This window comes from Bidens hawaiensis, unplaced genomic scaffold (genome assembly GCF_021521415.1).
Source record: "Bidens hawaiensis isolate Kalapana, Puna unplaced genomic scaffold, B.hawaiensis_p1.1 tig00003587_1, whole genome shotgun sequence".
In the NCBI taxonomy this organism is placed as follows: domain Eukaryota; kingdom Viridiplantae; phylum Streptophyta; class Magnoliopsida; order Asterales; family Asteraceae; genus Bidens; species Bidens hawaiensis.
In genome coordinates this window covers 2306617-2378705 of record NW_027491204.1, presented here as the reverse complement: position 1 = coordinate 2378705, position 72089 = coordinate 2306617, and the positions used below count along the sequence as shown (strand labels likewise).

The window sequence follows — 72089 nt, the reverse complement described above, 5'->3', positions numbered from 1 at the left end:
CTTGTGGTGTTAAAGTAAACATATTTGTTTGTGGGTTGTAGAGATTTCCAGTCTTGTTTCTCAAATAGCACTATCCTACATATTTTGCTTTCAAAGTATCAAAAGCATCTCTAAGCTGCTTTTGAGTCAAATTCATGCCATGCTCTTCCTTAAGTTTCTTTCCTAACCTACCCCAAGACTCTTTACGCAAGCTTTTTCCATTTCTACCTACTCTCCCTATTTCTACAAGACATGTGTCTAACATGCATTTGATACTCTCATCCGTCCATTGTTGTCGACCATCATTATTTTCCATCTAGAATTAAATCACAAATAAAGATTCTTTAATGCTAACAACTTTTCTTTTCAAGTTTCGGTCGGTCGGTTTCAAATATTTCAAACCGTAGCAAACGGTTTGGTTTGCGGTTTGTATAAAAAACCAACCATATATAACCGTACCGGACCGTATCAATTATATTATAAATATATATATATCAATATGTGCGTAACATATAAACTAATAATGTATATTGTATACATATTAACTAAATATAAATTGGTCTTGTGTATATTTTATATTAGATATATCATATATAAACTGCTAATTCACATTGCAGCCAATGCCTTATTTTATTTTGATGTATTCTAGCACCTGGTTGATCTATTTGGACTGGCATGTCATTAACTATTTTGAAAATTAGTTAACTTGATGTATTTGGCTAGCTATCTTGGTGTATTTTCATATTTCTTCACAGCTTGTATTTAAATGTGACGGTGGGAAAATTGTATTTAGATATGTTAGACTTTTGCAAAGTATCACAAACCAATAAGCACAAACCGCTAAACCAAACCGGAATTAAACCGTAACTAATGGTTTGGTTCGGTTTGGTTTAAGAGTTCAATGGTTTGGTTTTGGTTTACAACAATCCAAAACCGTTACTAATGGTTTGGTTCATGGTTTGACCCCAAAACACGAAAACCGGACTGTGAACCCCCCTAATAATAATAATGAAAATCCTACATTATATTCTGTAAAACAAACCGAGCCACCGAAAATCAGTGCAAATCCATTGGGTTAGATCATATACCAGTTTGACAAAATTACCATTCATATCAAAATTTTGAAGATACATAAAGGCATTAATATTAATATTAATATTAATATTTTTGGTAATTAGTAATGCAGGCAGGCAGGCAGATCCACATAAGAAACAATGAAACCTTAACTAATGGAAGTTTATTATAAGCAAACTCAAAAGATAATACGGAGAATCATTTCTTACAACCAGAAATTTATGGTTACCTTGAAGCTACATGCGGTGCTGCGTGGTGACGAATAGAGATAGGCAAAAAGGTGGTGTTCGGTGATGCGACGGCGCTGTCCGGTGATGTGACGGCGACGTTCGGTGATGCGACGGCGACGTCCGGTGATGCGGCGCCTGTGTGGTGTTTAAGGTTTGAACTCCATATCCAGAGAGAATTAGATGATATGTTTTTTTAGGGTGTGAAGATGTATGAAGACAATTGATATTAGATTATAAATTAAGACAATAAAAGCAATTTTAAGATCTTCTTAAAAAAAACCGTCTGCAAGAGTTTATGTCTGCGCGCCCACAGACATATGCTCCATGCAGACCTTATAAGCAAAAACAAACACAACCTACGTGTGCCTGCTTTAAGTACAAGAGATATTCTCTCATAAATTTGGGTACCAACATGGGCTATGCCTAACGAAGCATGCCCCATGCCGCTTGCAGTAGTTTGCCTATAAATTGGCCTCATGTGCTCATTTGTTGATATACCAAATTACACACACAAAACCACTCTCTTAACTCCATTATTCCAGAAGATTGAAGGCAAGAAGAAGCTCTTGAAGATCCATACAACATCAAGAAGGAGTTATAAGCATTCACCTAATCATCTAGCTTGGTTCTATTGGTTATATTATCTTAAAATTAATTATGAATGCAATGTTCTTCTATTTTGATGTATATTTCATTATTATCATGAGCTAAACTTATCATGTCACCCTAACTTATGATGAAACTTGATAACTTTTGATGGTTTGAAATAATATATAATGTTTTTGTGTTGAAATAATAACAAGTTCATGTTTCTCTTGGTGAAATAATGTTTTAAAACAATTGAAACTAGTTTGCAAGAATCATGAATGATATGTCTTGCATGTTGAAAAAATCTTGATTTTATCATTAATTTATGAAGGTTGTTCATACAACTTTATAAGTTTTAATCTAGAAATAATTAAAATAACTCTTGCGTGCTAGATTAAAATTAATTAAAAACATATCCTCTTGTTTAGATTTGAAAAGATTGAACATTTTTAATAAATCTACATTCTTGTTAAGTAATATTATAAGAAACTTGTTAACACAATTGCTTTAATATTACACTTGGGTTGAAAAAATTAATAGATTAAGAGAATATATGAACTTTGACTAACTTAATCAATCATATGTGGATTATGTTTCGGTTAAAAATTAACAAAGTAACTTTTGATCAAATTCGTATGTGAGGTAGAGTGCTTGATCGAACAAAATGAACACAATGATTTGATTTCGAGGGAAAAAGCCCTTGATCGTGAGGATCTCCGGCACAAAAAAACCCCATACGGTGAAAACTATCACCATCTCTTTTATTAATAACAAAAAGGGTGATTACAAGTGGTGGAGCTGATAATTGCTCGAATACTAAGTGTTACAATGAGTTCTAATCGCTATGAACGTGAAGTGTGTGTGTGTGCGTTATATTTGTTTTTCTAACTGATCACAACAGCCTATTTATACTGAAAATCCCTAACTAATTCTCCGAATATCTCGTAATTGAAAGAGTCTTCCAATATAGTCGTGGGGGCACTCTTCTTTGAGTCTATCCACGTTCATCAATGTTCATACCACGTCTTTGACCGATTCTTTTGGGAGTTACTCATCAAATGCGGTCCCACACGTGCTAATATTAACTATAAGTGCGAGATTTCAGCATAATAGTCAATATTTGACCATTAACCATTACTTGGCCCTTAATCCTAGCGGTTATAACTCATTCCACATGTTTTATGTAACCACCAACCGTGTATTTCGCATGGACTAAATCAACAATTAATATCTGCAATTATAAATCAACACCAAGAGAGAAATATATATTTATTAGCTTTAATACTCAGGATACTAAACTTATCTGAGAATCCTGAACATATTCGGGATCCCGAGCATATTTAGGATCCTGAGCTGATCCAGGATCCTGAGCTGACCACAGATCCGACTATAAAATTTGGGCCCTAACAATTGTCCCCAAAATTTGACAGCTATGTTTTATCAATTTCAGCTGTTAAATTTTTTAATGATAAACTGTTTTCCATGTAGCACCAAAATTTTGTGATTTAGCATCGGCTAAAGATGACATCATTACGAGAATAGATTAGTCCTCCGATTCTGGGGATATACTGATAGACCTGGAATTTTAACATTATCCTGAAAATAAATTCAGAAGTTCTGGCGACAAGGCCCAAATAACTGGCGACAAGGCCTAAACAAACTGGCGACAAGGCCTAAACAAACTGGCGACAAGGCCTAAACAAACTGGCGACAAGGCCTACACAAATTGGCGACAAGGCCTAAACAAACTGGCGACAAGGCCCTTAGAAGAGGTGAAAACCTCTTAAACCTTAGGAATAAACTGGCGACAAGGCCCTTAGAAGAGGTGAAAACCCCTTAAACCTTAGGAAATGGTACGTCTACCATAAACTTGAGATTCAAACCAATAGCTGAGGATAACGAGGTAACAAGTCACTATATTTCATGTGCTGGCCCCGTCTCTCGAACTACGGCGGAATAAACGTGCGCTACAGGCGATCTTAAGAAGTGGTGAAAACCCCTTAAACCTTAGAAGGCATTGAATAATACCTTAACTGGCGGCAAGGCCCTTAGAAGCTGGCGACAAGGCCTATATTAACTTCATTCCATGTGGGGACACCACATGTCTTCAGGCTACAAAACACTAAAATCTAGGTGAGGGGTGGGTGTTAGCCTTGCTAACACCCCTCCGATGCTTAAGTCAGTAACATGATAAAAGAATAATAATATTGAAAATAAATAAAAATGTAGATTTGAATACATACCTTAGTTATTTAACATCACTGTTAAATTTCTCAGGATAGCAATAATCTTCGGGATAGAAGTCTTACATAAAATATTTTTTGAGGTGGATAGCGTTCTAAGCCCTTGGTAATAAGTCACCATCCAAAGTAGACAATCTGTATGCCCCATTTCCTGCTTCTGAGTCAATCAAGTAAGGACCTTCCCACTTTGGTGCAAGCTTTCCATCCGTAGGATTTGTAGTATTCTGAAAAGCTTTTCGGAGAACCAAATCCCCTTCTTGAAATCTACGAACCCTGATATTCTTGTTGTAGGACTTTGCTATTTTTTGCTGATAAGAGGCCATTCTGATCTTCGCTAAATCCCTAAGTTCTTCTACTGCATCTAGATCTTCAAGTAGACTCTGGGTATTATCTTCGGGATTCTGATGACTGATTCTAGCTGTAGGGATAACCATCTCTGTCGGGATAACTGCTTCAGCTCCAAATATCAATGAGAAAGGAGTCTGACCAGTAGCATTCTTTGAAGTGGTCCTATATGCCTAATGAACAAAAGGTAGCTCCTCGTCCCACTTTCCTTTCTTAGACCCCAACTTTTTCTTTTGGTTACTGATAATGATTTTGTTGCTTGACTCGGCCTGACCATTAGCCTGAGGATGGACAGGTGTTGAGGTGATCATCTTAATTCCCCAACTGGCACATAAGTTGGTGGTTCTCTTGTCAATGAACTACGAGCCATTGTCACACACTATTTCTCCTGGAATTCCAAATCTTGTCAGGATATTGCGCTTGATGAATGAGATAACTTCTTTCTCTCTGACTTGAACAAAAGCTTCCACTTCAATCCACTTCGAGAAATAATCTGTCATAGCCAGCATAAAGACTTTTCCTCCTGGAGCTCTCGGTAGTTTCCCCACAATATCCATTCCCCACTTCATGAAAGGCCAAGGGGATATAATAGGATACAAGGGTTCTGCTGGCTGGTGCAAAATGTTGCTATGTCTTTGGCATGCATCACATTTCTGCGGATAACTCATAGCATCCCTCTTCATCGTTGGCCAAAAGTATCTGGTCCTCAGGATTTTAGAGAATAGTGCTCTGCCCCCAGTATGATTCCCGCAGTCTCCTTCATGGATATCCTGGAGAACTTCTTGAGCTTCTGTCCAAGCACCTAAGATATGGTCCTGCAAGAGATTTTCTGTATAATATATTGTTCATTATAGTATATGGGATTACCTTTGTGCGAAAAGCCCTTGGGTTTTCATCCTTGGGGATAATTCCTTCTTGAATATATCTCCTGATCGGGGTAATCCAAGAATTTTCATTATCCTCATGATTCTTGACTCTCATATCTTCATCATCTTCTGATATTTCATTGACACCTTGCTCTCCTATTGCTGGGCTCAGGATATGTATGATAGGAATCTTGACATCTTCCAGTATCCTGAAGGATGAAGCAAAATATGCTAGGGCGTCTGCTTCAACATTCTCCTCTCTAGGTACCTGATATAATGCTAAATATATATGTTTCCCTTGTTTATTTTATTTAATATTTTAATTGTTTTGCTTCGTTTTTAGTCAAGATTTGTTTACAACTAACGTTTTTGTGTGTCGTAGGTTCCGGGATTTGATCGTGATTAAAAAGGGCGAAAAACGAGCTAAAACGAGCCGAAACGGAGATCCGGAACGCCTCAGGAAGAACCAGAACAGAGAACCGGTCAGACCGGGTCGGTCTGACCGGCCCCCTTAGAGAAGCACGCCGCGCCGCGCCTTGGGGAAAGGCAAAAAGCCCTTAGCGCGGCGCCTAGGCACTACTGATGGGTTTTTAATTCGTTTTTGGTTATTGTCGGGCCTTGTTTTCGCTATTTAAACACCTTTAACTTAAACCTGACATAACCTGAAGCCACCAGCCGATTTTGGAGAGTTCTTGAAGCTATTTTACGCATTTGTTGGTGATTTTGAAGGCAAGAGAACATCCGGTGAATAGCTACACGTTCACGTTCGAGTTTACGGGTTTTATCATCTTCGATTCCCCGTTTCTTATACTTTCACCATGTTTTCGTTATTATTTGTTTTGTTTGATTTAGATTTTAATATGCTAGGCTAAATTCCATAGACTACCTAGGTCGTGATGAACCTTAGTTCGGTTTGATTTTATTTGGATTTTCGTTTCGTTATGGATATTATGTTCTAAGTAAACGGTTAAGTTTTATTTAGTTGATGCATATGATTGCTTGGTTTTGTTTACTTGAATTTATTGTTTCACATTGCCCTTGTTGATTGTTTCATAGGATAGGGTTTTGTTAGGTCATTTACTGTGTGTTCTTGACTAGTTTATGATTGATATCGATTAAGATCATAGAAACAATAAAATCAATTAAACAAATAAAAGTGAGCTGCTAGTCTAAAAAGCTGTAAAGTGATAGGCTATTAATAGATCTTTGCTTGTCGGGATTGCTAGATTTAGTTCTTCGTAAGGAGTTCGACTAGATTTGATTGTCAGCTTAGTCTATTAAATTAATTGGGTTTGCTTTGCTATCTTTTGAATTCCGCGCTGTAAGGTAGGTTTTCGTCATAAAAGATACTTAGACATAAGTAATTAAATAACCGTAAGGAAGTTTAATATAAAACTGGTGAGTCTTAAAACTTGTTAGAAATCCATAGGCGTCTTCTTGAATTTCAAGGGCCTGTTCGGGTTTTCTGTCAAGGGTCTATCTTATGATCCCGGTTCCATAACTTGCATTTTTCCATTTAAATTAATAACCGTAACTTTGGGGATTCCGGCCTGGGTAGTTATTTTAATCATCTGAATCAATCCAAGTTTTCTAAATTGTTTATTAGTTCGGGGATTTCGGCCTGGGTTTAAGTTTTATTAATTAATTAATAAGTAATGATTATGTTTTATTATTATTATAATAATTAGGGTTTGTTTCATTATTATATTAATTAGTTTATTAATAGTTAAATTAAAGTAATCATTAGTTAATTATTATTAGAGTTTTAATTAATTAGTTTTAAAATCCCCCTCAAATATTATTAATAAATAGTCGTGTCTTGTAGTTGAGTCTAATTTGCTAGTTTCGTAATTTAAAGAGTCTCGTGGGTTCGATATCGGGACTTACTTAGCTGTACTAGAGTCGACCGGTTCACTTGCCGGTTAGTAGTTTAAGTTAAGTTTATGGGTCTAGAGTATTACTTAGTGTCTAGATTAGTTTATTTTTAGTTAATAATTATTTGACTACTTTTAGCACATCAGTACCTGTGAAATATCAAACATTTCGAAACACTTTGCTAGTTTTTTTACTAGCTCTAGATATTTCATTAGTTTTCTCCTCTAACAGTATATGAACCATTAAAATGAGTAGTTAATAATAATGAATCAACATGTACTTGAATAAACCTGATTTTCAAGTCGATTGCTAGTTGTAATCCTGCTATCAAAGCTTTATATTCTGCCTCATTATTTGTGGCTTGAAATCCGCAGGATATGGATTGAGGTATAATGTCCCCCTATGGCAATTTCAGCAGGATCCCAAGACCTATTCCTCTAACATTTGAAGCACCATCAGTGTATAGAGTCCACTTATCTTAGGTTTCTTCAAGTTGTTGGACTTCCAAGTCTGCCTTTTCTTTAAGTTCACTGGTGAAATCAGTCACAAAGTCTGCTAATGCCTAGGATTTGATGGCAGTCCTAGGTTCATATGCTATATCATATGCACTCAGCTTCACAGCCCATTTTGCCATCCTACCTGACATTTCTGGTTTTCTCAAAACAGACTTAATAGGGTAATTAGTTTTAACAAGAATAGGATGAGTTTCAAAATAGTGTCTAAGTTTAGTAGATGCCATAATAAGTGCTAAAATTAATTTCTCAAGATAAGAATACATGGTTTCAGCATCCAATAGACTTTTACTTACATAATAGATGGGATGTTGTTGACCTTCTAGATCCTTAGCTAAAACTGCACTCACGACATTATTTAATACAGCGAGATATAGAGATAGAGGTTCACCTTCTTCGGGTTTTACCAGTAGAGGAGCAGAGGAAAGATAAGCTTTAAGGACATCAAAGCTTCCTCATGCTTACTGGTCCATTCGAACTTCTTATTTTTCCACAGGATATCATAAAATTCTTTGCACTTTTCTGAGGATTTGGATATGGGGGAATTGATAATTCTTGTTGGTGCATTATGTCAGTAGTTCAGTATCTAGTGTCTGTAATCGTGATAGTTGGTTTGTTTTGATTTGTATAGGTTGTCTCACAAGTTCGCCAAACATAAGCGAACTTGTGGACAAGCGAAGTTATTGACAACTTCGCCTAGTCTGTTAGGCGAAGTTGTCGAAGGCTTTATATGCCTTGGCTACGGCTTGTTTTAAGCAGGAGACGAGAACGTGTAATTGTGTTTGTTGTGTCACGTGGTGAAGGGTTGCAATACAACGTGTCTTTTGAGTATTGTAATGTGTGTTCGTGTTCGGTATTAACATAGTTTACATCCTACGCTCGTATCGTCTTACGTAGGGATTCCGCACCTACGTAGTACGAGATACTTCCGTGTAGATCCGGCTGGGAACCTACAATTGGTATCAGAGCGTTTGCTCACGATTGTGTGGTTCGGGATTATCACACGAGTGTAGAAATCGTTCCGTTCGACTATTCGCGGGACGAGTTTACGTTGAAATACCGATTTTTTGTGTCCTACCCATCTCCCACTATCAAATATAACCCATTACACCTTCGCATACCTCGCAAGACGTCAAATTAAAACCTGTAAAAACCTTGTGTTCATCAGGCGAAGTTGCCGTCACTGTTCATAGGATTTGGGCGAAGTTATAAGTTTAAGCGAAGTTATCAACCAAGCGAAGTTGATCTCAGGCGAAGTTGTCATTAAGCGAAGTTAAGTAGCAAGCGAAGTTAAGAGTTTCAGCGAAGTTAAGGAATCAAGCGAAGTTAAGCTTAAGCGAAGTTAAGCATAACTTCGCCTACTGGTTACTGTTCAAATTAAAAAAAAAAAAAAAGTAATAAATAAAAAAAAAATTTGGTTTGTGTTTTCAAGTCGTGTTTCTTTCAGCGATGACTTCGATAAACATTACGGAACTGGTGAAAATGGAAGTTGAGGCCGGTTCAGCAACTAAGGCTCCGAAAATGCTTAAGGGTACCGATTTCGTTGCTTGGAAAGATCGGTTTGAACAGTATGTTAAATATCAAGATGCTAAGATGTGGGTGTGCATACAAGACGGATATATTCCACCAACATCCTTGTTTGAAGGTCGTGATCAAATAAAGAAGTACAGTAAGATGGATGAGGAGGAGAGGAAAATGTATGAGGCAGAGAGTAAAGCTCATGCGGCAATCACCATGGCTCTTCCACAAGAGATTCTTCACACCTTCAGGAAATACAAAACCGCTAGAGAGCTATGGGAAGCGCTAGAAAATCGATATGAAGGTAATGTAGGGATACGTGCATCCAAAATTAAGCTACTAAAAACCCAATTCTCGGTGTTCAAATATTTGAAAAATGAATCACTTAATGATATCATCACAAGATATTATCACCTGATGACCGAACTTAGAAATTACTCAATTGACTATAAAGAAGAAGAGATTGTAGAAAAACTTCTTGATGCTCTTCCACCGAAATGGGAAATGTACACGGTTTTGATGAGAGAAGATAAAGAGTTTGCCAATATTGATTTGGAAACAGCAGTCAAAAAATTACGAACTTTTGAACTTAACATGGTTCGGAAAGAGACACCAACTGATCAGGTTCAGGATCCGGGAATGTATGGTGCGAAAGTTACTTCAAGTTCAAGTTCAAAGTCAGAATCCTCTGCTTATTACTCAAAGGAAGACTCAAACTCAAATTCAACTCATGATGGTCATGTGACTCTCAACATGGATGGTGATGTATGTTTCGTAGCTGCAGGAAGAAATTCTTCAAAACCTCAAGCCACAACTGGTAACTTTTCATCAAATATTCCAACCAACAACTACTCACAGATGCCCATGAGTGTTAAATCAGTTGAACAGCAATTTGCTCTCTATGCATCTTTCATTGCATCTTATGAGAATTACATCAAAGGTAAAATAGTCGATCCCGCAACTTTGGATGAAGACTATGATCAAATTGATGCTGATGATCTAGAAGAGATGGACCTGCAGTGGCAGATGGCTATGATAGTAAGATGGGTTAAAAGATTCATGAAGAAAACGGGTAGAAAGTTCGTTGGCGAAAGACCAGGTTTTGACAAATCAAAGGTTAGATGTTACAACTGTCAACAAAATGGTCACTTTGCCAAGGAATGTACAAATGAGAGAGTCGAACGTAGTCAGAACAGGCCTGCACAACAGAATGGGGGAGGTAGTGAGAATAGGGCTATGGTATCTAGACACAATGGTGGGTACAACTGGAATCTACAGGTTGAGGAAGTCTTCGAACAGGCAAATTTGGTGAACATCGAAACTGCAGGAAGTGAGAAAGAGACGGGAGAAAATCAAGCTTATATGGCAGAAGTGAATGATCAGCTCTCTGAGGTAAGTTCTGAACCTCATTGTATACAATGTGAAAATCTGTCTGAACAATTGAAAACAGTAACTGATCAGTTTGTTAGTTTGGACACTCAATTTAAAACGTTAAAAGAAGATCATCATTACACTAAAACTAGAGAAAACAGTTACTCAGTAAAAATAAAAGCTAGTGAAAAAGATATCAGAAGTCTTAAAGCCAGTCTAGCTGATAAAATACAAGTAATTGACCTTAGTTATGAAGTGTTAGAAGAAAAAACCAAACTAATTGCTGAAAGGGATAAACAGATAGCTGATTACCAGGTAAAAGTTGTGGAACTAAACAGAAAAATTGAACAGTTTAAAAATTCCTCAGCAATGCTTGATCACATTGTAAGTGTTCAACGTTCCTCAGTTAACAAAGGGGGGATTGTATTTTCTGAAGTTCCACCACCATATAACCATAACTATACGTATAATCCTAGTAATCAGAAATCTGTTGATGTTGAGAGTAGTCAGACAGTTCTTGTCAAAGTTTCGATTAAAGAACCTGAAGTGAGTAAAAACGAAACGAGTAAGCCTGTTTCGAATGTTAAGATTTCTGTTCCTAGCTCTATCTCATCAAATTCGGACAAGACATCCGAATCTAGTGAGATAAAAGAAGAGGTAGTGTTACCAAAACGTGGGGAGGAATATAAGCCAACTGAAAAGAACTCTCCCCTAAACCCGTTTGTCCCGCCATATGTTAGACAAACGAATAGTAATGCAACCTCAACATCTGAAACAATGGTTGAGACAAAAGTTGAACACAGGAGTTGTTTCAGATGCAATCAAATAGGATACCTGATTGCTGATTGTCCTCTTAATCAAAGATTCAGAGGTATGAGGCCTCCGAAAACTGAGAATAAAACGAATAGTAATTACTATAGTGGTAAGAATGCTAACTCGCCAAAGTTCAGACATTGGACTAAACCAAGATTTCAAAGATATCAATCTCAGTTTTTCCCAGTTAACAACCAAACCTACCATCATAATTCGGTTAATTCACTAAGGTTTGGAAGGACTCATAGTCAATCCTCAAGAAGGTTTCCTTTTAGGACTTACAGAAATCATTCTCAAACTGACTTTGAACAACCAAAGTATGGGATGCCGTTTAACAGATTTAATCGACCCAAGACCAATAGGTCTTGGGTCCCCAGATTTTAATCTTTTCTTTAACTGTGCAGGAACAGTTGAACAAGACTGTAAACAATCTGTGGGTTGTGGATAGTGGCTGTTCCCGGCACATGACTAGTAACAAGAATTTGTTACACGAATGGAAACCTGTTCAAGGAGGTAGGGTAAGTTTTGCTGGAGAGAGTGGCGGTAGAATTACTGGTATTGGAACTGTGACAAATGGTAAAATGAAGTTAGAGAAGGTGAATTTTGTTGAGGAGTTGAAGCATAATTTGTTGAGCGTGTCTCAGATTTGTGACAAAGAGTACACAGTGCACTTTACTAAAAATGAAGCAATTGTTCTGTATCCTGGTTTCAAGATACCAGAGGCATGGGTGGTGATGAGAGCTCCAAGAGAAAAGAACACGTATGTAATGGGTATGAGGTCAACTGAGATGACAACCGAAGAATCATGTGTTTTGTCCAAGGCAACTGAATCTGAGTCAGAATTATGGCATCGAAGAATGGGGCATATACATCTTCGCAAAATGAATTACATTGTCAAGAATGGCCTGGTGCTGGGTGTTCCCTTGAAGAATTTTAACTTTGAAGATCAATGCTTGTCGTGCAAAAAGGGAAAGCAACACAAGAAACCTCATCACTCCAAGAAGGTTAACTCAATCGTCAGTACACTAGACCTGCTTCACATGGATCTCTTTGGTCCCGTGAATGTAAAGAGTCTAGGTGGAACTTCATACTGCTTGGTAGTAACCGATGATTACTCTCGATACTCTTGGGTATATTTTCTGAAGGCAAAAGATGAGACGGTTCAGTTGGTGATTAACTTGATTACCAAGGTTGAAAACATTGTTGGGAGAAAGGTTAAGTACATCAGGAGTGATAATGGGACAGAGTTCAAGAACTACCTGATGGAGATGTTCTGCTTACAAAAAGGGATAGACCATCAGTATAGCGCCTCGTACACTCCGCAACAAAATGGGGTGGCTGAGAGGAAGAATAGAACGCTAATTGAAGGAGCCAGAACCATGCTGGCTGATGTTAAACTTCCTGTGGTATCTGGGCTGAAGCTGTTGCCACAGCCTGTTATATCCTTAATCGTTTTTTAACTGTTAAAAGATTGAATAAAACTTGTTATGAACTTATGCACGGTAGAAAGCCTAACTTAAATGGTCTCGAACCATTCGGGTCCCCATGTACGATATTAAAGACGAACTCAAAATTTGGTGAGAAAGCCAACAAAGGTATTTTAGTCGGATATGTTGTTGGTACACCCAACAGAAGAGTCTTTAATTTATCTAACAGCAAGGTTGAGGTGGTAGGTAACACGGACATTACAAGTTACAAATCAACAAAGCCTAGCACGGGACCCGCTGAAGCTTTCGACTATGATAAACTGTTCAAATATTTTAATATGCCTTATTTGGATTTTGCAGAAGTTGATGAGAAAATTGCTACACAGATTCTGTATGATAAGGAAGAAAATATTGTGCAACGTCCGAGACACGATGAAAGTCAACCTTCCTCGTCAAGTGCTGTTGATGCTCCTGCTGCCACTACCGAGGAAGAATTTTACAACCCATTCCATTCTCAACAACAATCACCCATTGATGAACTCTCTTCGAACTTGGAAAACAATCTGGAAGTTAGTACGGTTCCGACTACTGGAGTTCACAAAAATCACCCTTTGGAGAACGTGATAGGTGATCTGTCTGACGGTGTACAAACAAGACGAAGCTTGAATGAGCACACTTGTGTTTACGCAAGCATTAAAGAAACGGATATCATTAATGAATGCTTGTACACTTGCTACATCAGCCAGATTGAACCAAAGAACTATCAATTGGCTCTAAAGGACAGCTCGTGGGTCGAAGCCATGCAAGAATAGTTAGCCCAGTTTGAGAAGATGGAAGTATGGAAATTAGTTGCAAAACCGAAGAATGTGCATGTTATTGGCACCAAATGTGTTTTCAAATGTAAGAGAGATGAGAAAGGGATAATCATAAGGAACAAGGCGAGGCTGGTAGTAAAAGGGTTTAATCAGCAAGAAGGAATCGACTACAATGAAGTGTTTGCTCCTGTTGCAAGATTGGAAGCGATTCGACTATTTTTGGCATTTGCTGCACACAATGAGATGAAAGTGTTCCAATTAGACGTGAAAAGTGCTTTTCTTAATGGTAAAGTTGATGAGGTAGTGTACGTTGAACAGCCTCCGGTTTTCCTGACCCTGAATTTCCTGATCATGTGTACAAGCTGAGTAAAGCGTTATATGGACTACATCAGGCCCCTCGTGCCTGGTACGCAACCTTATCTGATTACTTACTTGAGAATGGGTTCGAAAGAGGAAAGATTGACAGCACGCTGTTTGTCAAGAGAAAAGGGGGAGATTTTCTACTAGTACAAGTCTACGTGGACGACATCATATTTGCTGCATCAAAAGTCGTCATGTGTCAGGAGTTAGAAGAAGTCATGAAAAAGAGGTTTGAAATGAGTGCAATGGGTGAATTAACTTTCTTTTTAGGATTGCAGGTTGATCAGAAGAAAGATGGGATGTTCATCCATCAAACTAAATATGTCCAGGACGTTCTCAAACGCTTCAAGATGGAGGACAGCACTCCATTTGATACTCCGGTTTGCGTCAACCACAAACTGGGTGCTGATTCAGACAGTGATGAAGACGTGGACCCCACCCAATATCGAGCAATCATAGGTTCTTTAATGTATTTAACTGCATCTATACCTGATATTATGTTTGCAGTTTGTCTCTGTGCTCGATTTCAGGCAAACCCAAAGGAATCTCATATGAAGGGAGTGAAGAGGATTTTGCGGTATCTCAAAGGCAAGCCTAAGCTGGGATTGTGGTACACGAAAAGGGGAGACCTGGACTTGGTTGCTTACACGGATTCTGACTATGGAGGTTGCAATCAGAACAGGAAGTCGACAACCGGTGGATGCCAGTTTCTGGGAGGAAGATTAGTTTCATGGCAGTGCAAGAAACAGACCTCAGTAGCCATTTCCACCTGTGAAGCAGAGTACATGGCAGCATCAAACTGCTGCTCCCAGGTTCTTTGGATACAACAGCAATTGCGCGATTATGGTCTGAATTTTACTCAAACTCCTATTTGCATTGATAACACTGCTGCAATCTCAGTAACTAACAATCCCGTAAAACATAGCAAAACTAAACACATTGACATTCGTCATCATTTTATACGGGATTGTGCTGAGAAGAAATTAATAGTGCTTGAAAAGGTTGAGATAATTTCGCTGATCTTTTTACTAAAGCGTTTGACCGAACTCGTTTTCAAAATCTTGTTGAGCTTAATGGGATGATCAATCCCGAGTAACCGTGTTTCTCGTTTCTTTTATTTAAAAAAATAAAATAAAATAAAATAAAAATAAAAAAAGAAAAACGTCACTATCGCATAAAATTATGTCGGTTGCTTCAGTTTGAAGGACACATCTTCGGATATGTTTGGTCCTTACTTCTACTAGTAGATTATGAGGATAGCCATTGACCAGATGACTGAAAGTGACCGGGGCGGTTATGATGGGTTTTGTTCTTTCGCTGAAAAATAGTCGTTCATACTTAGTTAGAAGGACACATACTCGTATGTGGTCGGTCCAGCTGATCCATTGGATCTTCAGGATAGCCGTTTACCTGAAGACTTTGACTTGATCGGGGCGATAGAATCTAAATTTTTTTTTAGGGAGATGATATAATTCTTCAAGTCTATAACTTCGTAAGAAGTTTCAATACAATTTTTTTAAGAAAATTGATCCAACCTTGGAAAGTGATACACAAACTATTTCTGTGTGCTTAACTAGTGAAGTTATTAGGCCTAAAAGACTCTAGAACAGACATTGTATGTTATGGTAGCTTTTTATGGTGCGTAAAAGTAGAAGTGATACTTACTAAATCTTCTCGATCTAAAGTGGAGACTCATTCAGAGTTGTGTATGTCTCCATATACATCTTTCCGAATGATAGGCAGAAAAGCGATTACCCAGTCATACACGAGCCCGTGAGTGTTCTGATGTCCGAGAAGATAGTGTGACAAGTACCTGCAGTGATCTAGATTCGGGACTTGCAGTAGTCTACTGTTTGAAGATATGTAAATCTTTATTAAAAAAAAATGTTAAGCCTTCTGAAGCCTATTGTGTTATCATTGTCAATCAAGAGGCAAGAAAGAGAACAGGAAGAAGACTCTAAAGATCAACATGTACTTACCTGTTTGATCAGACAATACGGGTCGAGGTTAACTCGGGGTGACTTGGGGAAAGCCGAATACGCTTTGAGAATAGATAGGAGGCATCACAATCTCTGAGGTGATGTCCATTTAAATTGTGAGCTTAATTGAACCTAATCCTTATCACTAAAATGATGAAAACCATACTAAGTTGTATACCTGCTTACAACCTGTTTCTTTATGTCGTAATACCGCTGAACATGGATCTCTGTGACAGCCATTTAATTAGTATGATTCCTGTTCGGATCTTTTCTAAAACATGCTGGTCCCCGACAAGACTGAAATTTGATCCCGTGTACTTAATTACTAAAATTTTCATGTATATTTCGTTTTACGTTTCAAAGCTTGGTTACTTGGTTCTTTGATTATAAAGTTTAAATCTTTCACAGAGGATTTTAAAAGACAGTTGCAATTTTTTCAAATGTTTGAGGGCTGATTTTGTAAATTTAAGGCAAAGTTGAAGGGCGAAGTTGTCACATGGGCGAAGTTATGGATAAGCGAAGTTAACCATAACTTCGCCTGAGCTTTTTTAAACATATATAAAGGACTTTTTGGTCAAACCCTTTGCACATTTTCACAAACCCGGCGAACTTATACTCTAATCACCCTCGGCGAACTTATTTCCTCGAATCAAACCTTGTTATTTTTCGTTTCCAATCCGTGTTAAAGGTGTGTAGGGTCGATATTACGTATAATTCTTGTTGATCATGTTAATTAGATGTCGTTTTGGTCCGATTTGGAACCTCGTTCATGCAAACCATTACACACCCACTTTTCAAACTCTTTTTGACGTGTTCGTAACCAATTTGATTGTCTAGGTCTCTTTTGTAACATGTTTTCATTGTCCTCAATCACCAACTTCACCAACAAACCTCGTCTGGCCTAATGAACTGTCGCTGTTTCAGTTCAGGCGAAGTTAGGTTTAGGCGAAGTTGTTCTCAATTTCGCCTTAGGCTTAACTTCGCCTGCTGCTTTAATCTTTAACTAATCAGGGGCGAAGTTGTTCAAGGGGCGAAGTTATGGTTAGGCGAAGTTATCATTAACTTCGCCTTATACCTAACGTCGCCTGGTTCTTTATATTATTTAAAATCTTATCTGTTATCAGGCGAAGTTATAGTAAATGCGAAGTTTTACTCAACTTCGCCCTTTCCCTAACTTCTCCTGTACACCAGAAGCTATCATAACTTCGCTCATGGTAATATGCGAAGTTGTGATCTGCTTTGACGATTTTCTAACTTAGACCGGTTGTTATGCAGATATGGCGGCTGTAGCAGGAGCCGGTGGTGCTGGTGGTGACGAATGTGGTGATAACAACCGTCAATTCTTTCCGGGTCACAATATGTACATCACGCTGGATCCGGATGCTAGCAGTGTATATGATTATCGCGAGATCATCTCTTTCCTTATTCGCTCGCGTATCTTCCATGCTATTACTACAACTCTGCCCATTTCTCTGCCGAACATTGAAGACTTCGGGCAAACGGTAGAATATGATTGTAGAGTCGAGCCCCCAGTCATGCGCGCCACAGTTAACAATCAGGAGGTGCAGTTCTCATCGGAACAGATAAGGGGAGCCTTGCAGTTTGGGAATAAAACTAGAGATGATCCTACAGACTTTACTGCTCCTTTCAGAGATGGTGCATTTTTACGAATGGGCTATTCTGTTCCATTGGGTGACACTCAGAGGCGTAAGGGATTTTTGTTAGATCAATGGAGTTTTCTTATGCATGTGATGATCGTGTGCATGTCGGGTCGTAAGGCTGGTACGGATGGGATGGGTGCGACGATGCAATCGGCAATGACAACACTGACTTACAACAAGCCTTACAGCTTCAGTCAGATGGTGTTTTATGAAATAGACTGTCAGAGACGTGCGGTAGCTCGTGAAAGATTCTTGATGTATCCAAGATTCTTACAAATGATCTTGAATCATGTGGCTCCTACGCTACCTCAGCGCCGTCCCATTCGATATGTAGAGAGTGTCAGTAAGAGGATATTCGCACAATGCAGGTCGTAGAGTGCTCGAAGTAAACCAGAGCTTTGTCCTCGGCATACTCCGTTATTTGGGTATTTGATAAACCCGACGTAAGTTGCTCCTCGTGGAGACGAGTTTCGGGATCCGGCACCGCAACAGGCTGTTGTTTCTCAACCACCACCTGTGGTACAGCAAGCATTGCCTGCTGCTCCTGTTGTGGCACCGGAGGAACAGGTAGACCTTGAAGCTACATTTGGTGGCCAAGGGTTCTTTGATATGGAGCGAGTTGATCCTGAGGCAGAGATTCAGGTCTCAGTAGCGGAGGTTTCTGGTGTTGATGTGTCGTTGGTAGCTACGTGTGTAGCTGATTCTGAGAGAACCGACTCTGACTCCTCAGCTGATGATATTGCTGAAGCAAGACAGATTCTGGTCGCCCAAGAAAGAATTCATGGAAAACGAAAGAAAGACACGGATGACAGTGAATCGGACTTTGAGGAGGAGTTAGATCGGTTGATTCGTCGATCGAAAAGGGTCAGAACGGGTGAAGGCTCGGGAGCTGGTGAAAGCTCGAGGGTGGTTCGTTTCTCTCCACCCGCCTTATCTGGTATGACTATGGTCCCTGCATCGATGACTGTGTCAGGACCGATCACCTCGGGTGTTCCCGTGATAACTACATCATCTTCCTTTGGCATTCCACCCACTACTTTTCAGCTTTTGACTCCAGAAATTGTTTCCTTTCACCTCCTACTCTTACTCCATCGGAGGTTGTGGCAAGATTTGTTGAGTCGACTTTGGTTGCCAACGCGGGTTTATCTGTTACAATACCACCTGCGGTTACTTTTCAGCCTGTTTCTGATGTTCCGGCTACCTTGGGAATCCCTCCACCGTATGCTCAAGACATTTCTCATATGAGATTTGATTTTGATGCAACTTTATCTGACTTAGACAGGATAGCAGCTCTTGAAAGGGTCGTGGCAGAGCAATCAAGAATCAACCTGATCCAGACTCACGCTATTCAGCGCCTTGTTGCAGAAAATCAGATTCAGTCGTCCCTCCTGGTTGAGCATGGTAAACTTTTTGATGCTTTAAAACAGTTCTTAGCATCTCAGGGGGAGACGAGCTGCAAGGGCGATGAGTTGAGGATGAAGAAGAGTAATGATAGAGACGATGATCCCAATGCATCGAAAGGTGCAGGTGGTGAGTTGCCAAGAACTGAACAAACTCTTGGGACTTCCACATCTCAGGAGGAGTCAGCTGGTGCAGCAGGTGGATCAGGGGGGTGATGATGTGGTGGTAGTGGATGATGAGGAGATGTTGGATGACGATATTGTAGGTGACGATGATGTGTTACCGGTTGAAGAGATTGAGAAGATAGGAGCCGAGATTGTGATTGACAGTGAGATTGAAGAGGAAGAGATTGTGGAGGATAATGTAGAACATGAAATTCCAGATGTTGATAAGTCAAATGTGGGTCAAGATATGGGAAGTGATGAGACTGAATGGGAAGAGCAGCCGAGATGGAAAGAAGGCTACGCTCAATGGTTCGTAAAGACAAAGAAGCCAGTGGTTCCAACTATGTTTAAAAAGAGTTATAATATCAAAGGGTATGCTGAATCGAATAAGGGGATTATATGTTGGTTGTATGATGAGCAGTTGAGGCTATTTGTGATTAAACGTTACGATGGGATTCAGTACTTCAAGAGGTTGTTGAGATCGTTGAATACCTTGCCTGAGTGTGAGGTGAAGGATTTGGCCAAGTTGGGGTTGATAAACAAGAGTGATGATAATATGGCTAGAATTATCGGGAAGATTATGTGGAAAGAAAGTATAAAAGAGAAAAGGTTCGAGTTGTTAAAGCCGCAGAAAGGGAAACTTGTTGAAGATAAAGATAGAGGAATGAGAGTTGATGGCAAACCTTAGATGGTAATGAAGTATAAGCCTATCCGGTGTTTAATAGAAGTGCCGATGAAACAAATGCCCAAGGATGTCTTAAAGAATCTGAAATGGTGGTATGTCGATAGTCAAACAGCTGAAGCGGTTATGGAGGATGAAGATGAACAAGAGGTGCTGAGAGTGTATGATCCTATGCACTTGGTAAATTTGTCTCAAGCTGACTTGCAGGTGCTAAACGAGAAAAAGATATTCTATATTCCTACATGGAAAGATGAAGCCAAGAAATATCATAGAGTAGTTTCCGTTTGTGTCAGAGAAGGCGTTCATGCTTGAAGACGAGTGACTCAATATTTTTGGGATTACAAGACAAGTGATTGAAGATAGAGATATGAAGCTACTGCCAAGGGGGAGTCTATTGGTGCATTATGTCAGTAGTTCAGTATCTAGTGTATGTAATCGTGTTAGTTGGTTTGTTTTGATTTGTATAGGTTGTCTCACAAGTTCGCCTAATATAAGCGAACTTGTGGACAAGCGAAGTTATTGACAACTTCGCCTAGTCTGTTAGGCGAAGTTGTCGAAGGCTTTATATGCCTTGGCTACGGCTTGTTTTAAGCAGGAGACGAGAACGTGTAATTGTGTTTGTTGTGTCACGTGGTGAAGGGTTGCAATACAACGTGTCTTTTGAGTATTGTAACGTGTGTTCGTGTTCGGTACTAACATAGTTTACATCCTACGCTCGTATCGTCTTACGTAGGGATTCCGCACCTACGTAGTATGAGATACTTCCGTGTAGATCCGGCTGGGAACCTACAATTCTTTTAGTAAAATCCATCAAAAGAGAAGAAAGTTTGCACCTGAAAGAAACATAATCATTCAAGAAGAAGTAGAAAGACTCTTGAAGGCCAAAATGATTAGGGAAGTTCAGCTGGGATTTGGCAGTGCACTTCATATAAGAGATGTCGCAATTCTTTGCATCTTGTTGATCGCTGATGATTTTGATAACTCCCCATCGACTTGGGAGTTTCACACATTGGTGATAAGTGGAGGGGACTGCTTCCATGTCGTGTATCCAGGGCCTGCCTAATATAATATTGCAACAAGACAAACAGTCAATAACACAAAATTTTTGCATTTTATTTACCCCTTCGACATATACTAGGAGCTTGATATCCCCAATAGTATTCTTAGTTTCTCCATTGAATCCAACCAATACTGAGGAACTGGGGATATCAGGAATATTCATCTTCTTCAGTACATCTAGTTGAATAATGTTGACAGAGATTCCACCATCTATGAGAATCCTGCGCATATAATGGTTAGCCACATATAATGTTATTACCAAACTATCATGATGAGGATCCTGAATGTTGACTCTATGTCTTTGTTGGTCTGTCAACCACTTCTAACTTTCTTTGGTCAGCATTTCTTTTTGCAACAGAATAAAAGGTTCCACAGATGTCTGATCCTCCGGATATGAACAGGATTGTTTTTTCATCCGTTGGTGGAGGAGTCGGCATTTCAGGATTTTGCTTTCTTCCCTTTTTCCTGCCAAGTAGCTCTTTCAAGTGGCCCTTGCTGAGAAGATAGCTGATCTCCCTTCTGAGTGAAATGCAGTCATCAGTCAAGTGCCCAAAGTCTTCGTGGAAGTCACACCACTTTGATTTATCTTTCCAGGCTCCTTGTTTTTCCATCTTCTTTGGCCACCTGGCTTTCTCACCTAAATCCTGCATGGCACACATTAATCCACCAATATAAACAGAAAAACAATATTCAGAGACCTTAGGATATTCTTCATCATTGACTGAATTGATCCTGGGGTTATCAGGCTTATAATAAGGCTTTGATCGATATGATTTTCCCGGGGATTCGGCCTTCCTGTTCGTCTGATCATACTTTGGGATATCGATCTTTTTAAAGTTTTTCTTATCGTCTTCTAGCCTGATAAACCTTAGGGCTCTGCTTCTTGCTTCATCTAATGACCTGCATTGAGTCATAATAAGATCATCATAGAAAGAGAAGTCTTTTTCTAACCCCAACTTAAGAGCTTCCACTGCCGAAGCCGGGTTTAGATTTGGGATCTCCAGCGACTCCTTACTAAACCTGGTAATAAAATCTCTCAAGGATTCCCTAGGATTCTGGGTAACCCTGTAAAGATCACCTGTCAATTTCTCAAATGTTCTACTGCAAGAAAACTGGTTATTGAACAAGTTAATTAAATGAGAAAAGGAAGTGATAGTATTAGGAGGAATACTCAGTAGCAATTTCATGGCTGCTCCAGTCAAGTTGATCCAAACCCCTTGCAAAGACATGCTTCCTTGATTTCCATAGGGATTGGGTTGATCTCCATGCATTCTCTATACTGTGCAACGTGTTCCTCGGGGTCTATCGAACCATCATATAGCTTCATATTTGGGGTTTGAAACCGTTTATGGATCTGTACGTCATCGATTGATGGTACAAATCGGGATATTCTGTGACTATCAGTGGGAACTTCAGCTACGGGACGGATTACACCTGGAACATTTGATATCACATCCTTGAGCTTTTGTAATTCCCGGACTAAACTTGAACTTATGCCTGCATCCTGCAAAAATCCTTGATTAGCATTAAAGGGAATTGTATTGAAAGTGTTACCCTGATTAATATTCTGAGGAGTGGTCTGGGTGGTGTAGCTTGCATTCCCAAACGTAGTGTTTCCTGGAGTGACAAATGGGGTGGCCGAAGTGTTAGCCTGCATCGGGATGAAGTCTCCCTGGTGCACCTTGGAGGACCCTGCAAACTGCTGAGTCTGAGCAAATGGCTACTGAGGATTGAAGGACCCTGATGGAGGCACTCCTTAGAATCCTGCTTGTTGCTGAAATCCTGAGGATAACGCCTGCTGATAAAGACCTAAGGATCTCGTCTGGTGGGACAATCCAGAGGATCCAGACTGTTGGAATGATCCTGAGAGTCCTCCCTTCTGCGACAATCCTGAGGATAACGCCTGCTGATAAAGACCTGAGGATCCCATCTGGTGGGACAATCCTGAGGATCCCACCTGATGGAACAATCCTGAGGATCCAGACTGTTGGAATGATGAGGATCCAGGGTTGTACGCCATGGCTGACTCCGGACGCACCAATCCTGAAGATCCTGGAGGAGTGAAATCCAGAGATCTCGGGATTAGTGGTGTAAATTCTTCCACCAGCTTTTTGGCCTTCCTCATATCTTCCAGTTCCTTCACAAGCATCTGGTTGGTCTTATTCTGGCGATCCATCAGTTCCTGTAACCGTCTATACAGAGATAGAAGGTCTTTGTTGGACACCATGATGGGATCTTGGGGAGACGGCCTCGATCCCGAGAACACGGGAGTAGCAGGTTTCTTCTGGGTGTTGTCAGGTTTCTTCGGGATACCACCAGCAGGAGGAGGAGGCATAGGAGGCCTTTCAGAGGAATCTGAAGCTGCGGCAGAAGAAGAAACATTCTTCGGTTGGGAAGACATGTTGTGGATGTTGAAAGTAAGGTTTACTTTGAGGGTTAATAATGATCAAAGCACCGTTTGCCCCATGGTGGGCGCCAAATTGTTTCGATCAAAAATTAACAAAGTAACTTTTGATCAAATTCATATGTGAGATAGAGTGCTTGATCAAGAACAAAATGAACACAATGATTTGATTTTGAGGGAAAAAGCCCTTGATCGTGAGGATCTCCAGCACAAAAAACCTCTGTACGGTGAAAACTATCACCGTCTCTTTTATTAATAACAAAAAGGGTGATTACAAGTGGTGGAGCTGATAATTGCTCGAATACTAAGTGTTACAATGAGTTCTAATCGCTATGAATGTGAAGTGTGTGTGTGTTACATGTGTTTTTCTAACTGATCACAATAACCAATTTATACTGAAAATCCCTAACTAATTCTCCGAATATCCCGGAATTGAAAGAGTCTTCCAATATAGCCGCTGAGGCACTCTTCTTTGAGTCTATCCACGTTCATCAATGTTCATCCCACGTATTTGACCGATTCTTTTGGGAGTTACTCATCAAATGCAGTCCCACACGTGCTAATATTAACAATAAGTGCGAGATTTCAGCATAATAGTCAATATTTGACCAGCCATTACTTGGCCCTTAATCCTAGCGGTTATAACTCATTTGTTACCTTAATAGATGAAGTAGCAGAGATAGAATGACTAACCTCATTGATCTTTGCCATGCAAGCAAACACCGTTGGAGGCTTGTCACAAGAATCGTCAGAATCAGATCCAGAATCATTGTCAGAGGACATTTCACTTCCACTTGCATCTTGGAATTCTTTTGTTAGCCCAAACATAGCCAAATTAGCTTGACTTTCATTACACAACAGTCGTTGTGACCAATCATTCCCATCAGCTAACATTGCCTGTGACCCAGAAGTAGATGGTTTCTTTTCAGCATCACTACCTCGTGGTGTAGAAGAATTTTGATGTTGACCAAGAGAACCGGTATACTCCTTTTTCGGTTTGTCACATTCCTTTGCAAAGTGCCCGAACACTTGACAATTATAACATTTCACTTTTAACTTGTCAAATCCCAATTTCTTATTAAAGGCGGGAAGATCTTTACCAGTCCTTTGCATGAATCTTTTAACCTTACGGACGATCATAGCCATGTTCCACTTCAAATCCATAATCTCTAAATCATCTGGATCAATCTGATCATAATCCTCATCAGTTAGATAACTTGTGGCTATCTTACTACTCACCAAGTTTTCATATGAAGACATGAAGGCTGTTAGAAAAGCAAAATTCTGTTCAGCTTCCTTCATGTTGACACTAGGTGATAAAGCAAATGGATTAGTAGTAGTTGAACTTCCAGAACCACCAGATGATCCAGAATTACCAGCATTGTAAAAACATGCTCTTGGATCATTAAAGATAGTTGATTCATTTTCACTAGCAGCTTGGGTAAGGAAAGCAATTATCGGAGAAATAGTTGAACTTAGAGGCATACTTCCACCATAGAAAGCTGGATCTTGACTTTCCTTGGAAGATTTCTGACACTTAAGATCGTATTCTCGTGCTTCAATCTTTTGCAAGAATTCAATTGCAGTCAAATCTTCATTCAAGAAATAGATATTTTCTTTCAGAACCATTAACAATGTGGAATAAGAACTTGGTAGTACACTCTTAATAGTGTCAATCTTATCCATCTCAGTAACTTCCAATTTCATCTTATCCATCTCAGCAGTTAAATGATTAAATTTGGTAATCATCTCTTCAACTGTTTCACCCTTCAATAAATTAAAGTTTCGAAATTGAAACTTAAGCATCACCTTCTTACTATCAGTTGTATTTCCCATACTTCGCATACGAAGATGTTGAAATAAAGAAGCACATCTCTTTATACTACCCACTTGGTGAAATATATTTTCAGGTAAAGCCATAGTAAAAGTAGAATAAGCCTTTATCTCGATCTCTAATGCTTTCTTCTCTTCTTGTGAGTATTGAGAAATAGCTTTGGGAGTAAAACCAATAGTGTCATCACCAATCATTGGTGCAATATATACCTCATCTAGGCAATAAGAGCAATCAGGATGAACAGAACCCAAGTGAGCACGAAAACAGGGTTCCCATTTAGCAAAATCGCTAAATTTCATCAAACATGGACATTTTGAATGTGAACCAATCTCGGTGTCTAGTTGTAGCATTTGTTGCATCAACATTTTTTGAGAAGCTAGTGCATACATACCAGCCATTTTTGTAAGAATTTCAAACTTTGAGGATTTAAAATTTAAGTTGGTTAACGAACTGTGAACAGTTATTAGCGAATCACAATTTAACGAAGTAAAGTGTGATTAAGTAACGAATTAGATGGTCAACGAACTAGTCAACTAACGAATTGACTATGCAAATCACGAAGTGCAAGCTTAGCGAATTAGAAAGTTTCCTGTAACGAATCACTAAGAAATACTTAGCGAATTAGATAACGAACAAGCTACAGTTGATTAACGAATAAACGTATAGCGAATCAGTTTGTTACAACCGTTTGTAAAAAACTCTGACACAGAATGACACGTGGCAACGGTTGTTATAAAACAAATCCCAAGACAAGACACGTGTCACACGAATCAGTTTACACATATCAGAAGATATAACGAATCAATCAAAACACATAGCGAATTGGCTAATTCTGTTAACGAATCAGAGTAAATGTGTTAACGAATTAAGTAAAACCTGTAACAAACCAACTATGTATTCAAATCTTCAAAAAAGATTTCTAGATTTCTTGAAAATAAAGAACACACAAACCCAGAAACCCAGAAAAGTAAATTTGTAATACAAACTCTAATCTCAACCAAATCGCACAAATAACCGATCACAACACTCGAAAACACCACGCGAATCCATTCACGTCAACCAGAAAACCAATTAACACTTAATTCGTAAACAATTTGATCAAAACCAAACCCCTGTTTACGGCCAAAACAGAACCAAACCAATTTCGATCCAATACTCAATCCAAACTTCGTTTCCAGTCAATCACAACTAACATTAACCTTACCAATACCTTAGCAATCTCATATTCAATCCAATTTAGCCATAATCAATCCAAATCAAGCTCAAATTGAATCAAATTCAAACCGTAATCAAACTTATACCAAAATCAACAATTATAAACTTAATAATATCTATAATCAGTCAATTCAATCGTAAACAAGAGCACCGAAAGGTCTGATACCACTTGTTTGAACCTGGATCAATCCTTAAACTATAAACAGATCTCAGATCTATATGAATACGATTAATCCTAAATACGGATCTAGCTCATAGTTACGTTTGATTGTATGTTATATATATATATAGATAGATTATCAGTAGTAGTATGTGTATGTATGTATAATATTAAGATGAAGATCAAGAGAGATTTAGATAGAGGTTCGTTAATTAACTCTCAAAAACTTACACTAAAGACTGAACAGTGTTCACTATAAATAGACGATGGAGTTAGTTCGTTAACATCCCCTAACGAACTAACCTCCAATTCGTTACATACATTAAATAGACAATAGCTTAATGAATCACCCCCTGATTCGTTAAACATCCTTAACGAATCAGGAGGGATAATAACTTAAGTCTTAGTTCGCTAAACAACCTTAGCGAACTAGACATTACATTTAACGAACTAACTTAAATACTTTAATAATTTATTACATATATAAAACGAAAATTACATTAACGATAAATACAAAGACTCGAGACGCAAAACCGTGTACTAACATCATTCCACATGTTTTATGTAACCACCAACCGTGTATTTGGCATGGACTAAATCAGCAATTAATATCTGCAATTATAAATCAACACCAAGAGAGAAATATCTATTTATTAGCATTAATACTCAGGATACTAAACTTATCTGAGAATCCTGAACATATTTGGGATCCCGAGCATATTTAGGATCCTGAGCTGATCCAGGATCCTGAGTTGACCACGGATCCGACTATAAAATTTGGGCCCTAATAGATTAGATGTTTTTCATGTAATCTTTCCAACCGCTTGTTACATATGTACGTAGTTCATAATTGAATGATAATTTATATATTGAAATTCCAACATTAAAGTTCAATTACAATTATGATTTGAGGTGATTGTATAATTCATACTAGTTTTTCAAAAAAAATCAAGGGAATGGTTATCTATAACTAGAAACTACTCTTTTTCAAAATTAAAATAGTGAATTTATCATATATTTAAGTTTACCATCATTATAAGTCAAGTGAATTCTAAAGTTATGGTGATAGCTTTTAAATCTTGAATATTATAATTATCATTTTTACTTGGTTTAATTAATTGTTATAAGTTGCCTTAAAATGTTACTTTTAAATAAACAAAAACTTTTAAAAATCGTTTCTCACGGTTATTTTATTTACAAAGATTTAGTATTGAAATTTACGTGTCCACTAATTGATACTCGGTTCTTACCGCGACTATATTACATATACAATTGGTGCACTTGTCATTTGTGTGTGTTTTGTAATATTTAGGTGAAAACTCATTTTTAAAACCCGATTTCGTGTGAAATGTAATCAAATATTTATATATACACTGCATGCACACCAACCATACCTCCGATGCCACAACTGTGAAGGACTATTTGGTAAATGAGAACATGCTTCAGCCTTGGTAACATCCAATACAAACATGTTATTTCTTGAGACAAGAATATTCATAATATCCACCCCTTTGCTTCTGATAATGCACTTCCCATCCTCGAAGTGTAAAGTATAACCCTTCTTCATGAGTTGGCCAACACTTAGGAGATTGTACTCCAACTTAGGAGCGAAATACACATCATCTAAGATTTTATAATTGTTGATGCCAGTTTTAATTTGAACCGTACCTTTGCTTTCTACAGCCAGTTTCTTCTTATCTCCCAGTTGAACTTCAAGTTTAAAAGATTCATATTGAGTTGTGAAGCTGCTCCCGGACTGTTGGTAACATAACTATATTAAAAGTAAAGAGAATCAAGAGAACAAGAGTAAGACCATAAAACAACAAGAATATGAAGAACTCTTTACTTTCATATATTTTGTGCATACAGTACATGGTACAGGAGCCTTATTTAAATACTCAAAGAAGGTACGAGAAAAACTGAAAAAACAAACATAAGAATAGGTCACAGCTAACAAACTAATTGTTACCCCATTATTCAAATAAAACAAGAAAATAGGAAAATAACTAGTGGCCCACGTATGCATGAGAAGGAGAGATCTTCAACTAACTTTGAATCATTCTTCATCACGGACCTGGCCATATGATTCGAGCAACCCGAATATATGAACCGCTAGTTGTTGGTGACTTTTTGTGTAGATGACTCAACCATAAGACTAATTAAGTCACCATCATGACTAATGTAAGTCATAAACAGGCGCCACTCTTCTGTATTCTCTCCTTGCTCAGCAGCGAGTTCGGCAGCCACATTTACATGTGGCTCATCATTGTACCAGCAATCCTTGACAACATGTCCATACTTCTTACAAATGTGACATTGAGGAATATGTCGATGATCAACTCCGCGCCCCCTACCACAGCCTCTATAAGACCCACGTCCACGACCTCTCATATTCTTTTCAGATGGAGATCGATTGCTTTCTTGTACTTGAAGGGGGTTTTCATCATTCTGATATTTCAGCGAATCTGATATTCATTCTTTCTTCGTGAGACTGAAGGGAACCCATTAGTTTCATTGGTAACATTTTTGACGGATCGAAGGATACTCTCCATGGATGGTACAGTATAATCAAATTTGGAGGTAAGGCATTGAAGGATTTTCTCCACAATTGTCTATTCAGGGACTTCTTCACCATAAGAATGTTTTTTTGGCTAACAATTTCCATAACTCATGACAAGTAATCTCCTACCTGTTCACCTTCATGCATCGAGAGATTCTCAAAATCTCTCATCGGTCCCTGAAGCTTTATTTCTTTAACTTGGTTATCACAACTTTCTTTTGCTGAGTTTGTTGCTGCAATCCTAACAAAAAGTGATCATGTACAGCCTGTTGAATGAGGGTCATAGCATGAGCATCTCTTTTCTAGTTGTCTTGAGTTGAGACAAATCAGTTTCTTTTTCATTTACCCTTTCATCAACTAGTTCCCGTAGATCACGGGAAGGTAAGATAGTCTTCATCATGATGCTCCAACTCCAATAATCATAGCCCTCTCCTTTAAATACAGGGAGAGATGGAGGGTGTTTGACAATGATATTTTGTTGGGTTAGAAATAGATCGAAGAACTTGGGATTAAGTGCCTTCATAACCCATTCTCAACAGACAATTAAAATGCTTATGATCATAGTTATAACAATACAACTTACTTTCCCTTAAACTAATTGGCCCTTGTAAACTCTTCCAAATCCACCTTCTCCAATCAGATTAGCATCCTTGAAATTTTGTGTTGCGACAACGAGCTCGTTAAGCCTAAAAGAATGTATTTAGTGTTTATTAAAGTGTATACTAATTGTGATAAATAATTTTACTTTGTAGCTAACTTTCAAGCCACCGGGGTGTTTTGGAAGAAAGTCTTTGAAGCTTGGCTCACGATAACCGATAAACCCGAAGACTACCGGGGAAAAGAAGCGGTTCAAGCCCACTGGAAGGGGTTAACGCCGATTGTCAAAAATTTTCTGGGATAATTTAACCGGTTGCAGGGGCCCGGCTGGCGTAGCGGGCATAACTACGGCGACATTATAGCTCAAGCCTTGAGCGACTTTCGAGCTCAAGCCTTGAGCGACTTTCGAGCTCAAGGCCAAACTTTTGTGCGGCCCGGGAAACCGTTCAAGTATTTGAATTGTTGGCAAAAACTACGCGGTTGCGTGAAATGGAGCGGGACAACAACCGTTCCTGTCGCCCGACGAGCCGGCTCATCCCGGCCTTCAAAAAAGTCGAAGACATCGTCGTCGACAAATCCGAGCACACCAAACACACCCTCCGATGCTCGTAGCTTCTTCCTGGACGACACGATTAATTTAGCCGACGATGTTAATATAGCCGACGACGAAGAAGTAGAGGAGTTGCCTCAACCACGTGGGAGATAGAGAAAAAATAAGGGGGAAGGTTCGTCGTCAACACGATTCAATACGGCGCCCGATCAAATAAACCAGTTGGTCGGTCGTTTGGAAATAAATTTCACGGAAATAGGAAACGACATTCGAGCATCCAACAAACAACAAAAAAAACTGAACCAGACGTTGGAATTACGTCAAATGAAAGAAGAATACGAATCCCTCAAAGCGGTGGGGTTTCACGAGGATGCCGCATTATTGTTTCAACGACGACGTTAAAATATGCGCGAATATTACGGATATTAGTATGTTTTTTAGTTATGTTTTTTTTTTCTTTGGTTATGTTTTTTTATATTTTTAGTTATGTATTTTTTTTAGTTATGTTTTTTTTGTATTTCTTTTTAATTTTAATGCATTTTTATTTAATTATTTAAATAAAATGTTTTTTATTTGTTTAGTTTAAAAAAAAGTAATAAAAAAAGATACTGTGGGCCCAATTTGTAGCCCTTACACCATTACACCCAAAAACAAATTCTCACTCCTTGCCGATTAGGCGTCACGTGTCACAATTCGCCCCATTTATAGCCGCTCCACTACGCATAACCTTATGACACAACTTTAAACAAGTTGATCCGTTTTAACATAAATGAAACATGTTAACCCAAACAAAACCTGTCAATATCACTTTTATTTAAATATAAATGTTATTATAAAAAAATAATTTAGATTTTGAACTTTTCGAAAATAAAGTATAAATATCGGAATACGCTCAATTTTGTTTTCACCAAAGGGAAAGTATTACAATTTATGTAATAGATTTGTATTCTAAGTTTTGTTCGACGTTAAATACAGAATGAATATTCATAAATACATCAATGATTTGAATAATTAAATTCTATAGCGCTAAATGTGGAGAGCACTGATTCACCAAATAAATATCATTCCTCGTTTTCCATTCTCGCTGCTATATAATATTTGTTTTTTTTTAGCTATACCGTAGCAATTGGTAATCTAGTTTTAATTCGGCAATGCCGTGTTAATTAGCAAGCTGGATATTATCGCATAAACAGTATTATAAATAGGTCTGTTTTTAGCTCCTTTATTTGTTGTTGAAGATGGGTTGTTTTTCTTGCATAAAATTTGTCTCCGAAGATGTCAAAAGTTACGTTGATGTTACAGGTTTGAAAATTATATCATACATTACACTTGACACGCTATATATACTTTATGCTTTCATTTGGTTTGTTCATGTTTCTTGTACCTACAGGCGATGGTAATAGGACAAATATGATACCAAAGGATGTTACTACTAGTAAGTAGGGCGGTTCAAACAGGATATCCGAATTTTTCATATAGTTGATGTCACTATTCGAATCTGTATTTGAAATTTCGGATTTGGAATCGCCTCGGATATCCGAATATTGAAAAAAAAAAAGTTATTATTATTTATTAAACTTTTAAACAAATATTACAGAATTTTTAAAAATACATTTTGGATACTGAAATGAACAAAAATTGTTAGAAATATCCGAAACTTATCTGAAATGTCCGAACTTTCAATTAATTAGTGTTTATTATTTAATAATTTTAAAAAATACTAGTGATAATTCATATATATATCCAATTTTTTCTCCAAAAATTCGGATATCAGAATTTTCGGATTCGGATATTTCAGGTTCATTTTTTTGCACAGCCCTACTCATAAGCACATAACTCAACGTTTAGGTTATTGTTTCAGATCTTTGAACTGATACAATATTATGCTGGTGTATAGATGAGAAACAGTTTAGTAATCAACGGGCTCATGAGGCGTATTCTTTTACGCTTAACGAGCTCGTTGTCGCAACACAAAATTTCAAGGATGCTAATCTGATTGGAGAAGGTGGATTTGGAAGAGTTTACAAGGGCCAATTAGTTTCAGGGAAAGTAAGTTGTATTGTTATAACTATGATCATAAGCATTTTATTTATATGATTGTGGAGTTAACTATTGAATTTGATTTACAGATGGTTGCGGTAAAGCAGCTCAACCTTAATGGTTTTCAAGGGGACCGGGAGTTCATAGTGGAGGTTCTTATGTTGAGTCTATTGCAACATTCAAACCTTGTTGCTTTGGCAGGTTATTGTGCACATGAAGATCAGACTATTGGTTTATGAGTACATGTCGCGTGGCAGCCTGGAAAATCATCTTTTTGGTATATAGCTGATTTCTTTTAAGTGCATAATAATATTATTGTTATATGAACTAATTACTAATCCTGTTAGAATAATTTGTTTTTTATAAGATAGAAGTGTTGGCTTTAAAGATTATGTCAACTCATACATTGATCTCTTATTATGTTTTTTAGGCTATTTTAAGTGCTAATTTGTTAACCCTTAGATGTATTTGTCACAAAAAAAGATCTTCAAAGATTCTGAACACTGCAATATTGTTGCATGGGTCAGTTTTGAACTCAACCCGAATTTCGGTTTTTGAGATTTTGATGATTGTTTAGTTTCGGTTTTGGTTTGTCGTTTGGGCTTGAATTTTTTTACCTAAATAATAACTTTTTGCCAATAACTCGGATACACTCTTTATTATATTCTTTTAAATTACTCAAAATTCAAATTTAAAAATGAAAATTTATTTTCGATTTTAATTACACACAAAACCGAAATTAACCAATTTTCTTATTAGCATGATATGTTTAATTTTCAGATCTAAAGCCTAATCAGGAGCCCCTGGATTGGAACACGAGACTAAAAATTGCTATTGGTGCGGCTCGTGGCCTAGAGCATCTCCATTGCAAAGCAAATCCACCAGTAATCTATCGTGATTTAAAATCTTCAAACATACTATTGGATAATGACTTCAATCCAAAGCTTTCAGACTTTGGGCTTGCTAAATTGGGGCCTGTTGGCGATGACACTCACGTGTCAACACGTGTTATGGGTACATATGGCTATTGTGCTCCCGAATATGCAATGAGTGAGAAATTAACTGTGAAGTCTGATATATTTAGCTTTGGTGTCGTTTTGTTGGAGCTTCTTACTGGTCGAAAGGCTATTTCGACAAAGAAATCGGGAGAGAAAAATTTAGTTTCTTGGGTGAGTTGACTTTTTTTTTAATTGTGGTTCTGGCCAAACTTCACCTTGAAACGGGCCAAAAAAAAACCAAAGAAAAAACCGACGTTTTTTATAGGTGTTCGTAAAGACAACTTTTGTTCGGTTTTGGTTTTGCATGTAATGAAAACCCAAAATTTGAACCGAACTGAATTGTTATATTTAAATTTTAGATGTAAATAATTTATAAGAGTTTGATAAATAGTGTAACCCAAATATATAATAATTAATTTGTTTTTTATTAACAAAAACTTTAGGTTCAAGTTCAATATTTTGAGCCAATTTAATTTGGTCCAAAAATTTTTAGTTGGAGTGCCAAAACCTAACGCCTTTTAAAGACGAAAAGTCCGGGTTTTAATTTGTTTTTGGCCCAAAATTGTCCCATTGACACTTATTAATAATAACGAAACTGGACTTTTGGTGATGTTTGACCCGCTCACTAGCAATGGGTCAAAGTTGTTTTTTTTTTCATTAAAGTTTTTGAATTTATGCAGGCACGTCCTTTTTTGAAAGACCGTAAGCAGTTTGTTCAATTGGTGGACCCGCTACTGCATGGTCAATTCTCCTTGCGTTCGGTGCACCATGTGGTTTCAATAGCTGCAATGTGTCTTCAAGAGGAAGCAAATTCTCGGCCCTTGATTAGTGATATTGTTGGTGCATTCGAGTTTTTAACTTCTCAAGTGAAATGTTTGAATACCAAAAAAAGTTTGATCGTTGACTCGCAACCATCACCGTCAAAACATGATGAGTTGGATGCCCGTGACCCGCCTCCATGATGTTTTTTTTTTGCTAATGAGGTTGCACCGTAAGTTATTTTTGTCAAAATGATTTGCTAGTTGCAACAAACATAAGACAGTGGTATTTAATGATTATTTATTGTTTATATTATATTGATTCATACAGGAATTGTACTACTTTCCTACTATACTATGCGGGTAAATTTATATATCAAATATATGATCTTAGTTTGATCTCATTTAGTTGACACCATTAGACATAAAAATATGCCTTGAAAAACTAGTTTTTGATTGAATGTATTACTGGTTAAAAAAAATATGTTAAATGCATTGTTATGTCCCATTGTCCTGTTATACCCTGCAACACGGCTCACAAGTTGATCTAGTTTGTTCACTCTTACAACCGGTCAACCGATAAAGAGAAGAGACCGCTTTTTCACCAGGCTTTTGGGGGTTGATTCACAAAAAACCGACACCTTATTTTTTGTTTGATCCATTTTTATCGAAACCGTCAACAAGAAGGCATATTTTCGGATTATATTTATATGAGCATTCTTATTTTATTATTAATTAAGTTAACAGGAATTTTTATTTATAAGTTGGTTGTGGCTCAATGGTAGAGACTCACTTTACAAGTGAGAGGTAGGGGGATCAAACCTCACTACCACCAACTTATATGGGAGATATGAGGGATGACCCTGGCTTGCCAGGGTTCGAGTCCTGATCTCACCCGGTTTTACCGGCTCCTCGCGGTCGTGCCGTTTGGCAGGCGTGGGGGTCGGGTTTTATCCGGTGAATCCCTCAACAGGTGGACCGCTAGGGGCTCCGTCCGTCCGGACTAGTGGCCGGCTCGGGCTACATTTAGCCAATGGGGGCCGTGTACGGGGTACCCGGCGTTACTTAGTTGACCGTTCAAAAAAAACAGGAATTTTATTTTAGTGTTAAATAAGTTAACAAGAATAAAATTGTATTGTTGAGTTCATAAGACAAAGTAACATTTTTTGGAATCCACATTGTATTTATGTATACATATTATCTAGCTAAAAAGCTTACTATCACAAATTCAAAGGTTTTTATAAAACCCAACCGTTAACCGTATAAAAGCAAACGAGATAACATCATCATCATCATCATCATCGTACTCAGTATATCCCACCAATAGCAATGCTATGGTAGGGTCTGAGGAGGGTAAGATGTAGACAGCCTTACCTCTATCCCATAGGGATAGAGATGCTGCTTCCGGTGAGACCCCCGGCTCGATAGTAGTTTTGAATCAAGCCTTGGACATAAGACACATAACACTCAATCATCGGGACACCGGCTGATTGGTGCATGTGCCCTTGTCTTTCGGCTATCAACGCCACCACATGATGCCTGATTAACCTTCCGCCACTTTTAACGTTATTTTCACGTGATTAGTAAAATAACGTCAAAATTAGTGCAATTTTACTTTTGCCCACCCAAGGGTTCACACATATATACATTATATGTGCGCACCGCAAAAGCAAACGAGATAACATAACCAGATAAATGGTTTGATCATAATTAACTAATAACTATGTACCATATACCTCATAATAATAAACAAGACAAAACCTTTGTTAAACAATGTTAAAAGATAACCGGATAACCTTTCTGTTACAACTAGAATAATAATAGTTTAGCCTAATATGTCAAAGTTATCAAAATGGAGTCGCTATATACCGAATTAACCAAACCAAAATGTTGAAAATGTAGCATGTAATTATCAATCTTATGTTTGATGTTTAATGGTGTTTTATTATTTTGTGTTCATATATGTGTTTGGATGGTAATTGGAGAGTTTGTGAACTTAATGACGGAAGACATAATCGATCTTGGGCTCGTGCTTGCAGCTTTGTTTCATGGGTTAGCTTGTTGTATAAACAATAGAGACTAAGGGTGGGAAATGGATATCATAACTATCACTAATCTTTCACATCTTCATTATATACCAGTTATCATCTTCGTCGAATTTAGTCTTTTTCTTCAAGATCATTAATTTTGTTGGTGTGATCACATCGGAAAGATAATAATATCACTAGTTCTCATCGTTTTGTATTCCTCTATTATTGCGTTGTTCTTGAGCAAAACAGTTGTGATTTAGAATTATCAATGTCGGATACATTCTTGCCATTTATACAAGTAGCTCTTGGTAGATCAATAGTGAATGTGAAAATGGATGTTGTTGAGTACAAAGTGTGCTGCAAATTGGAACCGGTTAAAGGTTGTTGAGACTGTTAAGTATCGCCTGAATTGCATTTGTTGACATTTGTGAGAAAGGAAATTCTTGTATCATAGAGCAAACTGGTAATGTACGAAAGGAATTTGATATTGCGTGTATAGAGGTATGGTACTAAAAAGACCCAAATACCCTTAAGTAACACCCGCGGGTCAACCAAGAGCACGTCACAAGTCACCTTCGGAACATATGAACCATCCGCATAAATCATCTGAGGAGGAAACACCCTTATGGCACATGCGGAAGCATCCTGGCACCCTCAAAAGTCATCCGCAAGAAAGAATACTCTTCCGCGTAAATGACCACGAGGTAATGCTTCGGGACAGCTGTCAACAACCAATTACCTTCTAGAAGATTTATCAAGATGCTTTCTTGAGCAATACGTGATCCCTTGGCTAATCAACTAATAACACCTGGCAAGGTCGTTATAACCGTGCACATGGCCAATATTACCCCCATCAACCAATGTTAGAGAGACGCGTGTCCAGGTTGTTATACATGCACATGCAACGTATAGGCTGAACCTACCATATGAGGACACGTGTCCAGGCGGTTATGAGAGCATCTTCTAAAGGGACAGCTGGCCCAATCACTTCCCCACACCCTTCGGCTATAAATACCCTCTCAGTCATCATAAGGTAGGCATTCACTCCCACTATACTCTCTCAATTTACTTAAGTACTTTATCTCCATCAGAATTGTACTTATTCTCACGCCGGAGGGTGGTTAAGGGAAGACCCCCCTCTTGTCATTCCCGTAACGAGCTCACGATGTCTGTTTTGCAGGTTCAAGTCATTGGACTTTAGGAGTTGTGTTCATATCGTATTGACAGTTAACCATACCCTACCCTGTGGACTCATTGGATCTAAGACCCGTCATGGGGAGTAGATCCGTGTTTCTTCAGCGTCTTATATATATAGATGGTTCCATAGCGCCACTTGGTGGACCACACCCATTTTCTTGATACGGGTAAGATCAACTAATGTTATTACCGTTGTTGAGGTTCCTAGGCTGGTACGTAGGACTTGGAAAGAAGAATCAAGACTTCATACAAGGCATTATCTAAAGGTTGTTGCTGCATATATATGATGGTTAATTCTAAAGATGACTCTTGTGTTCCTTTGGAATATGTTTTGGCTTACGCGTAGCTCACAAAGGCATATACTATGCATTTTGGAGGTTTTATTCTTCAAACACATTATTTAAAAGTCGAAGACCTTTCTGCATAGAGTATGCTCTCTAGAAGCTGAATTAAGTTCCAAGCCAAACATAGATGGCCAAAACAAAAATGGTTCAGCAGAGACCAAAATAGCCACTTTGACCATACAAGTTCATAGACTAACCCAACCCCTCAAGCAAAATAATACTCAAAATGGTCGTTTTTAAACGGAATGATCCACCATAATAGACCTGACATCCGGCAAATCTATCCGACACCCTTCCATTTTTTAACCAACCATATCTTGACACGTATACACTTAAACGGTCGGGCCCGACCAGATTTTAAACAACCGACCATTTAGTTTTGGCTCCAACCGTTTATAAAACAGTCGATCCGACGGTTTAATAAATGGTTGGCCAATGGATCTATTCCACCGGGCCTTCATATCTACTGAACCAGATACATCTTCAATATATATACTAAGTTGGAACCCAAATAGTAATTACCAACACATTTACGATCAAATAATCACTCTTAATCATAATCATTTTTACCATTTATCTATCAAATTGGTTTCAGAATCAAGCACTCATATAATCAATACATTAATCATCTATATTGTCCAAAGGTTTTTATGGAAATTCATCACTCGGGAAAGGCGCACAATCTCTTGGTGAAATTTTGTACCTTAATTAATTGGTATTCGAGTAATATTTGACACACGAAGAACAACATCATCACGACTTCTAGTGGAATTCAAACACAAATTCTAAAATTATTGGCTTAAAATTACTACCACTGGCATATACAAATGAAAGTTTTATTGGAATCACAAGAATTATGGACTATAGTAGGAGTCCTTGAATTACCAACAGACTCAATACCGTCCATAGCCCTTCTCAATTATAATTGGGGAAAACATGAAAAGATACAAGAAACCACTACACATAATGTTTCAAGCGAATAGTATTCGAAAGAATTTCCACATCTAAAACTTCGAAAGAGGCCTAGGACATTTTACACAAGGCATAGGGGGGGGGTGATTTAGTAAAAACTATTAAACTTCAAACCCTCTGTTTTGAACATGATGGATTACAATTGTTAGAAATAAAATTCTTGAAAGATTATTTTAACAGTCTAAGTCCCGCCAAGAACCCTGAATGAAATTGCAGTTCCAAAAAAACACAATTTGATATCCAAGGATTGGGTTGTTCGCCCATCAAAGTGGTACGTGAGCTGGGTATAGAACGCCGTGAGACCGTTCGGTACATATACGGTGGGCATTAGGACCAGGTTATTATTATTTCTTTTTCTTCTTTTGTGATATGCTTATTTATTTTTATTAATAAATTATTCGCTAGAAAATGATATTTTTAGGTGAAAGGGAGGGGGAGATTTTCTCCTCCGGAGATTCATTTCATTCATTATGCACTCAAAAGTTAAGGTCTTAAAAACTTCATGGAATTCATGATCGGGCACTTCATTATGCTTCGAGCAAGTAGGAGACACGAATTTATTTCTATGCTTCAATAGGATGCCAATAACTTGGATGTGAATTCGGTCGCATTGACAAAAAATCGTAAACATAAATTAGTAAGCTCTAAAAGATAATTAGATTAATCACATGATTGCAGCACCAAACATGAATATCCATCTACAAATTATAATTTAGATTTTTTTTTATTTACGTAACTATTTTTTTTGTTTTTAATAACAGGGGTAAAAAAAATACTATCTTGTGTAAAACTACCTCACTTACTATCTTTTTAAAGGTAATTTATTGAAGAAAATTGCAACATAATGTATTGGTATCTTTGTTGAGTATAACAATTCTTATTGAGTGAACCGACTAATAATTAACGAGTGACTAAACAAGATTGTGATATCATTTAAATTTATAATAACTTAATTTAGGAAATGATTATACCATTTAATTTGTATGCGAATATCTTATCTCGAGTCCAAGTATATAGCAACTTGTAAGTTGTAAGCAACCCTCAGTTTCTTTAATTATATATTAACGATCTCCACACACCGTCACAACATAAAACAAAGCTACTACCTTTTCATTCTCTTCAACTCTCAGTCAATATATATACTATTTGTCGCTGATTCGAAATTCTGAAAATCATTCATGAGTTCGGAGTTCATTAGGGTTAAGCCATGCTTGATCGCATTCAAGAAACACAAGAAGAAACAAGAACGATCGCAGAGGTTTCAAGAATCAAAGCCGACATTCTTGATAGTGGGTATAATGTATCTGAAGGCGTCATCTTGTGTGACTTGTTGTTGAAGCTAAAGCAAATGGCGGTGTATATGAAGGTTCTTGAAGTATCGAAGATCGGAGTGACTGTTAGCGGACTTCGTCATCACGCATCCAAAGATGTTAGGCATGCCGCAAGAAGCCTCGTTCGTGCATGGAGACTTATAGACTTATATATATATATATATATATATATATATATATATATATATATATATATATATTCATAAACATCAACATATATACTCCTAACCTTTTATACATTCGTTCAATATCATTCATGTATCTTTCATAAGACATTCATATAGCATACACTTACCACTTAAGGTAAATGTATTAACTAACACATAAGAGTATGCACACAGCCCTGAATAACATAACAGAGAAAAGGGGCTAGAAACTCACATGGGTCATGTTTCTTTCTGAATTTATAGTAATTCATTTCTTTAACTGGGCTCAGCTAACTGTATAACACTTACACGTATCAATTAACTAAATCCACCCATATCATTAAGGTTTCATCAGAAACTTCTAAGTCTGGGCTATTCTAATCGAATCCTCAGTTCTATTCGAATGGCAGATCCCATTCGAACGGACTTGCTATTCGAATGGACTTTCTATTCGAATGGTAGATTCTATTCGAATGGACTTTCTATTCGAATGGACTTTCTAATCGAATGGACTTTCTATTCGAATGGTAGATTCTATTCGAATGGACTTTCTATTCGAATCGAATCACACATTCGATTCGATCACTTCCCCATTTGATTCGATTACATTCCTTTGATTCAAGTCTCCTAAGGACCCGATTCGAATATGGTTATATTTTCATCACTTTCCAGCCCTTTCCTTTTGACTCTGCTTGCCCGTTTTGCATAAGGAACTAGCCTTGGTATATACCCACTGATATATACCCCTTAGCCTAATGAGGGTTGCCCACTGATATATACCCCTTAGCCTAACTAAATGCATTCTAATGCAAGACAATGGGTGCAAAACTAGTGTTAACTAAATGTGTGTTGCTATATATCTTTTCAATATTTTTTTTTCTTTTATCATCTAACTAACATTCTTTCATATTTAACTTCACCATTTTTTATCTTGGAATTTCATATGTTAATTACTTTTAGGGTTTTTTGTCTTGTATTATTTAGACAAGTTAATAATTAGGCTTATTACAATTTTATTTTTACGTGAAAGTGTGATGAAACTAAACAAGTAGGAAACATATACCGTGGTGAGTGTGGCAAATATCCTAGTTTAATTAATTTATCAAAACATTTTATTACTGTTTAAATTCCACACTCCTCCCTAGCAACTTGTTTTTTTTAAAGTGTTATGTCTTAAAAAGCTTGCATTTAAAAGAAATAATTGCATTATGTAACAAAAATCTTATGTTAGGTCTAATGCAACTTTATTTAATGCAACTGCTTGTAAAATAAATGTTGTATAATTTGTGAATGTTTGGTGTTGTAGAAGAAAGTGAGTTTTTAAGAAAAGTTTAGAATCTAATTTAGCGTTGATACAGTGGTTTGTAGAGATCTAGTGTTGTTGGTGCTCTAATGGTGTGACCTGAAAGATTAAATTTGGATCATTATACACCATTATGTACTTGGTAAATACCCAAAAACTCTATATTGATAATAGTTTTTTTTTCTTTTATTGTAAAAAAAGCTTAAAGTGGAGGGTTTTCTTGGTTCAAAATAAAAATTAACAGAATGTATTAGTGAGTATCTTAAAATAAAAAAAAACTTAAAGTGGAGGGTTTTCTTGGTTCAAAATAAAAATTAACAGAATGTATTAGTGAGTATCTTAAAAAGTAATTATTACCGACTCATAAGCAATGATTGTGATATCATTTGAAATAACTTATTTTAGGAATTGATCATTTAAAATAACTTCAAACGGTTTGATTTGAATATCCATCTCGAGTCCGAGATTATAGCAACTTGTAACCCTTGAGTTTCCATAATTATATATATGCATCTCCACACACCGTCACAACGTAAAAACAAACAAACAAATAACAAATAGCTACTGCTACTTTTTCATTCTCCTCAATTTAAAATTCTTGAAATCATATCGATCGACAAATGGGTTCGGAGTTTATTAGGGTTAAAGCCGTTCTTGATCGCGTTCAAGAAACACAAAAAGAAACTAGAACGATTGCCGAGGTTTCAAGAATCAAAGCCGACATCTTGATAGTGGGTATAATGTATCTGAAGGCGTCATCTTGTGTGACTTGTTGTTGAAGCTAAAGCAAATGGCGGTGTCTATGAAGGTTCTTGAAGCATCGAAGATCGGAGTGACTGTTAGCGGACTTCGTCATCATTCATCCAAAGATGTTAGGCATGCCGCAAGAAGCCTCATCCGTGCATGGAGACTTATTGTTGACGACTGGATGGATAATAATAATAATAATAATAATAATAATAATAATAATATCATGCCTGCAGTTTGTCCACAAGAAGAACCGGTGGTGCCAAGAAAGATTGGTCCACCGATCATCGAGAAACCAACGACCGTGCCAACGAGCAAACAAGGAGGAGGAAAACCACCGGTGGCGGTGCCAAGAAAGACTAATAATATTACTACTGATCAAAGACCAAAGCGTGCGGTTGATTTAATAAAGAGGCAGCTTAACAGGAGACGATTAGGGACGGTTGTGTTAGAGAAAGAAGTCAAGATTAACAAACCATCAACAGTTGTGGAAAAAGACCATAAGAATACTACTGTTGAAACCAGGAAGATGCAAAATCCCACAAAATCTGTTGTTGGTCCGTCGAAGACTAGTTTGGACAAGGAACTAAGGGTTGAAGATCGGAAACTTGAAGCCGCAAAAAGAAAGATGCGTGAAAGTTACGAGGAATTAGAAAACCGCAAGAGACAACGAAGAGTGCAGGTGATCGAGGTGCATGACATGATAAGGTTGGGTTTGGCTCCTAAGTACGAAGGCGGAAACAGGAGGTTTGGCAATAAGAACATGAGTCGTTGTGTTGGCTTAGTAAGATGATCATCATGATCATGTTTATGATGTTTATCATGTCTACAGCTTAGACCATTATTAATTGGTAGCAAACTATTTTGTTTGTGATTCTTTCAGATGTAATATTTCTATGAATTGAAATCAAATGGGTGTAAACAATTAATGTGGTGTGACTTATAATCTGATTATGGGAATGAACACTTAATTAGTTTTGAAAGCATTAATCACTTATTACTATAGAATTATTATGTTTATTTTAGAGCATTTAGTTAACTAGTTATAGTTGTTGGGTCAACGGATGATGCATAAATATGATATCAATATTAGATTTGTAACATTCAGATGGGTCATGAAGTACTGTGGTTAAGGAATACATGGGCTTAACTATTTGTTTGATCCACTATTTTATAACTTTATTTGAGGTTGTAGCCCAGTAGCCCTAGCCCACTATGAAAAAAAAAAGAAAAAAGGAAAAGGAAAACATAGTTGATATTGAAATGTGATGTGTGTTCTTTGTCTAATACCAGACTGTCAAATTATGTCTCGTATTCAATCCAATAGGTACTGAGTATTTACCAGATAACTAATTATTTGGTTAGCCGACATACCCGCGAGCATCGCGTATACATATTAGTTTGTTAAACAAAAAAATTAAATATACAAGTTTGGATTTTAAACAATAATACGAATACGAAACAGATTTAACTTTTTTCCTATCAACACGTCATCCACATATTCAACCCTCAAAACAAAAGTGTAGGGAGACCCCACTTATTGTGCAAACGATGAATGGTGTAAGGTGGTGTAACAACACGATTCTGATTATGTTTCTGATTATTAACATGTTTTAATGAAGTTGTTAGAATGAATCATTCATTAGTATATAGTTTGGTTTGAGGGAAAGTTAAAATTTTTAGATGTGTGGTTTGGATAAATCAATGATAAAGGGTTATGTGTAATTATGAATTTATTTTTATTAGTAAACGGTTAAGTATGGTTTTGTATGATATAAAATAACAGTAATAGTATTTGGGGATCAAGTTCCACTAAAAGTAACGATGGTTTCAACTTTCAAGGGGTGTATGAGTTTTTATCTTTGAACAATCAACAGTATGAGTATAAATATTGGCCACGTAATATTCTTCCAGGTTGCTTTATTCCAACTATTCTTATTATTATTTTTCTCCTGTCATCAGTTTCCTGATCTCACTGAAACCCCAAAATCTAACTTAAATTACCTTTTTCTGTCATGCACACCAACTATTCGACCTTTTGCCTCAACCAAACTTCTTGATTTTTCACTCTTGTTCTTTCTATTTTCCTTTTGGGTGCTTAAGGGGGTATTTTGAGTTGGAGTTCTACCCATTTTGCTTTGTTTTGGAGTTATACCTTCCTCCTCTTATGCCTTAGCGGTCGTTGTGAGGTGCTAGATGGGGGGGTGAGCAACCCGTAGTTGCTCCCCTCCTTCGAGTGTGAGGGGTTTGGTCTTTGATTCTTGCTCTAACTCATCTCGAGTCGGGGTCTTTAGGGGTCCGGTGTCTTTTGTGATTTGTTTGTTTTCTGTTCTCGTGTGTACATGGCTACCATAAAAAGAATTCGAAACGTAAATACAGGAGGGCTTGGTCCTAGCTCCACTTACGGTTTAAGGCCATGCCCCTTTAAGCATTTCCACGAGTGTAAGGATGGTAGACCTGGGTCCTCGGGGTTTTTCCGCCTACTTGAGCACATGCAAAGTACCCATTTCAAAACGGATACTCGGAAGAACCTTTTAAAAGACGCTATCTCTAAGGATTTGGACCTTTTTATAGATGTTGGGGAAGCCCTTCGGGCGGGGGATAAATGGTTATGTGGGAGGTGCATGACGTTGCATGCCCTTAGCAGGGGGTGCAAGCATGCTGATGGTGTCTATTCTTTTTCTGTGGATTCTGGAGATGCTGGAGAATTCATCGTTGGGATCCAGAAACCTAATCGTGTGTCTGTGGATAGGGACCCAGGTCCATCTGTAGGAGTGGTTGGGGATGTATCCCTTTTGGAACGGGTTTTCTCCCTTCCCATTCAAACGGTTAAGAGCATCCCCCCAAGTTGTCGTTTGGCGTTTGCTCAGACTTTGGCATGCGCTTTATGTAAGGTAGTGGATTCACCAGGCTCGATTGAGAATTGGGTCAAATTACTATTGTTGTCGCGTTGTACTTTAAGGGTGGTGAAACCTTCCGCTAGGCAGGAACGCAGGTCAGGGAATCGAAAGTCTGTGCAATGTAGTAGCATTCAGTAAGCACTTGCGGTGTGGAAAGATGGATCTGGTTTTGCTGACTTGGTTCTTTCTCTCTTTGATAACGTGGGGGGAGCACTTTTTCTAAAAGAGAGGTGGGAGGGAAGGAGGGTTCTGAAAACAGCCTCAATATTAAACAATGTCTCAGGAAAGTCAGGGATGGTCATTTCACAGCTGCAGTCAAGGTATTATGCTCAAGTGGGGTTGTCCCTCTCGGAGATACAACCATGAAAGCCCTCATTGATAAACACCCAGTGGTGCCGCCTCCGTCCTTGCCTTCTAGCTCTGTCGCCCTGCCTACTCTCTCTGTGGATGGGGACTGTGTGCTTAGATGTATCCGATCATTTCCTAAAGGGACCTCATGCGGAAGAGACGGGATGCGGGCGCAACACTTGTTGAGGGATCAGTGACTTCCATGGGTATGCTCTCAGCCATCCTGAAGTCGTCAACTTATGGCTAGGGGGTCTGTGCCCCAAGGTGCTCGCTGAGTTTATTGCTTCGGCCCCCTTACCCCTTTATTAAAGTCGGATAATGGAATTCGGCCCATTGCTGTGGGGGCTATCTGGCGTAGGTTGGTTTCTAAAGTGGCTATGAAGATGGTTGGGAAGGAAATGACTCAGTATTTAGGGGACTTTCAGTTTGGGGTGGGGACCCCTAATGGGGCAGAGGCGGTGCTTCACAGCGCGAACCGGTTTCTTAACTCCTTTCACGCAGACGGCTCTTTAGCTATGCTTACCGTGGACTTCTCCAACGCTTTCAATATGGTCGACCGCACAGCCCTTCTCCGGGAGGTTCATCATCATTGCCCGTCTATCTATCTATGGGTCCAGTTCCTTTATGCCCAGCCGGCTAGGTTGTATGTTGGTGATGACTGTATAGGGGCTACTACTAGGGTTCAGCAGGGAGACCCCCTTGGGCCCCTCCTCTTTGCCTTAGCATTACACCCTCTTGTTCTCCGGGTACAAAATGACTGTAACCTCCCATTTCATGCTTGGTACTTGGATGATGGGACTATTATTGGTGGTGCCAACGAAGTCGCTAAAGCCCTAGACATTATCAACTCGGAAGGGCCATCATTGGGGCTGCAACTTAATATAAATTCGGAGAGCATGCGGTTCATTGCAAGGAGATGCCTGGGTTCAAATACCGACATGATTGGGTGCGGGACGTTCTTTGGGACATCTTAAGGCGAGCTGGGATATGTCTTTAGTAGGTTAGGGTTTGCAATTCAAAAAGGGGTTGCGGCGCAGCTTGTTGCCCGCCTACCTGCTATATTGATGTAATACCTATGTTTCTGTATATTGTAGTTGGTTTAAAAAAAAAAAAAAGTGAATGGGGGCAACGAGAGTCAGGTTCCGGAGACATCTAGAGTCATCCCGAGCACAATCACAAAACCCTACACACTTCCTTCCACCAATTAATACCAAACAAACATTATTCTGGTATCACCCCCTCTCCTCTCTCTTCGTATCAGATCTTCATTTTTCATCCAATAATAATGGAAGAAGAATATTACTATTATCCGGCTAATTTGAAGAGGAAGAATCTGGAACAAGCCAACGATGACTTCTCGCTTGCTTCTCCAGCCACTAAAATGCGCCGTCTGGTACGTAATAATAATAATAATAATATATGTGTCTGCGTGTGTAATTGTGATCGTTGTTTCATTAATAGAATTATTGAACGAATTTGATAATATAAACCTTGAATGGTGGATTCTTAGGTACTTGTTGAATTTAGGTTAGAAATTGGATTTTGATAATTGAACATTAGAATTTTCGATTGGAAGTTTGTATATAGTGATTTTGCAGTTGTTTTATTCAATAATTCCAGTTCAGTTCGTATGGAGGTTGAATTGTGTAACCAAAGCCTAGAGTTATCGATTGTATGTTTGTATGAACCTCTGCAGTGATTTCTTAATATGTTTTAACAATTCGTAAAATTAGTTATGTAGCAGGACTTTAATCTAGAAATTAACTGAAATTAATTTGAATCAAACAGATGGTGATTTTAGGGTTTTTACTAACATACGCAACATGTAAACGTCTGCGTGTGTAATTGTGATTTTGATCCCCGTCTGCTGTAAAATGCTTAAGATGTCTAACTTTGATCGGCATTATTTTGCACAATTTGGATAATCTACCGCTCGATTGATAGATCTTCAGAATTTTGTTGAATTTGTGCATAATTAGAGTTATGTACGGGTTTTAGTGGTGATTTTTTAGTCGTTTTGTTCAATAATTCGTTAAATTAGTTCGTATTGAGATTCGATTGTCTAACCGAAATTTTCGATTGGAGGTTTATATGAGCTTTTGTAGTGAATTCTGAATCATTATGGCCAATCATTCCTTCGTGAAATTGTTTGAATATTTTATCTTTGATTGATGCATCAAACAGATAGTGGATTTTAGGGTTCTAACTTGTAACTGACAACAGAATTTAAACTTATTGTTAGGATGCCGAGTTACCTCCAATTATCGAGGAAGAAGAGATGGTGAATCCAGTGACATTTGCACAACCGGAACCCTCACAAACAATTGTTGATGATTTGAGTCATATTCTCCCTGTGAATGAAGAGAGGGCAATTGTTCTATATGATCCCGTTAACAACGTCCCTTTATTGCAATCGCGATCCCCGTTCTCATTCACTGTTAATTCAGACTTCCTTTCAGGGTTCAAAAGTAAGTTTGTAACTCCATATCTTAAAACCAACATCTTGCATTCGAGTGATGATTAATCTTCTTATCTTGTGTGCAGATCGAATGTTCTGGTCGAATCGATCACAAGCCCTTGAATCTTTAAACGGAATAAATGAAAAGCAGGAGAACAATAATGATAATGATGATCATAACAATGGAAGTTTGGCGGTTGTGCCATGGGTACCAATGCATTCAAACCACCAATTAATGGCGGAAGTGGAGAATATCGCACACGAAGTATCTGAGATGATGGATGCTGATGACATGGATGTTGAAGGTGATGATAACCCGCAACAGGTTCACAATAACGGGTTTGGTTCAGCGAGCGGTTGTGAAGGTGTGAACCAGTGGCAACAGCATTGCATGGTTCCGCAGGCTGCACATAGTTTGTCTGCACCAGTTGGTTGGTCAGGTAATGGTGTTTAGATCGGTTTGGTTTATGGATGGTTAAGAGTGTAGATTGTATATATTATGAAGAAATCTTGAAGTTTATTGGTTTCAAGAAACAAAATCACTTGGTTGATTGCTTGATTCGGATCGGGTGGTGTATTTGTTAAGAAAGGAAAAAGTCTTTGATCGTGCAAGCATTTTGGTTAGAAGTGGTAAGAAATTGTTAGGAAGTGATATTTTGGCATGGCCAAAATGTAGACAAAACAGTATCCCTAATGGATTTGGTTATATAATACACGGGGTGTTTGGATATGCTTTATGAAAGTAATAGTTATGATGCTGTTTTTTTTTTATTATTATTATAAATATTCTACTCTGCTTTATATAGGAAAGAAACATTTTTGGAAGTAAAAAAAACATGTGTTTTGTGTTGAGAATAAAGCGCTGGGCTGATAGTTTAGTAAGCAAAAAATAACTTCGTCACAAAAAGGGATTTTTACATATATTCTCCTATTAAGCCTCTTAATTACATATTATTTCCATTTTTGATATCCAATTTCCCTTTCAATTTACAATACCTTAATTCAAACGAGAACAATTCTTTTTCTTTATTACGTATATTGTTGGAGATTGCTTTTTGGCATGATTTTATGGTACCATAATGAGCTAAATCTGGGACTTGTTTAGTATATATTGATATTTTGTTAAAATAATATTTGTTTTATAAAATGTGATGTGATAAAATATGTTCATATGCAACCAATGTCTGAAATATTCAACCTATAAATTCTATAAAGAATACATTTTAATTTGATAATGATTAAAAAAATCGACTCCATTTGAATTTACCAGTTTTGATATGTTTGTGTTTAACACCGACTCGATTTGGATATAAATTGGGAATATATGTAATTGTTGCTTTTAAGAAGGGATATATGTAAATAGTTTAATTAATTCATTAAGGTAAAACAGTCATTAGTTAATTAACTTTAATCAAATTGGGAGATATGTAATTTATGTGGTTTAGAGAGGAAAAATATGTAATTGAATTTTAAAAAGATGAGTAAATATGTAATAAGAGAACTTATGAATAAGATATATGTAAATGCCTCTATTAAAAAAAACAAAACACACGCGTTGCGATTGTGAACTGGCATGAATTCAAGCCAAAGAACAACACATTAACATATTTAAAACGAACAAAAAAATTGCGAGAAAAAGAAAAGGAAAAAACAAAACCAAACAAACAAAAAAAAAGAAATGTGTGCTCTGGCCGATAACGGGCCATTATGGATGATGCCACTAACGCAACAACAAATGGTTTGAACTAGGGGTGTGCATAACTAGGTCCGACCCGAAAAAACCCGAAGAACTGGCCCTAAATAACATGATACCGACCCGACCCTAATTAAAGACTCCCAAAATCGGTCTTAGAAATAGCCTCAAATCGGGTATCGGGTCGGGTTACGTCCTTTACCCATGAAGACCCAAAAAAACCCGAGGACCGTTTTCATTAAAAAAAACCCATAATTATTGTTAATCAAATATTCAGGAAACAACAATTATCAAACACGTTTTCATTAAGACATTTCATCGAACATTTGGAGTGCATGCTAAATCAAACAATTAGTTAAACCTATTGATCAGGTTTTGTCCAAAATTGAGAAATCACAATGTGTAATCAAGTAAAAAAGAATAATCATAGATCAAATTCAACATAGGCTTAAGAAATTTTACCTGTTGAATAGTTGTTTGTGATTGCTTGAAGAGTCTTTGCAATTGAATTGCAGCCAAAGATCATTGCATGTGTGGTGATGTCTGTGACTGAATTGAAATACCATAGATTGAAAGAGTTACATCACTGAATTGAACTGAAATCATCGGTCTTGGTCATTTTTGAAAACAACCGATACCCGACCAGATTCAAGACCGATACCTGATGTTCTACATCGGTCAAGTAGTCGGTCTTTTAATTTATGATAATTCGGGTATCGGGTCGGGTCGGTTATATCACGGGTCGGGTTGAGTTTTCCAAGTCGCCCTGTTCTTGAGTTTTTTTAAAGGATGGAAAGGAAAGGAAAACTAAGGATAATTAAAAAAATGGGTGTTCTTGAATATTTTTTAGGATGGAAAGTAAAAGAGTAGGAGGAGTTAGGATGGATTAAATTAATGTATTTTCTCAATAAGTTATCTTCCAAAAAATGAGATGATTACTAAGGATAACTATTTTTTAACATAGTTATCCTTTCCTTTCCTCTAACTTCCTTCCAACTCAAAAACACACCTAATTAAAAAAAAAATTTCCCTTCCCTTCCCTTTCTTATCCTTCCTTCTTCTTTCCTTTTCTTTCCTTGGTTAAAAAACTCAAGAACAAGATAAGATTTTCTTAGAAAAATAAACAAAAGAAAAATTATTAACTATATGGCTAATTAGGTGTCGTTTAGTGGACCAATTAGGTACTTTAAGACACCGAAATTCAAAATTTATCTATATAGATAACTAGATAACACCCTGCCGCGTTACGTCAGCACATCGACGCTAAATTCGATTGATATCGGTTAGGTTTGTAACGGTAACGATCATAAACCCAGAAACAGTAAATACACATAATAGTATTGGCGGTACTCGTATAACTTATGATTAAAAAAACATTACATGACAACTTGTAGTTAGTCGGTAAAACCATGTGCGGTGCGACTGCGAGTCGACACGAATTCGATCGGTATTGGGTTAACGTATTAGAACTAAACCAGAAAAAATAATTTCGTTAACATACAAACACAATAAATTAACATAATTAAAACAAAAAAAGAAAACAAAACTTGCGTGTTGCGACAACAAACCGACGCGAATTCGACCGGCATCTAGTTACGACATTGGAGCTAAATAAGAAAATAATTTTGTCAACACAACAAATTAACATATTTAAAACAAATAAAAAAACATGCGCCGTGCGCCTTTACAACGATAAATCATTGCGAATTTGGTCGTGTCGTGTTATAATAATGAAGCATAATCATAAATAAATTAGTAAGCTATGAAAAAATAACATATAAGATATCAATCTGGTCTTGATGGGTCCATCAATGTAAAAAAAAAACTAACGCCAACCAGTATGAAGGAGTCGAAACTGCGAGAAAAAAATCAAAGACATGCTTAAGATAACACATATACAATACTGGCCATTAGAGCAAGATATAAAGTTTTTTGATAGTTGGCAATAATTATATATATATTAAAAACCATGTGTTAGTTGTCTCACAAACTTTACTATTTATGAAATAAACCAACCACATTTTTACGTGTATACAAAACTTTTTAAGGTAGTTATAAGTTAAATTCATTTTGAAGTTGCAATTTAACTCAATATTTTATGTTGGCCATATTCAATTTCTTTGCAAGATTAATTCAATATTTTGACATATTCTATAATTAATATTTGACACATTTTAAGTTGTGAAAGCATTGCAACGTGTCTATTTATATTTACGTTTCAGTATAAACTTCGTTCGAAACTGACCCGAGTCAAATATAATATATTTTTAACTTTCTTTTTTCATGTTGTAATGTTACTCTAAATTTTGAATACAAACATCAATGCAAATTTTAATACACACCGACCTCATGCAATGCGCGACCAAAACAAATGGTTAAATATAATATATTTTTTTTATGTTTTCTTCACGACAACTTAACTTTGCATAAATACATCCTTATTTCAATCTATGTTGTAACGTGCGGACACACTTTAGCAACTTTAGGTTTTATCAACGTTCCATTGCGATGCACAAATCAACATATATCAACGTTCCCGCTGCAGCTGCTGTTGCAAAAATGGTCGGTTCGGGTCAAGTTAACGTGGGCTGACCCTATTCTGACCCGGTAAAAATTACACCGAAATTAACGAACAATAAACCCGCTTAAGTTATTAACCGGGCTGGACACGTTTGAACTGGGCCTTTGGTTGGTGATTTGGGCTTGAAGCCTATTGGGTTTTGCTATGGGTTAAACCCTAACCCATATATATATATATATATATATATATATATATATATATATATATATATATATATATATATTAACATCTTATTGTTAATAAAAACTTAACAAAGAAAATAACAAAACCCTAATTACCCTTCCAACCACCGGCCGCCACCCCCTGCTGTCGGAATAGCGCCGCCGCCGGAACCAGGTTGTCGCCGGAACACCACTGCAGCCGCCACGGTTCTGTCTCGTTGTTCTGCTGCTGCTGCTCACCATACACCGCCGCCTGCCGCCGCCACCTGCTGTTGCCGGCTGCCGGAAATTGGTGTCGTGTCTCGTATAACTTCTAGCTTGGTTCGTTAGATCTCGGTGTCTCACCCGGTTCGATAATCGAGGTATAAACCACTAAACTAGATCTATGGTTAATTAATTAATTAATTAATTATCGTGCTCGTATATGTTGTAACCGGATCCCAGTTCGGGTTTCCGGTTCGCTTTAATCATTTATTTTTCCGCTGCGTTTTTGGTTCGTCTTATATATTAATATGATTAATATATATTTAAACGGATCTAATACTTAAAACGGGTTAAAATTGTTTGACCGTTTGTTTCGAACCACCGTTGAAACCCAACAGTGGTATCAGAGCCGCGGTTACAATGTATGAGTCGATCCCGGTTCATTTAAACCGGATCTACATCTCAAACTTTAAATCGTTTAAAGTTTGTAGATCTAGATTAGTTTTCGGGTAATTTTAGATTTGGTCAATTTTTTTGTTTATTTTATTTGACCAAGCCAAAACGACCCGAAATTTATTTATTTTGAATATGTAAATCCGGCCCCGACCTATGTTTGTTTGGTTGTGTTTGATTGTTGAGTTTGTTTTTGTCCATATAGATGGTTCAAAATTGTAATCGGTTGTTATTTTATTTTTCGGTTTTATTTTGGCCATATTGGATGGTTCAAATTTGTAATAGGGCAAATTGTTGTTAGTTTATAAATTTGTAATAAAGAAGACGCGATGATAACCGAGGACGAGTTCAAGGGTTTCTTGGAGTTAGTGGGAGTTCGGACAAGATGACGGGATGCACCTTGAAGTCCATCATTGTGGTTGTTTTGTGTTGTGAACCCCTTGACCAGATCGGTCACCCTAATTGGCTCTAGCGAGACGGATCCAATATCACGTTTGCATTACTCTTTGTTAAATAAAATATGTGACTCGGGTTCATCCCATTAGAAAAGAAATGTGAGCGCTGGCGTTTGAGTGTAGGTAGCAGCTGACGACAGCCATAACCAACGCAAAGCATCAACCTGGACCACCACCAATTCCAAGTGTTCAGCCCTAATAAGCTCTCAATTGATAGGGGAGAAGAGGAATATACCCTTGGTACTGTAGCCTACGTTTTCCTTATTGAACAGTTTTGATAATATGAATCTCGATTGGTGGATTCAGGTAAGAAATTAGCCAAACCTGGTGTTTTCGATTGGAGATTTGTATGAGTTTTTGTTCGATAATTCGTCAAATATTTCAGTTATTGGGTAATTTCGGTTCGGTTATTGCTTACCCTGTCACAAACAGCTAACCAAACGGAATTTCTTGTTTGTGAACCTTTCACGAGCACAAGCAAACCAACACAAATGATGTTTTATTTGATTTGACTAATCGAGAAAGTCAATGTCAATGGTTCGGTCCGGCTACCACGTTTGTGTTGGTGTTTTCTTTAACATTTATATTCATATCTTAATTTTATATATATAAGTAAATTATATAAGACTCATATATATTTTTGTTTTATAGTTAATAATTTTGTTTAAATGTGTATGATAAGATTACAAAGGTAATTGAAAGGTATTAAAGACTTTTAAGGAACGGACAGTAAAGAACATAAATGGTCTTTACACGAGCGTAAATGGAAACATTATGTGTTAGGTGCCTGTTGAAAATCAATTTGCAGTTAGCGCGTGATGTGTTTTAAGTGTCTCGATGGGTGTTTCATTGTATACCTGGAGAGTCAGGTGGTGGCCTTTTAAGTGTTGTTTCTGTTGACAACTAATGCTGTGTCTTTTCATAAGCTCATTTGCTGCTGGCACTATTGTCCTTGGGTTGCAATGATCTCTTCTCAGATGACTCTTGTGTCTATGTAGCCTCGTTTCTTGACCATTTCTTCACAAGTTGTTTCGAGCATGTCGGTCATGGCTTCATGACAGAAGACTGCTTTGGTTGTTGTGTCTTTGACTGTGATGATGGTGTTTACACAATACGTACAATTACAGATTGCGTACAATGTTATTTAAACGATAAACAACTTCATATGTGTGTTAAATGATGAGTAATGATATGTTGTGTAATGTTACTGCGCTGAGCATTGTGAAATTGTAGACCCCTAATGACTTAGAAAGTCAAAAGTGCATTAAAGTCTATAACACCACTGCCCTTACCATAGTAAAACTGTATAGTAGGTTTGACTTAAAATGTCAAACTGCGCATACATAAAGAGGTATTTTAGTTCGGCAATGTTAAAATTTAGCGTCAATCTTTGTTGTATCATAAGAAGCTATTTCGATTTGGTGAGAAATGGCATATGCGTGATTACTAAAATCCCCTTTAGCCTAACTTGATATCTCGACGGACTCTTCAAATAGAGGTGCACAAAACAACCGGTCCCGGACCCGGCGGTTCCTACCCAGAACCGGACCCGAACCTACCCGCGGGTACCAACCAGGCTTTGGGTTTCCCTCTGGAACTGTACCAGGAACCGACCCGGACCCGGTGGAATCGGTTCCGCCAATACCCGGTCAAAACCCGACCCCACCCTACCAGAAACCCGAAAAAAACCCGGTCAAATACCCGACTATACCCGGAACCGGTTCCTACCCGGACCCGGTTTTGACTTTTGTTGACCATACCCGATTCCGGTTCCTGACCCGGTTTGTGCACCTCTATCTTCAAAGAATAAAAAAGCAGTTAGTATTAACTAAAAATGCCAAAGCTGATTGTTCATTACAATATATGACCTCTATTGGTTACATGAATATATTCGATATGTAAATCTAACATACTGACTTATTGACTTACCGAGAATGAATTACAGTATTATTAATTCTAAAGTTGAGATAATTTAGTAAGCAACTAAGCACAACCGTTCAAAAGTTAATTTTTTTTAGCGGCAACTTTTATTAAAACAACAAACTAGCAAGAAGCTAGAGCCACACACCACAAAACAAATTAGAAGTTGAAATTATATCAATCATTCCAACGAATAGATTTAAACAAATACCTATTTTTAATCCAAACAAAACCCCAAAGACTTGATATTCTCCCTAATTTTAGTCTCTAAAGTAAATGTGCTTTCAAAAATAACCTCATTTCTTGGCTTCCAAATGCATCAACAAGCCGTCAAGAAGCCCTCCTTCTTCTTCTTACCCAAAATACAACCATTCATAAAATAACTGTTAAGTGATAATTTAGTTTGCGGATCAACTCAACCCGAACCCATTTGACTTTTATGCAGCCGGCGGAATTGGGTATCATAAAAAAAAAGTGTAAACGCATTCACGTGGCTCATTGTTGCGTAACGCTCTGTTCTTGAGTTTTTTTAAAGGAGGGAAAGGAAAGGAAAACTAAGGATAGTTAAAAAATGGGTGTTCTTGAGTTTTTTTAGGATGTAAAGGAAAGGAGTATGAGGAGTTAGGAGGGATTAAATTAATGTATTTTTACAAAAAGTTATCCTCCCATTTTTGGGCTGATTACTAAGGATAACTATTTTTTAACATAGTTATCATTTCCTTTCCTCTAATTTCCTTTCAACTCAAGAACACACATGTTTAAAAAAAATTGCCTTCCCTACTCTTCCCTCTCATTTCCTTTTCTTTCCTTGGTTAAAAAACTCAAGAACAATGCGTTAAAGTTTAAAACTTGATTTTGAATCTTTATGAGCATTAACATTATCAAATATGTAATTTACCATAAATTAAAGTTTTAACCATTTTAGAATGTAATAACTGCAACCTCATATATATATATATATATATATATATAGTGTCTTTGAAATGAGAAAAGTATGGTGAGACAAATTAACGTCCGAGACGACACATTTGAGGTGATAACAAAAGTTAAAAACCGATGGAATTGAGAATAGTATTTTTTTTATGTATTCTTTTAATGAACAAAGTGTTATTTAATTATTTATGTATATTTAGTATGAAATCTATGCATTTTTATTTGTGTTTTTAAATTTATAATTTATTAATTAGTTTTAAATAAAAATTCAAATTCTTTAAACTTATTGAGAAAATACATTAATTTAATCTCTCCCAACTCCTCCTATTTCTTTCCTTTCCATCCTAAAAATAAACTCAAGAACACCAATTTTTTAATCATCCTTAGTTTTCTTTTCCTTTCCATCATAAAAAAAAACTCAAGAACACTCATTTTTTTAACTATCCTTAGTTTTCTTTTCCTTTCCCTCATTTAAAAAAAACTCAAGAACAGGGCGTTAGAGTTTTGCCCCCACCCCTTAAGATAGTCTAGGATAGTTGAGTTGGCAGGGTTAGTCGAGTCTTAGGATAGTTTAAGTACCCTTAGCCCCTTCGGGTTACACCCCCACCACCATGAATGGTTTTATGACTTTATCCCACTATACTAGACACGTAGTGAGCGCAAAATCGACAACATATACTAGTCAAAGGGTTGTAACTCAATATTAATATCAAAGAGTTTGTTTGATAATACGAGTACTTCTCAAATAATAAGGATTCCGGTTCCATTTATATAGTGAATAAAATGGTGTAATAATTGCTAGAGTGTACCATATTTCATGCACTTAATACTCGTGTTTATGAACAAACAATTGGCATATCTAAGTAAGTCCACCCTTCAAGAGTTTACAAAAGACCAAACCAACATAGACTATAATTAACGGTCAAACCAGTCTCGAATACTAATAGTAAAACAGATACCAACACCCTTACCCTGGTGTTTGGTTGGTATTGATTTAGTACAGAGTTTCCGTCGGTACCACCGTTCCCGTCTAGAGAGCGCAGTCTGTCAGTGTCCACCCTTGTGACAAAGGGTTTTATGGTCCTTGTATAATAGTATTAAAATAATAACTAACTTCTTGTTTTTAAAGTGATTTTTGAGTATAAAGTTATGTATTGTTTACATCAACATCAACTCGCCCAGCTGGTAGTAGATAATTAACCTCCTTAACCGTCTTCAATGTAGATGTTCATTCATCTTCTTTCAAAGCTTCAATGACAGTACATAAGAACAAAATGGTTTACGCATATCCATTAAAGTATAATAATGTATATTTTGATGGGCAATAAAATGCATACCTCTTAAACAGGCATGCATTCAGATGATCATCTTGTACCTGGTACGGTATCAGTATTTCCCAAATTTTACATGAAATATCGGTACTGTATCTGTACTAGTACCATACCGGTACAGAACCACGCATTTCGGTACCAGCAAAGTACCAGATATTTTTAAATTTTTCGGGATTGGGATTTTCGGAATCGGTACCAGTACCGTCCCAAGCTCACCCCTAATATTAACTATTAAGCATATACGAAGTTATAGTAGTCACTAATTAAGGTCCGACAATAGTCCACTAAGGTTCCAACAAAGGACCATAGCCACTTACCCCAACATTGTTAAAGTTGATCGAGACAAGAGAATGATCGATCGAGGTGACACCTAGACAACTCACCGGAAAGAGACTATTAGTCAAAGCCTTCTAAAGCGAACAATACCCCTTTACGTACCAAAACGAAACCTTGAGATGTTATAAACAAACAATTCATATATCTCTATAAGTTTACACTTCAAGAGTTTACAAAAGACTAAATGCATTTGGCCTCCCTCCCTCCCTAACTACCTTTAACGTTGCAAAGTCTTTCATAGCCCCGACTATACAACCGCCACACCAGTCTACGACAGTCAGACAACCCGATCAGCATGCCATGAATCCGTATGAATGGCTACCTCGATCTCCATTTTTGACATGTTTTCCTGCACCATTAACAAAGTTTACATGTGAACGTTTAAAACACGATAACCTTTGAAGAAAACTGGTTATTATTTTACCTGGTAAAATGAATATATGTGATCTAAGAATTGCATACATGTGAACCCTGTGTCACTAAACAAGGTTCTTGAAGTGGGGCCCATTTCTGAGAACCGGTCGACCGGAAATAGTATAGTGAGGAAATGGTTCTTGAAAATCAACTCATTCTTTTCACTGCACAATTAAAAAACCAGTTAGCTCATGAGCCACTAGAGAAAGACTCACTTCAAGCTAGAATCATACCGAGCTTAAAAGAGCCCGAGCCAAAAAAACAGGCTTGTTTAATAAACGAGGCCGAGCCCAAGCTTCCTTACTGAGCTCAAGCTGGCTCGAGAGCCTAAACAAGACTATGGTGCGCGCGCGCGCGCGTGTGTGCACTAATTTTGACGTTATTTTACTAATCTCGTGAAAATAACGTTAAAAGTGGCGGAAGGTTAATCAGGCATCATGTGGTGGCGTTGATAGCCGAAAGACGAGGGTACATGCACCAACCAGCCGGTATCCCGATGATTGAGTGCTATGTGCTTTATGTCCAAGGCTTGATGCAAAACTACTATCGAGCCGGGGGTCTCACCGGAAGCAGCCTCTCTATCCCTATGGGGTAGAGGTAAGGCTGTCTACATCTTACCCTCCTCAGACCCTAACATAGCTTTGCTATTGGTGGGATATACTGAGTACGATGATGATGATGATGATGATGATAACTACAGATCATAAAATGATATGTATAAAGATGTAAAATACACAAAAAGTATTTTTTTTAACGGTATATATAAAAATTAATAAATACGTATATAAATTAATATGATATTTTATACAAATAGACATACTTATATAATATATACAATTATAATAAATATAATTAAATAGTATATATTATCCTATATATGAAAATAATAATTAAAATATGCATAAAAATAATTAAAATGTATATAACTTAATATGATTTTTTATATCATACACAAAGAAAGTGTATGGTTTTCTAGTTATTGTTGAAAGTTGGCAATTTTTACTAAATAATAATGTTTATTTCATAACAACTAACCATAGTAAAACTAATAAGTGGTTAAAACAAGTGAAAACTTACGCGTCTGAAAGTGGTCTTGAGAAGTTGACAAACGAAGCAATAGATTCTTTCTCATCTTCATTCGTGTTAGTCAAAGAGTCGGTGTATATAGTAGCATTTGATGACGGGTCAGAAATTGACCAGCAGATTGAATCAAGAAGTGTGGTTGGAGTTAATGGTTTTATTGGTGCCTGTGATAATAATCAAATTTATATTACAAACTATTATTTGATTTAGAAAGGCAAATCAAGACTGATTTGGATATTACCTGCATGCGACGACCACGACGATTTCTAACCCCGTTTTTGGCAATGTTTACTGTTTTTTGATTTTCTTCATAGTCAGAATTGATTCCAACACTTTGCGGTTCTTGAGAACAAATGGCCCGAAAATTATCCTAAAATTTAAGAAAAAATATTTGAAAGTTATATTTTTAGGTTCTAACCATTTAACATTTTCTTGATTTGACATGAACCCGATGCTAAGACACATGAACCAGAACACGACACAAATTTTCATACGTGTTTACACAAACAGGACTCGTTCAACCAAGATATTTGTTTTATATTAGTATTCTATAATTACAACCAAAGATGCATATTTGTATAGCTTGTAAACGAACCGAACACACACAAAGGGAGATGTTCGTTTAACTTTAACGAAACAAACGATCGAACACAAAAATTAAACTAACAAGAATTTCTTATTTGTGTTCTTTTGTGAAGAAAATTAAATTTCGTGTTCCTTTGCAAATTGTTAACCTTATAAATGAATGGTTCAAGAACGTAAAGAACGAACATAGCCAAACACAGATGAATTAACATAACTAAACTAAAACCAACTAAAAGTAATGTGAAGAACCATGTGCTGAGCCTACAAGGTTGTTAAAACTAAACTAAACTAAGCTGTAATGGGCCAAAAATGTTTAAATGTTTAAATGAATATATTAACAATGTGTTCATGTTTGTTCAATTAATGAAACGAACGAGGCATCTGTTCATGTTCGCTTAAATAAACAAACTCCATGTCAAAAGGGTCACCACTTGTTCACTGAACGTTCGGTTCGCTTACATGTAATCGATATAAAATATTGCATAAAAACTATAAAACATGCTCATTTCTCTTATATTTATTAAATTTTGGCATAAAATACGCAATCAGTTTATGTTATGACATAAGGTTTTTTTTTCTTAAAATCCCTTTAATTTTTTGAGGGGGGGGGGGGGGGGTGACTATTTCAGCAATCTAGTATACCTTTTGACGAGCAGCACCTTGAATATTATCGAGCATCATGCCAATCTGGCGTGCCAAGTCAGCAGACAAATGCACAAGCCTCTGTGGTCTGATCTCCTTAACGGTCTTGAGAATCCATAGGGGCTGAGGTGTTAGGTGTGGGGTAGATTAGACATTTAACCAATTATAGCTTTAAATAAATAAGCCTTTGAAGTGTATAACTTACTGTAACAAGATAACTCGAGTGACCAAGATATCTTTGAACCGAAGACTCTTCACAGACCACATGACTAGGATGCTGGCCTGGCAACCATTCGTCCACTAGTGAGCCTCCTTGTCCAAAAGCCGCCTCAACAACCTACTGGAACCAAATTTCATACATATAAGCAACCCATTTTATATTCTGTTTAACTATTGTCACTTTGTCTATAAAAGGCTTGAAAGTTAGTTTTTATTCATTTAATTTAGTTAAATGAGCGGATATGAACACCTGTCTTGTTCGTTCATTTATGTTTGTAAACATGCGTTCATTTAAATTCTTTTATGTTCGTTCATTTACATCTGTTAGTTTACGTTGGTTTAAGTTTGTTTATTTATATATTCGTTTAAAGTGTTTATGCACATCAATTTAGCCTAATATTATAAATAAATATATCCCCATTACAATTTAGTCTAGTTTTACTAATTTATTATGCCCAACAGACTGATTTTGACAATCACTTATAATCAATGTTTTTTTCACTTATGTTCGTTTAAATTCGTTTTCGTCTATGTTCAGTTATATTCTTTTGATTATGTTCAATTGTGTTTGTTTATGTTCATGAACTGTTCGTTCATACAATTAATGAATGAACATGAACACGTTATTTTTCTTAACGAACGAAATCAAACAAGAAAACCCTGTTCTTTTAATTGTTTGTGATCGAACGCGAAAAATGAAAATAAATGTGAATAATGTGTGAAAAGTCAACGGCACCTTATTCTGCAGCTCAGCAGAAACTTCCGGGTCAACATAAATGGATTGACCCGAAAAAATTGAGCCTCGTCTTTTAAGCTCTTCTGATGATGAGACTGATATTGGTTTATCAACCGCGTTTGATTGCTTAGCATTTTCAAGCATGGCAACAGGAAGACAAGAATTCCCATTATTGAAGTCATCTTTAGGCGTATGATTTCCTCCAAGATTTTTTACAACGTAAAGGGATTCATTTAATCTCACTGACCAAAAGAAGAAAAAATTATATTAATTCAAACGACACTAACTAAATTCACTATGAGCATGTTATAGAGAGGTGGCAATTTAACCAAATTATATGGAAAAGGGTCAATTTGGGTTGTATTTTGATGGAAAACTACCCTTAATAACATTAAATACATAAAATAAATAAATAAAATGATTGGTTGTTTAGAGTTCTTTAAATTCTTAAATTATTTGGAAGTTCTGAAATGATCCTGACCATACTCATAACATAGGTTTCTTATATAAGTTATATTAATACTTATTTGTTAACAACATCGAAAATGTTAGTATCCCGACACAAACCTATTTGACCCACTACCCAATCCACCTGACCCGCCTATTTGCCACCTCAAAATTACTATTAAACTTTAAAAGCGACAAAGTTTTACCATTTTTTCTAACACTATCCACAAACCATCCAAGTGTAACAATAAAGAGACCGTTAGTGGCCCCATGCTTCAATGCATGCTCAAACTTTCGTCCACCAGAGCTGTGCATTATCATTAAGTACTCCACAATAATAATAATATTAATAATAATAATAATAATAATAATAATAATTTAGTTTCAAAAGAACGGAGATACATTTTGACTTTCAAAGTCAAAAAGGAGATGCATTTTGACACTTTTTTAAATGTGCAAAAGCATATTATGTTTCATGTATAAAATTTGAATTTTGAAGAACTAAAAAAAGGTATATTCTTCAAATTTTAGTCAAAATTGATAAAGTAGGTGTAGATTATATTTATAAAGTGGATGATATATTTTCTTTTATGTAACTACAAAATTGATAATAATCACATGATAAAAAGCAAAATGAACGAATATTCATATGAAGATGATAAATGGAACAAAAAGGATATCTGGACCACCAAATGGGTACACCGAGGATACAAATGAGGACTATATTGACCACCCAATCTCTCTGTTGCATCCCTCACTTGTTTTCTTGCTTCTGTGAATCGACATAATAACGAAAAATCATATCAAAAGTTAATCATATGATCAAGATTTGTTATAGTTTATAGCCAAAGATACTTCTAATTTTCAATCAAAGACACACATTTCAGCTCCAAATCATTGATGCATTTTGACTTGTTTTAATATAAAATCAAAGATACATATTTATGTTACAAATAATTTATGCATTTTGAGTTTAGAATCAAATATACTCCATTCTAGTCCAAGTCATTGATGGATATTGACTTACTCTAATTTGTAATAAAAAAAATGCTTCTTTCTGTTCCAAACCATTGGGACATTTTGACTAATGTAGTCAAACTAGTATTTAACATTATTTATAGAAAAACAAATAATCATATCAAATTCTATAAAAGTGATAATCAATACCCAAATAGCAATAATCAAAACTTGAAATAAAATGTCATAAAATATTCAAAAAAATATGAAAAAAAATTGAAAAAAGTTTTAAAAAAATTCAAAAAAAAAGTAAGAAGTTAGAGTTACCTTTTGATAATCCAGTGACACAAATAACAAGGCCAGAAAATGGGGACTTTGATTTTGATTTTGACAATGAACGGAGATTAAACACCGAAGAAGACGAAGAAGTTGCAGGTGACATTGTTGGATCTGAAGAAGAAGATTGAACACCTCTAAATGAAGAAGTACCCAATTTGCAAGTAATATCCACAAGTAATCTTGAATGGGGTTTCTTGGAAACACCCTTTAAACCTTCATCTCCAACCATCTGACTGATTAATGATTCAAGAAAATTGTATATATTAGATATGGGTTTTTGATCTGATCACAAAAGGTTGAGATTTAATGGGTTTTGTTGAAGAATTGAATTGGGTCAAATTTGTGAAAGTTTGTGGAAGAAAGTGGAATGATTTTGTCTGCTTCTTTTTTTCTTTTAAATAAAAAAATCACGGATCCTATTGAAGGGAGGTCTACTTTACGACCAGCTGATATTCTTGTGTTCGGGTGGGCAGGGAGGAAACACGCCTGTGTGGATCTTACAGGAGTGTCTCCTCTTGTTGGGCTCAGGGACCGTGGGTTTGTTGTGGGTCAGGCTGCGTTGAAGGCTGAATCGGGCAAAGTTGTTAAACACGAGAAAGCTTGTTTAGATAATCAACATGTCTTTCTACCATTTGCCTTTGATACATTTAGTTTTCTGGCTCCAGAGGCTGTGAAATTTTTGAGTAGGGTTCAGCGCGTCGTACACGGAACCTCTTCAGCTTCTAGGTCCCAAAGCTTCGTTTTTAGCAGGATTGGCTTTGCTGTTCAAAAGGGGGTTGCGACGCAGCTTGTTGCCCGTTTGCCTGCCACTTTATTATAATCGTTTTATAGTAAATTATATAAAACTTACAGTGACAAACGAAAGACATTTGCAAAACTAAAAAAAAAATAAAGAAATAATATTTGGGGTGTTCAAGATTTTGAGAATGCAAAGGGGGAAATTTAAGGGGACAGGAAGTTAGGTTTTCTATTTAATTTAAATAATAATGAAGTATCAAGTTTGTTTTAAATCCAATATTTTCAGATTCGGCTCGAACGTTGATCCGGACGTTTTCCCGGGTCAAAGGTCGGACTGACTCGGGAGGGCGGACCAGCGTTTGACCCAAATGACGTCATAAACAATTTAATATATATATATATATATATATATGTGTGTGTACTAGTAAAAGCCCGCGCAATGCGACGGTGACGACATTTTGCAACTCGGTACTTGTTTTCTGTTGGTTGGTATTGTTTATGTTTGTTACGGTATCGATTGGGTTCTTTAGAATGTGTAGAGTTATAAAAAAGAGAAAATAACCAACATGTAGCGGCTAAATGCAAGCTATGGTATCATATCAAACACTTGCGTTACCATCTCTAAAACATGTGAAGTTGTTTGTATAACTTAATGGAAGATAATTAAAACTAAACCAAATAAGAATATTTGGTTTTGGGTTTCTCGATTTCGAACAACGTCAGTTTTCAGTATAACCACTACTTATTATGCTCAATGATGTTATTTAGTTTTGTGCATGGTTATGCCACATTAGTGGGGAAAAAATTATGACTTGTTGATAATCACCATCCAATATATAATTATCTACTACAACTTAATTGCATGGCCTTCCTTTAATTCAATAGCCAATCTCAATGTATGGTTTTATGAAGGACGTATAGAGCAATATAAGTACAACAAATGAGCACTATCGAATAAGAAATGCGACCTGACTAAACCAAAAAAAAGCATCGTTTCATTAATTGCCTTATGCAGATACTAAAGAAACATAAATTATTAGTATGCCAACAACGGTCTCATTACAATGAAGTTGGTGTACTACGCTTAGTGTATGAATCATGAATTCGATTGCAAAATGTCGGTAAAAATGGTGCATAACTCAATACTATTTAGAAACTGTTAGAACTTTTTGAACCTTTGAATATGCTAAGAGTGGTTATATATCATACAATAATATAAATTTTCTTATATACAATGGCACAAAATTTTGAAAGTAATAGAATGTTGTATCTTTGTTGTCTAATACTTGCAAAAATCTTGTTCCATGTTTGTTGACCTGCACCCAGAAAAGAATATACACATAACGCGAATAAATAATGTACGAAATGACATATCTTGCTCCAAACCCATTCGGTCAGACCAGGCCATTTTTGAGAGAAGGTCACCCGATTCGGGTCAGAACCATTTGAAAGAGTTGATTTTAAAGAACATGCCGATTTGTTAGGATCAACGATCCATTTGAAAAAGAAAAGGTAGATTTGTTTGGATTAGAACGAGTTTGGCCAAAATAAGTATGGGTCGAAAACACTGTGGCTCCCTGTCAGTCTGGTCCGGGTTTTAAAACACTGACTATGACTGTAGGGTTGTCAACTCACCCAATTGAAATAGTATCAAGAAATCACAAAAAAAATGTTCAAGATTCTAGTTTAATTAATAAAAATTAATAAAAACTTAAACGACCCATAAAAGATATATTACATATGTGATGTGGTTTAAATTATATATAAATTAAATAAATATTTCCTACACTTTTAATTTGTTTTGAATGGGTTTTTATGGAATAATATTTCTTATTGGTTCACATTTGGATATTGTAAGGCCCCGTTACTGGTGTCTCACATTTGGGCGTTGGATTTAATTATCAACATAGTTCTAATCAACAGAGGTAATAAAAACATACGCGGAATATAAAAACTTTCATAAAACATTAGATTAACCATAACTTGTCTTAAAATAAACATCTTGTCTTTCAAAATATCATAATATTAAACATAAACGTCTCGAGTCTTCCGATGCCAGCCTCTTATTCAATGCCACGTCTTCCCCTCAAGCGAGCTGTCTCATCCTACTCACCTACGTGCATACTAAAAGTCAGCTACGCTGAGTGAGTTCTAGTTAATAACATAACATACTTTACATACATACGTACATACTTTCATAATTCAAATTTCTACTTTACTTTATTCTATTCTGCTCCGAATATTATTAGGGTCCGGTCCATTTCTGCATTGGATATATTAGGGTCCAGTCCCTTTTCTGCCACGAGATTATTTAAGGGCTCGGTCCCTTTTCTTCCTTGGATATTATTAGGGTCCAATCCCTGTCTGCCTCGAGATTATTAATGGGCTCGGTCCCTTTTCTGCCTTGGATATTATTAGGGTCCAGTCCCTTTTCTACCTTTCTATCTCTTACATTCATTCATAACATACATACGTATCATTCATAGTTCATACATAACATTCATATTCATAATTATAACTTGGCAGTGGTGCAATATCCGAAGATCGTTCACGTACCGACAAGCAATCATTCATATATATTATACATAGCATTCATATTCATAACTATAACTTGACAGTACGTGCAATATCCGAAGATCGTTCACGTATCGACAAGCAATCATTCATATCGTTCAAATATATCACATAGGGCATACACTTATCACTTAGGATAAGTTTACTAACAAATCACATCGAGTATGCACACAGCCCCGAAAACATAACAAGGAATGGGGATAGAAACTCACCTGGATCATGTTGCGTTCACCGTTAATTGTTTCCCCTTCTTTAACTAAGCCCGTCTAACTGTTAAATATATATATTTGTTAATCAACTGTATAATTAATTAAGTAAGTATCTTAGTTAACCAACGCACGTTCTAAGTTGGGCTTGTCTTGATTAGTTGGTATAGATGGGCCAAGTTAGTCAATTCAGGCCCATTGTCCATCACAGCACATGGGCCCAACTGGTCAGGCCCAAAGCCCATAGAGAACCATGTAGCCGAGAACTCAAGGCACAGAACTCAGGTTGACCGAGATCTCAGGTTTGATTGAGATCCCCTGTTTCACCGAAAAACCTTGTTACTGAGAATTCTGACCGAGAACTCCTATCGACCGGGTTCTCGCGATGGCCGAGAACTCAAGGTGGAGGCTCAAGTCACCGAGAACTCGTGTCTGATGCTTTCAGATCCTATTTTCCTATCTTTGAATCCATCCTAGGCTCAAATAACGGTTAACGGTCCATAATTACACTTTTAACCACCTATATCCCATCCTCCTTAACCGTTTTACATTCGTTATCAACCCATCATCAAGACTTAACCCTTTTTTAGCATAAAGCTTGAACCTTTATGGCTAAAACGTTCAAAACTAGATCTAGGGTTTATTTAAACGAGCCATTCATAACCATGAGTTCGTTAAGTCCATTTTAATCTTCAAGTTTGCAACTTTACGATTTATCTAGACCCGATCTATCATCCTACCAATTTTCATGTAAATCCGTTCATGAAAAGTAAACCTTTTTAACAAAAACGCACCTTTGAGGTTTTTGTCTAAAATCACTCGAGAGGCCCAAAACCATATCAAACGAACTCCGATTTGAGTGATTCATGCGGCCACGGAACCGTCTTGTCCCGATCTAGAAACCCATTAGCTTTCCTTCGCCGAAAACCGTTGCCAGAACAGCTGAACAGTTTCCGGACTCTTCACTTTTGAGCTGCTATGGTTTTTTCTAATTAAAATCGGACTTCCCAACCTCTGATCGAAGATCTAATCGGTGGTAATCTTCATTTATATACCATAAACACTCAGTTAAACTTTGAGACCGATCCGACGGCTAGATCTCCGGGAATCTTTGTGTCTTTGTGGGTGGTTTTCTCAAAAACGGGAATATGAGAAGTGTGCGTTTTTTATGGTGTAGACTATGGTGTAGAGATGTATGAAAATGGAAAGGATTAGGGTTTTAATCGGTATTTGAACTCCCTTAAGCCCATGGACCTTAGGCCCATCTTTCCTTTTTGGTCCATAATTAATTACATCTAATTAGTCTATTTATCATTCCACCTTTATTATTTTACTATTTTTCTATTAACTCAAGTAAACTTTTCCATCATAAATAAATAATATATTAATTATTTATTTTTAGAATTTCGGGATGTTACAAGTCTACTCTCCTTATAAGAGGTTTCTGAAGGTTTACAAATGTGTTATGCTTTCTTGAGATTACCCACGTAGGAATATACAATATAAAGGGATTCATGTAACAAACTATCCCTACCAATATGGAAAGGAAATCATTTAAATAATACAAATATAATACTCTAATACTCCCCTGCAGTTTGAACGTGGTTTGTCGAACACTCAGACTGGACCGAAAATTCTGAAAGACCTCCCGTGGTAAACCTTTAGTAAATATATCAGCATATTGATATGGAGCCGGATTATGTAATACACGAACTTGTCTGAGGCGTACCTTCTCGCGAACAAAATGGATGTCTATCTCAACGTGTTTGGTTCTTTGATGTTGAACCGGATTTCCAGACAAGTATACGGTTGAGATATTATCACAATAAACGATAGTGGCGCGTTGAAGAGGCACGTGCAGTTCCAATAACAGATTTCGAATCCATGAGGTCTCTGGCACCGCATTAGCTACCCCCCTGTACTCGGCCTCGGCACTAGACCGAGAGATCGCGGGCTGACGTTTGGACGACCATGAAATCAAGTTGTTACCCAAATATACACAATAACCCGACGTTGAACGGCGAGAATCCGGACAGCCACCCCAATCAGCATCAGAGTAGGCTGTGAAAGTTGTCGGAGAGGACAAGGAGAGTCGTAACCCATAATCAAGGTCGCCTTCAGATATCTCAATATACGTCGTAGAAACTCAAGATGCGGTTCCCGTGGAGCATGCATGAAGAGACATACCTGTTGGACGGCATATGAGATGTCAGGTCTAGTAAACGTGAGATACTGTAACGCACCAGCCAAACTGCGGTATGATGTGGCATCATCAATTAGGGGCCCGAAATCAGCCGTTAATTTCGAACCAGTTAAAAGTTTTAACCGGAGTAGCACATGGTTTGCAGGACGACATAGAAGCGCGAACTAGTATATCTGACGCGTACTGAGATTGTGAGAGAAACATACCAGATTTATCACGGGTGACATGGATACCCAAAAAATGATGTAATGGCCCCAAGTCTTTCATTTCAAATTCAGAAGAGAGTGATCGAATGATGCGATTTAAAAAATCCATAGATGAGGCCGTTAAGACGATGTCGTCTACATACAGTAGTAAATAAGCCATAGAGTTTCCGTCTCGGTAGACAAACAATGAACTATCACAAACACTTGGCTTGAACCCCTTGGAAATAATATAGGAGGAAAACCGTTTAAACCATGCCCGCGGGGGGCCTGCTTAAGGCCATACAACGATCGTTTAAGCTTGCACACAAATTGTGGTACACTAGGGTCCACAAAACCGGCAGGCTGGTGCATACAAACTGTTTCTTTTAAGTTCCCATGGAGAAAAGCATTTTTGACATCCAGTTGATGGATGGGCCATGAGCGACACAAACCAATTGACAACACTGCTCGAATAGTGGCCGGTTTAACGACCGGGCTAAAAGTCTCATCACAATCAACGCCCATCATTTGTGATTTGCCATTTACAACCAATCGGGCTTTATACCGTTCAAGTGAACCATCATGTTTATATTTATGCCGAAACAACCATAAACTACGGATAACCGGTTGTTGAGCCGGGTAAGGCACCAAATCCTATGTATCGTTATCTTTTAAAGCATTATATTCATCTATCATGGCCGACTTCCAATCGGGGTCGGCTAAGGCTTGTTTATATGATGTTGGCACAGGAGAGATGGTTGGTGAAGTTGTAATGGTATTTAAGTTGTATTTAGGATTGGTTTTGTAATTCCTGATTTGGCTCGGGTTTGCATGTTGTGTCTAGAGCATTTGAAATAATATGTGGAGTGGGAAGTGTTGTTGGTATGGGATTAATGGGTACTGTAGAGGGTGTAGGTTGGATGTGAGTTGTGTTGGATATATTGGTTTGGTCAGTGAGTGGTATAATGGGATAGGGCTGGGCGGAAGGTGGTGGTATAGTCATTATGGGTTGCGTAGGCAAATAATAAATATGTGGAGCCGGTTCATCGTCTAGAAAGTTGTAGGTGTGGTCGGGTAAAGGAGTGGTAAATGGAAAAGAGGTTTTGTCAAAATCAACGTGGCGAGATATGTGAAATTTCCCGGTGAGTGGGTCAAGGCATCAATATCCTCTATAGTCGGAGGGATATCCAAGAAAGACACATTGGGTTGATCGCGGGTAGAGTTTGTGTGGCATGGTGGTGGACATGTTTGGATAACATGCACAACCGAAGACCCGAAGATGATCGTAAGTTGGATGTCGACCATAGAGGGCAAATGTGGGAGTAAAAAAATTTAAACGTTTGGGAAGAATATTATGTAAATAAGTTGCCGTGTGTAGAGCTTCAACCCAATAAGACGGAGGTAGATGAGCATGCATAAGAAGTGATCGGACGATATCATTTAACCGTCGAATCATATGTTCCGAGCGACCATTTTGGGATAACTTATGAGGGCACGAAAACCGAAAAACTAAGCCGTGTTGATTGGCAAAATTACGAAATTCGTTATTATTAAATTCACCCCCTAAATCACATTGAAAGGTTTTAATGCGTTTATGAAATTGAGTTTCAACAAACTTGTGAACTTTGGAGAAATTTGTAAATGTTTCGGATGTGAACTTCAAAGGATATATCCACACATAATTTGTAAAATTATCTATTAGAACCATGTAATATTTGTAGCCGGAATTGCTAATGACCGGAGATGTCCAAAGATCACAATGAATAATATCAAAGGGTGAAGTGGTAACGGAAATGGAATCATGAAAAGGCAAGCGTTTACTATTAGCAATTCGACAAGAATGACAAAAACTTGAACAATCTTTATTACAAGGAATAGAAAATTGACTAAAAAGTAAACTCAAGATATTATGTCCAGGATATCCTAGACGATTATGCCACGTGTTGGTGATGTTGGAAACGAGACGAGCTGTTGGAAGGTTGGTAGGACCGGTGAGAGGGTAGAGATCCCCCGTGCTATCATGGCCCGAAAGGATCCTTCCAGTTGGGTATACCTTCAAATAAAAACCAAATGGGTCAAATTCTATAGAAACAAGATTATCACGTGAAAATTTATGAACATATATTAAGTCCGTAAGAACATGTGGGGCTAAAAGGACATCATTAAGGTGAAACTTTCTATTTGGTAAATTGTAGGTGGAGTTGCCCGAGCCAGAAAATGGAAGTTGTTGGCCATTACCGACAAATATATTACCTTGAAAAGTAACGTTAGATGGGTTTTGGAATTTACCTGGATTGGCAGTGAGATGGGATGTTGCACCGGAATCCATGTGCCAAGGCTGCTCATTTGGATTTAACTGGACAGCTTGAAGGGCGGCGCCAAGGTCGGTGGGACATAGTGGGTTGACTGAGTAATTGGGGTTATTAGGTTGGGCTTGGTATGCCATATTAGCCATTTGTTGTGGTGAAGGGATTTGGGTCTGTGAGGAATGACCGGTGGTGGGTTGGTTAGTCCAAGGTGTGGGTTGTTGAGTCGGATGAGGACATGGAGGAAACCCAGGTGGAAAGCCTGCCCAGTGTTGTTGGGTAAAAGGGTAGTAGTTGGGCTGCCCATTCCAGGGTCCCCAAGATTGTTGCTGCCAATTACCCGGATTACATCCCCGAACATAAGACCCGCGGCCTCTCCCGCGACCTGACCTGCCACGACCCCGGAATTGTTGCTGCTGATTTTGGGAAGTATGTGAGCCCATGGACGTATTTTGATGTGAGCTGTGAGTTTGAGTTGATGGGCCAGGTTGGGCATGTTGAGCCGTGGCTTGAGTAGCAACCAAAACTGATTGA

General features: G+C 37.3%; 3 protein-coding genes and 1 pseudogene across 3 annotated transcripts; 3 read left to right on the top strand and 1 right to left on the bottom strand.

Annotated features, from left to right (window-relative positions):
* The first annotated feature begins 32151 nt into the window (after window positions 1-32151).
* On the top strand, window positions 32152-34399 carry LOC143623886 (putative serine/threonine-protein kinase PBL21; annotated as a pseudogene).
* Window positions 34400-39828: 5429 nt separating this feature from the next.
* LOC143623885 (uncharacterized) lies at window positions 39829-42941 on the top strand. Its single transcript, XM_077094689.1, has 3 exons — window positions 39829-40074; window positions 42183-42300; window positions 42385-42941. The coding sequence occupies exons 1-3, from the start codon at window positions 39829-39831 to the stop codon at window positions 42939-42941; spliced, it is 921 nt and encodes a 306-aa protein (XP_076950804.1).
* A 3740-nt stretch (window positions 42942-46681) lies between these two features.
* On the top strand, window positions 46682-48420 carry LOC143623884 (uncharacterized). The gene is made up of 3 exons (XM_077094688.1): window positions 46682-46789; window positions 47639-47864; window positions 47941-48420. The coding sequence occupies exons 1-3, from the start codon at window positions 46682-46684 to the stop codon at window positions 48306-48308; spliced, it is 702 nt and encodes a 233-aa protein (XP_076950803.1). The 3' UTR covers window positions 48309-48420.
* Window positions 48421-58198: 9778 nt separating this feature from the next.
* LOC143623883 (uncharacterized) lies at window positions 58199-62538 on the bottom strand. The gene is made up of 8 exons (XM_077094687.1): window positions 62254-62538; window positions 61601-61842; window positions 60812-60982; window positions 60646-60768; window positions 59660-59788; window positions 59413-59582; window positions 58346-58499; window positions 58199-58270 (listed from the first exon to the last, which is right to left on the bottom strand). Exons 1-8 carry the CDS (start codon window positions 62366-62368, stop codon window positions 58199-58201), a joined length of 1176 nt encoding a protein of 391 aa, XP_076950802.1. The 5' UTR covers window positions 62369-62538.
* Between the last annotated feature and the right edge of the window lie 9551 nt (window positions 62539-72089).

Coding starts and splice junctions, on each gene's coding strand:
- LOC143623885 (XM_077094689.1), top strand. CDS start 39,829: ATGCTTGATCGCATTCAAGAAACACAAGAAGAAACAAGAACGATCGCA. Junction 40,075..42,182: donor GGCATGCCGCAAGAAGCCTC/GTTCGTGCATGG, acceptor TTGTTGTTGAAG/CTAAAGCAAATGGCGGTGTC. Junction 42,301..42,384: donor TGCCGCAAGAAGCCTCATCC/GTGCATGGAGAC, acceptor TCATGCCTGCAG/TTTGTCCACAAGAAGAACCG.
- LOC143623884 (XM_077094688.1), top strand. CDS start 46,682: ATGGAAGAAGAATATTACTATTATCCGGCTAATTTGAAGAGGAAGAAT. Junction 46,790..47,638: donor CCACTAAAATGCGCCGTCTG/GTACGTAATAAT, acceptor ACTTATTGTTAG/GATGCCGAGTTACCTCCAAT. Junction 47,865..47,940: donor CTTCCTTTCAGGGTTCAAAA/GTAAGTTTGTAA, acceptor TCTTGTGTGCAG/ATCGAATGTTCTGGTCGAAT.
- LOC143623883 (XM_077094687.1), bottom strand. CDS start 62,368: ATGATAATGCACAGCTCTGGTGGACGAAAGTTTGAGCATGCATTGAAG. Junction 59,583..59,659: donor GTCGTGGTCGTCGCATGCAG/GTAATATCCAAA, acceptor TTATTATCACAG/GCACCAATAAAACCATTAAC. Junction 58,271..58,345: donor ACATATATTCATTTTACCAG/GTAAAATAATAA, acceptor TTAATGGTGCAG/GAAAACATGTCAAAAATGGA.